Raw genomic sequence first — 53,499 nt, forward strand, 5'->3', positions numbered from 1 at the left:
GCTGTGTGTCTGAGGCGCCGGGGCCGTGGGGTGGGGGGGGTGGGGGCGGGATTTCACACCTCTCCCCTTGTTCTTTATCCATACAGTGATCTCACACTCTTAAAGCCATCAGTCTTAAGAACAATGAAGGTGGACAGGAAGCAAGGAGAGCAGGTTGTTAACAGAAGGCATCCCGCTGGCGACCGTGGAGGGAAAGCAAGGTGCTGCTGAAGGAGCGGAGACTCGGGGGGGCAGCAGGAACCAGTCTCAGCTGAGACGAGATCCCTGCTCTGAAGGAAAAAGAAAGCCAAAGACAGAGCTCAACTGCTCCTGGCAATGGAACCGTTTCCAAGAAGGGAACACAGAGGTCATCTGAGGTCAAGTTCAGGGCACGCAGCCAGCAGCCAGGCGGGAAGGAAGTTGCAGCGAATGCCCGCCTGCTCTCCCAGCCCTTCGCCTTCTGAGCACAAGTCCCGCGCCAGCCCCTTTGCCAGGGCGCCCCGGGGAATTCAGAGGCTCCTTCCAGACCCCGGCCTTCTGGCTCTGGCCTCGCGGACGCAACCCGCGTGGAGGCGCCGCGGAGAAGCAGGTAGAGTCAGCGAGTCGTTGTGAGCGCTGGGTCGGCGCCGGCCCGGCGTGTCTTGGCCGCTCCGAGCGCTCAACTGCAAACCTTCGAGCCTTCTTCGTCCACTGCCGCCCTCCTCTAACGTCACGGCCTCCCCTGCCTTAGGCACACAGGACTTTTTCTTAGCTCCCTGCCTTTGCTCTTGGTGTTTACCCCAAAGCTCTGGAAATCCTGCTATCATTTAATGCCCAGCTCGAATGCCATGTGACCCATGAAACTCCCGTAGGCGGAAGTAGCACCTGTTACCATGTGTCCTGCGTCACACTTAGGGTCATTTTGTCTCTCTCCATTTGGGACCACATTGTATCCATTCGTAACCATCGCATCATGTCTCTTCCTTCCTTGGTCCGTGCTGCCCAACTGCCTGCGCGTCCTTGCCGTTCTGCCGCCATCACACCCCTCACCTCGTCCTTCAAGGCTCAGCTCAGAGACAGACTGTGAAGGACTTTCCCACTCTTACCGCCGCTCCACCCACACAGACATGCTGGCTCCAGTTTCTGATCAGCTACTTCTGTGCCCAGAAGTTTCTCTCCAGTATTTCTAATCCTTGGAACACCCTTGCAAAGTAGGTGCAGAGTTTATTTCACTTTCAGAGGTAAGAGTAGAAGCTCAGAGAGGTTAAGAGTGCCCGGGTTGCACCGCTGGCTAGTGTGGCGCAGCCAGGATTGGAACCTAGGCTTGTCTTACACCAAACCCAAGCCTTCCATCCCTTCCATGTGACTTCTTCATTCATAGGGCAAATATTTTGAACATAAGACTGTAAGGACCTTGAAGATTATCTTTGTTGTCAATGCAAGAAACCGAAGGTATCAAGACTTGCCAAGGTGACACAGTTTCTCCCTACATGCTTTTATCATTCCTCATCTGTCAACTTCAGGTGGTCCCTAGTACCAGGTAACATTCCCTGGGGTCCCCATTTGCAAGCCATCTGACACAACTGCCCTGTAGCAGGGCCCCAAACTGGCAAGAGAGAATGTTGCAATACCCTCAGAGCCACAGCTGTACGTAATGATAAAATCCCCAACGACAGTCACTTTGAGTTTCTTTCTTGCGTAAGAGAAGTCTGAGGAGGGCAATCCACAGCTGCTAATGCAGTTTTACCAAGTCAAGCCCCGGGCTGCTGCTTTCTTCTGCAATTCCCTCCTCAAGGGGCACTCATGGTCCCCAGTGGCTCCAGGTTCACCCGGGGCAGGGGCGCTGCCAGCAGAATCCAAGGGCTCACTGCCCATCTTCTATTTCTGCCATTTACTCTACGGGTCACACAATCACATAATCTAGTCCAGAGGTAGATAAGCTGCTCAGAGCCTAGCTGGGAGCTGGCCTGGGACTTGGCAAGTACGTAGCATGTAGCTGCGAGCATAAGGGGTAAGGGTGTAGGGGACGTTTCATTGCTTAGTCCAAGGGGCCCTTCTTTTTCTTTTTTAAAAAAATTTATTTATTTATATTTATTTTTGGCTGCGTTGGGTCTTTGTTTCTGTATGAGGGCTTTCTCTAGTTGTGGCAAGCAGGGGCCACTCTTCATCGCGGTGCGTGGGCCTCTCACTATCGTGGCCTCTCTTGTTGCAGAGCACAGGCTCCAGACGCGCAGGCTCAGTAGTTGTGGCTCACAGGCCTAGTTGTTCCGCGGCATGTGGGATCTTCCCAGACCAGGGCTCGAACGCCTGTCCTCTGCATTGGCAGGCAGATTCTCAACCACTGCGCCACCAGGGAAGCCCCAAGGGGCCCTTCTTAAGCTCAGCCTACTTCTTTCCATTTGTTTAGTATTTATCGAGCTCCTCACTCGTATGTGCCAGACACTGGAGAGACAAAGAGGAATAAGACTCATTCTGAGTCTAATAAAGAGACAAAGAAATAGATCGTTTTCATGCTATGTGGCAAGTGCAACAATAAGATATGTGCCAAAGGCACTCAACAGGAACACAATGACGGGCACCTGACCCAGCTGTGGGGGCGAGGCAGTCAGCAAAGACTTCTTGAATAGGGTGCTTGCTGATGAAACAGATATGTGACATATTAGGAGGGCTGTTACTGGCCTCAGATGATTGCCTGGATATTGGGGATGAGTGAGAGGAGGAATCAGATGCTCCCGGTGGCTGCAGGAATGATAGGAGAACATTGAACGCTTGATCTTCTCGCAGATGCCCAGTGCTTTCTTGCCTCAGAGCAGGTGGTCGCTTCCCCAGTGTTGCTTTTTCCATCGCTGCTCACAAAGATGTGAATTTGGGCCCTTCTCACTTTCAGGGTTTTAACCCAGGTACTCTCAGGAGGTGAAGTCCCCCTGACTCTGACCTAGTGAATCAAATACAGGAGCACGGTCTGCACCATGCAACCTCCAGGCCAGACCCAGCTGGAGTTTCCCAAGTGTCACCTGAGCCCGATGGTGACTCGTGGAAACTTTGGCTCTAGAAAATCCATCTGTAGTGAACATCTCCCACTGTGTGAAGGACCACTGTGTTGGCAGTAGAGCCCACCTCCCACAGTGAAGATGAACTCAGATACTGTTTTTCCCAGACTCCCTTGCAGCTACTTGGCATGTCAAGGGCACATGGCATAGATTCTAGGAGTCAGCTATCCCTACCAGAGTCAGGTCCCTGAGAACTTTCTGTGACAGCAATAGTTGCAGGGGGGTCACATTCTCACCACAACTGTGGTGGACCCTTTGGGGCCTTGCAGATGACGGGCCCTGGGGCTTCATCACGTTCACAGGAACTTGCTTCTCATTGCAGTTTCGGACCATGATGGAGTCTTTGGCTGTCATCAGTCCAGCAGGGGGTGAGGCTAGGGTAAATGTGGGGACCAGGAGAGCACTGCTTGGTTCAGAAGACAGCGAGTTCAGAGGACCGTTGAGCTGGAACAGAGGGTTCTTTCACAGGGGCAGGGGAAGATGAGGCTGGAGGACCCCAAAAGCCCAGTTAAGGAACCTAGTCATCATCTTGCAAGAGGCACTGACATTTTTGAAAAATGAACTTTTATTTGGGAATAATTTTGGATTTACAGAAAAGTTTCAAAAATGGCACAGAGAGTTTCCATATATCCCTCACCCAGTTTTCCCTAGTGCTAACATCTTAACATTATATGGTACATTTGTTAAAACTAAGAAGCTGACATTGGTACATTACTGTTACCCAAACTCCAGACTTGAGTTGGATTTCACTAGTTTTTCCACTAATATCTTTTTTCTATTCCAGGATCCAATCCAGGATACCACTCTGCATGTAGACAGCAACCTTTTAAAAGGAGAATATTAACATTATTAAAGGCGTTTTAGGAGAACCACCTGATCCCAATGGACAGGTTGGTCCAGGAACTGGGATAGGAAGGCACTTGTAAAGGCATTCCAGAACCTTCGAACTTCCAAATACACCCCACTGCCCAGCATCTGAAGGGGCTCACCACCTTGAAGATGCAGGGCCTGCTCAGGGCCCCAGGGGGCCAAAGGTATATTTAGGATACACCTGGGAGCCAAAAAAAAGAAAAATTCCTTCCTCTGGAATTCTCTGGGGGTCCAGTGGTTAGGACTCTGCACTTTCACTGCCAAGGGCCCAGTTTCAATCCCTGGTTGGGGAACTAAGATCCTGCAAGCTGCGTGGTGTGGCAAAAAAAAAAAAAAGAAAAAGATACACCTGAGAGCCTCCACCCAGCAGTGCTGGTAAGCTAGAAGGTCTTCCTACCCAGGCAACAAAAGCAGGCTGGTAAACCCAGACAGGCAGCCAAAGAAGTACGTGCTTGCCCTCTTTTCTGAAAGTCTAGACTCATCTCCCTTACAAGTCAGTTTGATGTGGAAAGAGAACAGGCTCTACAGGGGGTCAGGATGGACCAGGGTTTAAGTCCTGGCTCCATCGCTTACTGATAGACCATGTGTGAGTTACTGAACTTCTCTGAGCTGCAGTTTCCTCACTGATAAAAACTGGAATATTACACTTCCTTCATAAGATTATTGAGAGGATTGATTAACATTTACACAGTGTTCGGGAGGGGCTGGCACACACACAGTAGACAGTCAATAATCGGCTCCCTTTGATGACACGCGGAGGAGGGGGGGGTCTGGACCTATAATTTTCTTGCATATCCTCAAAGTGCTTAACATTTGGAAAGTAATTCATACATTGATGATTGTGATATGGAGCTCTCACACCCAGTGACCTGAGAAAGGGCAGATCATGACTCCAGTTACAACATTCATTTATTTAGCAAGTCTCTGTTAGTCACTCACTAAATATCAATAAATAGATACATGTCAGGCACTGTGCTAAGTGACTAAGATGGTCTGCGTTGAGGATGGCAAAGCCCAGGAGGGAGAGGTACCTCCAGACAACTTTATTCAGGTCTGATGCATAGTTTAATAAGCAGAGGGTCCAAGGCACAAAGCCTGGATGCTTGTGTGAAGGGAGAGGGAAGAGCCTCACACAGAGAGGAGGAGCACTCTTGGGACTGGCAGAATAAGTAGGTCTTCCAGTTAAAAAAGAGTGGGGAAAAGGTGAGAGGGAGGGAGAGAAAAGCATCGCATTATGCGGGAAACACAGGTTGTATTCTGGAACCTAGGTTAGTCTTGTGGGTTTATGGAATGAGTGGTGGGAGGTGAGGTTATAAAAACATGGCAGCTGGGATACTTCCACACGGGAAGGGCTGAGGGGCAGCTATCTGGTGGCAGGGGTGGGTCTTGAGACCCGACCTGAAGCTGTTCTTTTGCAAAGCAACCACAGGTCTTTAATTCATGGTTTATTTGAGGCATCTCAGGAAAGAGACAATTAGTGGTAATAGTGATGGGCGGGCTTTGGCCGGGGCTTTGGCCGGGGCTTGGCCGGTGAGTAGGCGTTCCAGCCACTCCTGGCTTTGGCCGCCCATACCGGGAAGGGAGCCCTGTGAGCGCCCTGACACAGCAGGTAGAGTGAATGAATGCTGGCGAGTCAACCACAATATCCACTACACCTGCAACTAGAGAAACAAAGTGAGGTGCAGAGAAGATTTGAGAGATTTCAGAGATGAAAAGGTAGACTTTGGTGAAAAAGGAGGGGACAATGAGAGCTGGAGGGGCAAAGATGACTCCAAAGCTTCTAGTGAGTCAACTGGGTAAATGGAGAAGCAGGAGAAACGGATTTTGCTGGCTGAGGTGGGGGTGGGGTTGAGAACTCTGTCTTGTACACACTGAGCATAAGGGATGCCCAGGTAATGACATCCAGAGGTCAATATAGCTGTAGCTTTAAAAGTCATCTTCCTGTCTGTGATTTGCTTCAAAATCATCTGAGAATGGTGGGTAGGCTATAGATGAAACAAAATTGGCTATGAGTAGATAACTGAAGTGGGTGAAAAAGTAAAAATTAGCTCATGTTCAGGGGAAGAAAAGCTGCCCTGCCATTCGTCAGGCTGGGAGGACAGACATAGGTTAGGCTAGCTACAAAGTTACTATGAAACAATATTCCTCCTAAGGGCACACTGCAACTAAAGTATCATAACCACCCTCTTTTTTGTGTGACTACTGCTTTCCGACTCACTGGGAGACCTTGTTCTCTAAAATCATAGACCATCAGAAACTTTGCTGTTTGAAATTTTATCAGTAAAAATGAATCACCCTTCTGTTGCCAGGAGGATCTAAGTCACCTTGACACAGGGAAGCAGTCGTTTTTTTTTTTTTTTTTTCTTTTCTTTTTTGGCCTTACCACATGGCTTGCGGGATTTTAGTTCCCCAACCAGGAATCGTACCCATGCCCCCAGCAGTGAAAGCGCGGAGTCCTAACCACTGGACTGCCAGGGAATTCCCAGGGAAGCAGTCTTGATTTGCAAACCAGGTTCAGAGCTTCAGATAAGGGGCTTCTGAGCACAACATTCCATGTTTATCTTAACTTTGCACTTCCTAAGGAAATGAACCTTTCCTTAGTGCAGTTCAGACCAGATGTTGACTCCTGCTTTGCGTTGAGCCTATCAAAACATTACTTCATTTAAATTTTACCAAAATTCTATCCTTACCCTAAGTCCTATAACTCTCTCTTTGCCTGTTTGGTGAGACACCCATAGCTTCTCTGGTATGTGGTCTCCTTCATTTCAATGAGTTAATAAATCTGATTTTTGTCAAAATACAGGTCTGTTCCCAGTGATCTTAGGCTGATTGATTATGACATGAGCAATAGGGATATGGGAGTTCTCTGTACTATTCTCTACGCTATTGCAAATGATCCACATTTTCCATAACATCTCCAAGTTTTTAAAAGTCCTCACCCCATGTTAATAGTGCACACCTTGACAGTGTTTGAGATTTGTGCAAGGCAAAATGCTTGCCCCACGCCAGAAAAAGTCCACAACCTAATCCCTGGCACCTGTGAATGTTACTTTACTAGCAAAAGGGACTTTGCAGATGTAGTTAAGGCTAAAGACCTTGAAATGGGAGAGTATTCTGGATTCTCCAGATGAGCCCAATGTAATCAAGTGGGCCCTTAAAAGCAAAGAACCTTTCCTGGCTGTGGTCAGAGAGAGATGTGATGATGAAAGAGTCAGAGATGCAACATTGAAGAGGAAGGGACCACAAGCCAAGGAATGTGGGCAGCATCTAGAAGACAAAAAAGGTAAGGGAACAAATTTTCCTCTAGAACCCCCAGAAAGGAACACAGCCATGTTGATAATTTGATTTTAACCCAGTGAGACCCATGGTAGAGTTCTGACTTACAAAACTGTGAGATAATAAGTCTGTACTGCTTTAAGTCACCTTTATGGTAATTTGATACGGCAACAATAGAAAACAAATACAAGACCACAAACAAGAGGAGTGAGTAAAGACAGAAGTGAGCCAAGGGTGCCTGGGGCAACACCAACACTTTAGAGGAGAGGAAACAAAGGTGAGTCAGCCAAGGAGACAGAAAGGGAGACACCAAGTAGTGGAAAAGCCAGAAGAGACCAACAAAGGAAAGAGTTCCAAGAAGGAGAAAGTAGGGACTTCCCTGGTGGTCCAGTGGCTAAGACTCCATGCTCCCAATGCAGGGGGCCGGGTACAATCCCTGGTCTGGGAACTAGATCTCACATGCTGCAACTAAGTGTTCGCATTCCGCAACTAAAGATCCCGCATGCCACAACGAAGATCCCGTGTGCCTCAACTAATGCCCGGCACAGCTAAATAAATAAACACTAAAATAAAAAAATTTATAAAAAAAAAAGGAGAAAGTGGTCCGGAGATTTAAACTGCCTACTCTTTAAAGTGAGGGCTGAAGAAGCTTAGTCTTTCAATTTTAAAATACATGTTATTTTATTGCTTCATTTTCCCAGTGATTCTCGTATTTGTATATAAAACAGCCTCTTTCACCTGAAACTTCACCTTCTCCTTTCATGTTAAAAGCCTGAGAGTTTGAGAACTTTCACAGCCTCAATCCACGTTATAAACCCATTAAGGTAATTATTCTGGTTCTAGAACAGCAGGTTTTACCACATCGTAAGCCGGAAAGAAATGTAGCTGTTTTAATGTGTTAATCCCAGTTATTTGACTCTGGGGGACCGTCTAATCCAAGAGTGAGAACAGCCCACCCAGACTGGCCTGCCAGTGCAGACCTAATCTCCATATTTAAACACTTCACCCAGACCTACCTCCACCCCCATCCTTAAAGTCCCAAACTACGTCTCATTAAATATGTACTCTCTCTCGCCAGACCAGCTCAGCTACCAATTTGGAAAATGGCAAATTATTTCACCCAGGTGAGACTGTTGATGGCTTTGACTATCTTAGAGAACAGTTACATTCTAAAGGCAATGTTTACAAATGGAAAGAAACGCTGAATTTGTAGATTTTCAGACTTTAGAAGACTAAGTGAAGAATGTGGAGAGGAGGATATTCTTAAATGATAAGCTCATTAACCTCATCAAGTTTTGACAGTCTGGGCCTAATGCCTCATTCTCACATGAAGGCCTTGGCACACAACATTTTTCTCTGCCTAAATACCCCACTCCTTCTTCAGAATTCAGAATAGATGTCACTTTTGCAAGGGGACTATCCCAGATTATGTTGGCTCTTCCTGTTATAGGCCCCCACGGTACACCTGTACATCTTTTGAAACAGTCACTACACCTGCAATACTTGTTCAGTGTCTATCACCCTCTCCATTAGATGACAAGTTCTGTGAGGTGAGGACAAGGTCTGCCTTCTGTTGTGTTCACTGGTATCTCCTCGGTCCCTAGCATATGGCAGAGAGTGAAATATTTGTTGATGATTGAATAAATGAATGAAGGGTGGGGGCCTAGTGCTCTTACTCTGGGTTTACAGGTGATTTCTACCTTAGTGGTTCCTGGAAACTTAAATGGGAATGAAACATTCAGGCCCCTCAAAGCTAAAGGACCAAAACCATTGAGTTTCCAAAACACACCGAATACCCTGTGTTCATCCCTGGTCTTGTCCAAAGCCTGAAGCAGCAAATAAACACAAGAACAAGTGGGACAGATTTTCAACATGTCTTTTCTACAAATGGTGTTGGAATAACTGGATATACACATGCAAAAGAATGACGTTGAATCCCTTCCTTACACTCTACACAAAAATTAACTCAAAATGGATCACATAGAGCTTCCCTGGTGGCGCAGTGGTTGAGAGTCCACCTGCCGATGCAGGGGACACGGCTTCGTGCCCCGGTCCGGGAAGATCCCACATGCCGCGGAGTGGCTGGGCCTGTGAGCCATGGCCGCTGAGCCTGCGCGTCTGGAACCTGTGCTCCGCAACGGGAGAGGCCACAACAGTGAGAGGCCCGCGTACCGCAAAAAAAAAGACAAAAAAGGTATCACAGACCTAATGTAAGAGCTAAAACTATACAAATCTCAGAAGAAAACATAGGAGATGTTTGTGACCCTGGGTTATTCAAAACTTTCTTAGACATGGTGCCAAGATAAGTGACAAGAATAAATTTGATGTCATCAAGATAAAAAACTTCTGTGCTTCAAAGGACACTATCAAAATGAAAATACAACCCACAGAATGGGAGAAAACATGTGTATATCATATACATAATAAGGACTTGTATCCAGAATATATACCCTTACAACTCAACAATAAAAAGCCAAATAACAGAATTGGAAAAAATGGACAAAGGATTTGAGTAGACATTTTTTTCCAAAGAAGATATACAAATGACCAATAAGCACATGAAAAGTTTTGCTCAACATAGTTAGCCATTAAGGGAATGTAAATCAAAGCCACAATGAGATACGCCTTCACTCCTCCTATTAGGATGGTTATAATCAAAATGATAGGTGGCAAGGATGTGGAGAAAGTGGAACACTCATACATTGCTGGAGGGAATGTAACATGGAATTCTGGAAGTTTAGCAGTTCCTCAAACAGTTAACGTGGAGTTATCATTTGACCCAATAATTCCGTTCCTCGGTATATGCCCAAGAGCAATGAAAACATACGTCCACACAAAAACCTGTATATGAATTTTCATAGCAGTGTTATTCTTAATAGTCAAAAAATGGAATCTACATGTGCCTCAATGGATGAATAGATAAACAAAATGTGGTATAGTCACAAAACGAAATATTTAGTCATAAAAAGGAATGAAGTACTGATACGTGTTACAACTTGGATGAAGCCTGAAAACCTTAAAATGAAAGAAGCCAGTCACAAAAGGCCACATAGTATGTGATTCCATTTATATGAAATGTCCAGAATAGGCCAATCAGTAGAGATAGAAAGTAGACTGGTGATTGCCCAGGGCGGGGCGCATGTGGGTGGGGATTGTGGGGGAGTGACAGCAGCTGGTGTGGCATTTCTTCTGAGGGTGATGAAAACATTCTAGAACTGATTGTGGCGATGGTTGCATGACCCTATGACTATACTAAAAACTACTGAATTGTACACTTTAAATGGGTGAATTGTATGGTATGTGAATTACATCTCAGTAAAGCTGTTAACATTTTCTTAAGCAGGATAGGGGCTTCCCTGGTGGTACAGTGGCTAAGAATCCACCTGCCAATGCAGGGGACACGGGTTCGAGCCCTGGTCCGGGAAGATCCCACATGCTGCGGAGCAACTAAGCCCGTGCGCCACAACTACTTAGCCTGCTCTCTAGAGCCCGTGCGCCGTAACTACTGAGTCCATGCTCTAGAGAGCCTGCGAGCCACAACTACTGAAGCCCGCGCACCTACAGCCTGTGCTCCGCAACAAGAGAAGCCACCACAAGGAGAAGTCCGCGCACCACAACAAAGAGTAGCCCCCGCGCACAGCAATGAAGACCCAAGGCAGCCAAAAATAAATTAAAAAAAAAATTTTTTTTAAAGTAGGATAAAGAAATGCCGTGCGATTTCAAAACATCCCACAGTTGTTAGAAACCAGTCTCACACTCGTTTTCCCAAGCATGAAGGGAAACCCAGGTTTCTGTCTCCTGGGACACTCTGGGTCCCAAGCTCATTCATTTTCCTGCGGGCCTGTGCAACTGTCAAGGGCTCAGAGCAGGAATTCCGATCCCGGTGAATCGTGGATCTGCAGTCTTCTTTCAATGAAGCATTTCCATTCTATAGAGCCATGTATTTTTCTCTCTTAACAATAAACTGTCCTTGAAGCTTGAAGTGCAGCACAAAAAATTATTTTCTTTCTTTCCAGCATAGACAGATTCACTCCATTAAGGTCAACTGAAACTCACTGGGTCAGGTGTTTGGAGCAGGCCAGAGTGCCAGGATGACCGAACCCTAAATATCAGATGCTGAACTTTTAGGCTCATGATTTGTTCTCTCCCTCCTTCCCTCCCTTTCTTTCATCCAGGTTCTTCAGCTCTAAGACAAAGGTCTAAATCCCCACCCCACCCCCCAAACCAAGAGTGCTGGATGGGAAGAGACAGAGGAGCTTCCTGGAGTTTGGGCTCCATTTCCTGGCTCTGGGGACTCACACTTGAGCATCCACCCACTCCTGAGTCACTTTACTTCCCTTCTTCATGACTAAGGCAGAGCTTGGTTAGGGGTCCTAGAAGCAGTTCCCACCCTGGCATGTCAGAAGGAGCCAGTGAACACACAGGGAAGTCTGGCTGGTGAAGGATTCAAGAAGAAGAAAAGCAAAGACTTTTCTCACGTGAAAATGGCCAGTCTAGAGGGGAGCTCAGAGCAGGCACCAGTAGACACACGCTGAAATAAATGAACAACTGGATAGCAAAATCCACAAAAATGTAGACTTTATTTAAGAAGTCCTTGAGATATAAAGGAAGACAAAGGCAGGGTCCAAGGGTAATAGAAACCTAACCCCTGAGTGTCAGAGCACTCTAGGTGTAAAAGGAGATTGGAGTGGGGATGGGAAGGTGGGTGACTTGGTATTCTTCTGGTTTCAAAAAGTCAGACAGCCCAGATCACAGCTAGAACATCCTGGTACTGGTTATAGATTCTTTACAAAGGTGTTTACCTGTGGGAAAGAGAAAAACCAAAAGTTAATTTCACATTTTCAGGAGACTACACAATAGTCCATCCATAATGCATATGTAGCCAAGCCCATGAGTTTTTGTGAGGAAGGGAAAATAGGTATGGAAAGGAAATGTGACCTGCCCAGGGTCCTACAGTATCAAGTGGCAGAGCTGGATAGAATCCAGAAGTCTCATTTCCCTAGTTCTAGAATACCTTAGAGGAGGGAGTCAGCTGGAAAGCACATATTACAAGTCAACTATTTAACAGTTATTGGCCCAAAATATTAGAGAACAGGGATTATGTTACTAACTTCTACAAGGCCCCACAGGCTTTGGAGTGTGAAATGCAATGTGAGGCACAATGCACAGGGCCCATACTGAAGTCTGAAGCAATAAAAGCGCAAAAAAGGAAATCTACTAGAAAGCAGGAGTTAAGGTCTTCCCCACCCTCTTCAGGAGCGCTTCTTGTTTGGTTACTTCTTCAGAAAAATCATCATTGACATCCAATACCAGCACTGGAATGTTCAGCAGAGCCTCAGAGCAGAGCCTATAAGAAGCATGAACATTTAGGGAACAGAAAAAAGATGGCAGGTTTCACATACTCACCAGTCTTAATAATTCAGAACAGATCTAAGGTCACATACCTTCTTAAGGAAATTTCATGTAAACAGTAGTTTAGAAAAAGAATTCCATAAAGTTGGCTGGGAAGATGAGGCTGAAATTCCTCTTTAGTCTTGAGACTGATACTGAAGGTCGGAGCCTCAAACATTTTAAATGGACACCACACCAAGCCTGAAGGGAGGAAAGGCTGAAACTAGGAATGTCAACTTAGTACATTGACAATTTCTCTACAGTTTTTCAGCCCTTTACCCTGAGCCAACTATGTCATCATAATCAATCACCACGGTCAGTCAGGGAATGTCAAAAAACAAAAGAGCTGGAGAAACAGAATCTAATCAAAAGTTTACTGGAATATATAGATTATATCCAATATTAAATTTCTGATTTGGATAATGCTTGACAATTCCAACCACTTCCAGCACATTCTGAACCTGCTTAAGGGGCTGCATGTTGAACTTCCTGTACTTTAATGACTGGCTGCAGGAAGGCAGGCCTCTGTCCACTGCTGCTCTCTTCTCCACTTACGGGGTTGTTTTGCGGACAAGCCAGGCTTCATGCTGAGCATGCAGCTGCTCAAGATACGCCAACTCAATTCCTTTCTCCTCTTCCCTGGCCCTCAGGTGTAGCCTCTTCAGACAAACCTGAAAGACAATCCCCAGGATCTGCTGAGCTCTTTGGTTATTTCAGCTGTTACAGAAGCTGGGGTGCTCTCAGACCCACTTGCCATGTCTATCCTGGGCACTAGCACTAAGACTTTGCTTCTGCTGCCTTGTTTTTTTATTCAATCACAGGTTAATAACAAACATCATCTACCCTGGGAACCTGGAATTAACCTTTTTTTCCTCCTCCCAGCCACATCCAGGAAGTCACCGAATTCTCTTTAATCTCTCTTCAGCTGGCTCTCACCTTGCCTCTCTCACCTCTGCCCTGGTCAGGCCTCATCATCTCTCACCTGGACTACGAGCAAGCGCCTTCTGGCTCCCTGCCTCCCGGAAGCAGTGAAGCATGTGGAAAGAGCACAGGCCCTAAAGTCTCAAAGTCCAGGGTTAAATTCCCGTCTTCACCAGGCAGCAGCGGGGCAAGCTTTGTGGGCTTCCATTTCCTCCCCCTTCATCAATCCCACGGGTTGCTGTGAAGATTTACAGAGGGAGCCCATCAAGTTCCTGGCAAATGCTGTCTTTCCTCCCAGTTTTCCTGCTCAGTCCACCCTTCCAGAGTATCGCAATGTTGTCCCTCGGTATCTGTGGTAAGGGGGGGTTGGTTCCAGGACCCCCTGAGGATACAAATATCCAAGGCTGCTCAAGTCCCTTATGTGTATGAAATGACAGTGGGCTCTCCACATCAGTGGGGTCTGTGTCTGCAGATATGGAGGGTTGACTGTAACGGTATCATTCTCCTTGCTTAAAATACCTCACAGGGTCCTTATTGTCTTCAGCCCGGATTCAAGGAAGTATGAGGAACATCATATTTACCAAAGGGTAAGTAATTTGAAACATCTCTTTCGTATCATATCAAACACTCACTCCGGGGCACAATGCAAATTCTGCATAGGCCAAAGGTAAAGAAGTAAAAAAAGTGAGGCTTGAGACGAACTCTCCATCCTCCACTCCTTCCAGAGTGTGCATAATTTCACTCTGATCAGAAAGTTTGAAGCACAATGGCTCAGGGAATGTCAGCTTCTCCTTTACTGGCCATACAAGGCCATTTCCAGAGTCTGGCCACCCCTCCTAACTCTCCACTTTCAACTTCCTTAGCTCCTTCCTCCACTGGACCCATGGCTTCAGCCAGATTTGGCCTCCTGACTGCGGTACAGATCAAGCTCTTGCACATCTCAAAACTTTTGCTCTGAATGTTTGCTTTGCCTGAATTGCCTTCCTTCCTCTCTCTCCCTGGCAAATGCTTTATTATTCAATGTCATCTGTCCTGGGAAGAACAAGTAGATTAACTCACTGATTTAGGACTTCTCTCTTTCAAACATTTAAACTTTATTCCCAATGTAAACTTTATCCCCAAACGTAGGGTACAATAGCCCTAAAGATGCAGAGTCTTTGCTGTTTCCCTCTTGTCCCATCTTTCCTCTAAGGAAAGAAAATCATATAAACACATTTCATTTATGATCTTATGTCCAACTTTTCAAACTGATTAACACAGATCTAACATGTTAATACTTTTAGCACTTACCCCTTTTCATCTCTTTCCCCTGAATTAAGAACTGCTCTAAACTTAGTTGAAGTCCTTGTCCTAGGGATTCTATAATCTAGTTAGATAACAAGTAAAACGACATACACAAAATAGCAAATCAAGTGCTGAACTGGGAGGTTTGGATCTTAAGTGTGGCGGTCAGATAAGGGAGGCAGCAGTTGGGCTTAGGCAGTCAGAGGTGCTTCCCGGAAGAGGCACGGCTCTGCCTTTATCTCTGGTACCAGCTTACTCAGCACCACTCTGCGAGCCAGGTGCTACGCTAGGCCCTGGACAAACACAGACCCCCAGTGGCATTTCAGCTGTATCAGGTGACAGAGGGAGGTCTGCACAGGGTGCTCTAAGGGCACAGTGACTGGGGGAGACCCAGGAGGCAGGCCAGAGTCCGTCTGGTTCAGGGCTGAGCTCAGGGCCTGGTAGAGCAGGTGGTCAATAAATATTTGTTGCACATACTCACTGAACATTTTCATTTCTGACCTAGACTATCTCTACCGGCCTTTTGCTCCTACTTGACTCTTTTCCATTTCTGCTTTCCTTGGCTCTGAACCTCCTCTTTCTCCTTCGGTCATCCTGCCCCTACTGGCATCCTCATCACTGACTGCTTCCAGACGTCTCCCCTTGTTCCCCTGCCTGCCCATCACACAGCTTTACACCACTGACTTCCTGATACCCAGTCTCCACCCCACTGATGACAGGTGTTAGTGACTTGTTGTATACTTTCAGAGAGATTCACGCATTTCACATTCTTAACCCCACCTTTAAAAAAAAAACCCATACATATAAAAGGTCTCCTACCACGCACTTAGTTCTTATTTTTCTTTACTTAACAATATGTCTTGAAGATTGTCACATGTCAGCATAGTACTTTCTAGTTCTTTTTCATGACTTCAGAATTGATCAGTGCATGGATGGAGCATAATCTATTCAACCGGTCCCTACTGATGACTACTGGGCTGTTTACAATAACTTGCTATTGTAAACAATGTTGCCTTGCACATGAACCATTTTGCCCATGTGGGAGCATATTTATGGAGTAAATTCCAAGGAGCATGATTAATAGGTCAAAAGTATGTGCACTGCTGGTACAGGCTGCCAAGCTGCCTCCTTAGAGGCTGACCAATTCACATTCCTGCCAGCAAGGTAGCTTCAGGATTTCTAAATATAGCAAAGCTACCTAGTTTTCCTGAGAGAAAAATATTATCAGAATTAATGAAAATGCGTATTTTTTAGAATGTGGCTTTATGGTTTCAATTATACACAGGGCAGAGCAATTCTTTTTATAAAAGCTATAATTATTCATTCATTGCTGGCAGGCAAACATTGATGCTAAAGTCTCGCCTGCTAAACTGGGCTATCATTTCCCTTTGCACTGTTAATTTGCTTAATAGAGCAAACTTTTCTTCCCTCTAGAAGCCTAGGTAAACTTCTATTTTGAGCATTTGGCATAATTGTTGCTTTACTGATATGGTTACAACAAGTTCTTTAAAAAAAAAAAACCTGTGCAGACAGTGCTTTAGTCTGGTCCCTCTTTACCTCAGTCCTCATGGGGAGGACATACTGAATGTGAATAGGAAAGACAGTGCAGCTGGAAATGGCAGCTGCCCCTTCATTCCCCTGCCCGCTGCATCCTCACCGCCGGAAGAGCTGCTGTTCGGACTGCTTGAAGTCAGAGACAGCAACTGGACAGTGACTGCTAGTGGGTCTGGCCGCTGTGCTTCTCAAGCCCAGCATCCAGGTGCCACTTGTTCCCAGGCCTTTGCAGCACGCTGTGTCCAGACTGCAAACACGGCCTGGCTCTTGGAGGCACACTGGCCAGCTGCACTCTCTCTTCTCGATTCCATGGGGCACTGAGGCCCAGCCATTTCTCTTCTGATTTTTTACTGTTGGCTCGCTTGCTTTTTACAATTTAGGGGAGAGTAGGTGGGAAGGAGCAAAAGGCCCTACTTGAGCCCATCCCTCGAGCTCTAAACGTAGCATCTGCCAGGGGATTGAGCACTTGCACAGCTTTCTACACAGAGATGTTTTCACTTCTGTTCTGCTCTCTCTTAGATATAGTTCCCTTTGGGTCTCACAGAAGAGGTCAGTGGTGACTTCAGGGGAAGGATATCGACATTCCTGGTTCCTGGCTCTAATGCCATCAAAATAGCACCAAAATCCCCATTCAATATCAAAATGAATAAGCAATTTTTTTCTACCATCAAGTTGCAGTAATCCTTCAACCCTTATTCTACCCCAGCTGAAATACCCCAATTCGTCTCTCCAAAAAGATGTATCAGCCACACCATAAAAATAACAGTCACCACCACCACTGTCATCATCATTGTCTCTTCTCACAAAGTCATTCCAAGTACACAAAGAAGTGAGGAAGACGTTCTTCCTTCCCTTGCTGGGTCCCAGTGTCCCAGCAGGTTAGGTTAGGTTAGGTTAGGAACCAGGAAAAGGCTAGGTCAGTACTTTCAATTCTTCTCTTAATGCTTAGCCCCTCAATCTACTTCTGCTTTCAACTATCCATCCCATGAACTCCTACTGGAAACCTGTCACCTCTTCAAAATCCAACCACAATCTTCACTCAGTTCAAGTCCACAATGCTCTTACTCATCCATGAGCCCTCCTGGGGGCCAGGATTTTCCTCTCACCCTGAACCCTACACTCAGCTACTTCAAACCATCCTTTTGGCAGGGGTCTCCTTTTCCCCTAATCACTGACACCAATCCCTGCCCCTACAGTACAATCACCCTCATAATTGGCCTCTTCTATTCCTGCTCCCAGGCAATGAAGACTACTGTGCAAGAAGTCATAAATACGCAAGGCAGCTACTTTCAGCTTCATTATTTTCACAGAAGGTTCTCAGCCCTCTGGCTTCACTGCATCTCTAGCTAAGTTTCACTTTAAACCTGAGACTCTATTTACTTCCGTGTAATCTCTTTATTTCCTCCTATGATCTAGCTTCTGCCTCACAATCTTCAGAAGCTCCTGACACAAAGAGCCCCAATACCTGGTCCCTGTCACACCCAAGGCATTCAAACTGGTCAGGCCCTTCCATCCGGTCCTGTCGTCTCTGGCTCCTGTGAGCCTGTGCAACTGGGGCTCTCCCACCCATTTTCTGATCAGTCAATCTGCTCTCAGCCTTCCCCCTTCCACAAGACTCAGTCCTGTCTCTAAGAGCACGGCCTCTAGCCTGAAGGGAGCTTTCCCTCCTAAGATAATGTGGTATATCTGGCATTTGACTGTATGTCAGATATTTGTCTAAAAAGGTGAGAACAACACATCCCTCAAAAAATAACCCCTGCCTTGACTCCCACTCCAGAAGAGCCCTTAGAAATCACTAGCCTGAGACACTGGATTTGACAGACAAGGACTCCTCTGGGGAAAGGTTTCCAGGGCCTGCGCACGGTCACTGCCTGTTGGCAGAGCTAAGGACCACTGCTGTCTCCAGAGACTCCAGTGCTGCTGCCATAACATCACCCTACTGTGTGCTGGGCTGGCTCCAAGGTCCAAGTCAGAGGGTCATGGGATGCAACTTCCACAGTCCATCTTGCCTTACCAGTGGCACCCTTAAGGTTCAAAAGGAGACTATAAATTAGGATGGTATCAGGATGAGGTGAGGAAACACTTTTCCTCCTCCTGACATGCTATTCAGGAAACCACCAAGACCATCACAGACTCTGATGACCCAGTTAGAGGGAAGGAAAAGCTGAGGCAATTGGCTACAGGTTAGCTGATCAGAGGGTCGAACCTGCAGACCCTGGTGATAAACATAAAGCCCAATTTTCTCTGTGTGGTTGCTACAGCAAGAAGGACACTTTCTACGCACAGGCATTGGCTTTAGCACTCTGCTTCAGAAAGCCTGTGGGTGCTCACGCTAGGATGGGAGGCTACTCATCCATTGCTCTCCATGCTCCAGGTAATACCCACAATCGACCTTCTCCAACTGGAAAATCAGGGGCTCAGAGAACATCACCTCTTAAGTTTCATATGGCCCTAAAGTCTAAGGCTTTAAATTCTGTGTTACCTGGGGAGCAGCCTGGAGGTAGATGAAGCCATGTAATCTGAGCCGGCTGGCAAACTCCTGCAGGAGAAAATAATGCCAGTCCTGATAGATATGCCATTCGATGTCACTGAGGGAACCATTTTCAAAAAGAGTCTTTGCAAAGATATACCTGATTGGAAATGTAAGTAGGATGGGGAGAGGGGAGGAGAATGGGAAAGGGAATGAAAGGCCAAAGAAAGAGAGAAGCAAAAAAAAAAAAATCAATAACCAACTTGTTCCATGTCTGTCCAAACCACTTAACCTTTCTAGCTCCTCATCAATCTTTTTTTTCTTTTTCTGTTTTAACTGAAGTATAGTTGACACTTAACCTTTCTAGTTCCTCACCCATCTTTAAGAAATCTGAATTCTTCACCTATATCTCTCCCTCCTTGCTCAACACTAAGATGAGAATAGAATTTAGACTTCAGAGGCCAAAATCACAGCTCTCTGGATGGATTAATCCACTGGAAGAAAAGGAACACTGAAAGAGAATATCATTGGTCGCTAACAATTTTCCCTGCTGGAAACCAGTCAAAACATATAGCAAATGGTGCATGTAAACTCAAACTTGCATGTAAGCTCAAACTTTTAAGATTTCCTTATTATTACTGCAAGTAAACCCCCAAAAAAAAGCCAATCTAGTATAAAGCACCCACCACTTTTAATTTAAGGACTCAAGCCTTCTGAGTCTCCAGGCTACTGAGCCAACTTTTTGCCTACTTGAGAAGTAGAGCAGGAACTGTATTTAAACGGTGTCACCTATGGAGCAGTAAATGCACTTCCTACTAACTGCACTATTACCAAGAAAGCAGACTCTCCTCCAAAGCAAGCACATATAAGCTCTTGCTTCCTCCGCTTCTGAGCTTCTAATCCAGATACAAGAAAGCTAAATCTAAAAACCAAACTAGTTTTGCCCCTTGCTTACTTCCATAACTAAAGGAGGATCTGGTGAATAGGAAATAAGAGTTAACTAGAAACCATCATGTCAGGGGGGTCAGTTCTGCTTTCAAACCTCAGGCATCTTGATACAAAACACAATTTACATCCTGAACAATGAACTCCAGTTTCTAAGGCAACGCTCAGCAACTGGCTACTTCTGGGAAAATGAAATTCAGAATCCTTATCTATGAATGGCTCAGGGAAGTATACACCGCAAGGCTGCGAGTGTTGCAATAAGAGAATGGCTTGCAGAGTCACACTCCTGAGTCTGGCCTGGCTTCAAAATTCACTAGCTGTGTCACCAGGGGCAAGACATCAAACTCTCAGCCTGCTTCTTCCTCTGTACAAAGGTTAACAGTTGAACGCAACTCACAGAGTTGTGAGGACTGTATGTAATACTTACAAGGTGCTTACAAGAGTGACTGGCACATAGTACTCAAGACACCTTAGCTGTCACTGTAACTACTTCATCATTAGGCTATGAAGGCACTAATTTGGGAGCTCCAGAAGTCAACTCTTCCAGTCTGGAATGGCTTAGCTAAAGCCTAGCTGAAGGCAACAAAGAAAAGAGGCGAATTTCTAATTCAGTATCTGAAAAATGTTTTCAGCTTCTTCACAGGTAACATGGAAATTAAGATCTTATAAAGAGAAAGTAAATATCTGTTAATAAGTCCTATAAAAGGGCCCTCGCCTTTTTTGAAGATGAGCACTTCTTTATTTCTCCAGAGCTGGTGGTGAAGGGGCAAGAGGGCATAGAAGGCCGTGGTGCTGACTGCTGAGGGGAGGGAACCCTGCAGCCCGAATGCAGGGGCTGCAGGGAAGAACCAGCTTAAGGACCTAGGCATAAAGGTCCCTGCTCTAAAACCACATGCTATTATTTTCTTTCAACTCAAACAGAAAAGATTTCGATTTCTCCCTCCCTGTCATCCACTCTCCCAAACAAGCCATGTTCCTCCTTTGGAACACATATAACACACATAAGTACACGTGCAGTCTCAAAGTTCCCCGTTAGACTAAGGTCACCGTGAAGGCAAGGACTGGGTCTGCTCTGCTTACTGCTGCTGTCCAGTGCCTAAACATAGGTGGCATTCAACAAATCTGTGCTGAGCAAATGAATAAATGGATAAATGTTTAAAGGAGTGGAAGTCCCAAGGTTTTGTACCTTCTAAACAAAGTATTCTATTTCTAAGGGGTCTCTCACATGTCTATCTCACTAAAGGGCTGGAAATCAAAAGACTGATGGTAGGGACTTCCCTGGCGGTCCAGTGGTTAAGACTCAGAGCTTCCACTGCAGGGGACACGGGTTCGATCCCTGGTCAGGGAATTAAGATCCCACATGCTGCACAGCGAGGCCAAAAAAAAAAAAGATGGTGAATGTTTCCAAGCAGGTAGTAATATGTAATGCATCTTCCTAATTCAAGAGGCATGGCTTGGGAGAGGGGAAAGGAAAATAGGTAGTAGGATATCCAACAGTTGAAAAAGAACTAAAATCTATAGCCCAACCATTTATAATTCACATATTTCGCTTTTATAAAGAGTAGGCTCTCTCTTGGGGTCCACAGAGGAGGAATGCCTAGTCTATAGGGTTTGTTTTATGTATCTTGAATGATTTTTAAGTCATGTCTAAAAAAAAAAAATCACAATACATTTACAAATGTATTCTTATTTTTTTTCCTCCAGGAGGCTTTATGGGAGCACTAAGGAGCAGAGCTAGTTTTTCTAATTTGGAATTAAATGGGTAACCAATCTAGTGTTTTCAGAAGTGAGTGGACAATAAAAATGCAACATTTTCCATTTTGATAACTCAAGGGGCTTAAGATAGACCATCATGCCACCATTTCACACTGACAGAGGTCATTCATAACCTTCAGATAAAAAACCCTCAGTGATGTCCAGATTAAGGCACCCTCACTTCATCTTCAAATGGCTTATACACAAGTCACAGACTGGTTTTGTGGCAGAACCAGGAATTCCAGAGCATAGATGGACTAGCTCCTCTAGAACAGACGGGCTGAATTCCCAAGTTATCTGCGAGCTTTCATTAAAAGTGACTCCTCATCTCACTCCCTCAGGTGGTCAGGATGATGCTCTTCGTCTGACCTGTAAGAGATTGGATGTCTCTTACAGATTCTGGCCAACAATAAGCCCTGCCACACAACAAAGGGTCAAAAAAGGTTAAATCCAAGATAGAAGCCAATTTTACAAGTCTGCTATTTCTACTCAGAAATCCTTTCTTGAAGAATTTAAAAAAAGGATAAATTTATTTCTCCTATCATTTTAGGAACACATTTTAATTCCGACTGCTTTTTTCTCCCAGGTGATAACCAACCACTGATTCATTTGGTTTCCTAGAACATATGCTGCTACTTAAGTGTCTATTCTGTGCCTTTTAGCATGTAATGGTTATACTAGGTAGCTACCCGCCTGCTTCTATGCTAGAAAAGAATAAGGAAACATAATCAGTGCCAATGTGAGAAATTAAATGCATTCAGATTATGAAAAACACAGTCTCCTTTCTTGACATATATGGTAACTGTGAAATTATAAGTCTGAACAAATCTGTATAGTGTTGTCTTTAAAAAGACAATTTTTTCAAGTATCATTTTCAATGACAAGAGCAGTGCAGAGTCTGAGCAAGAGGAGAAAACATGCAGCGCTAAGCACAGAGCTTGTGACTGCTGGAGGGCTCAGGGTCTTACCTGTCGCTGTATACAGACCTCTCAAAGATCTGTACTGCCTGCTTGGCCTCTAAGAGTTTCTCAGGGAAGGGCTCCAACTGTACTTTCAGGCGGCTCATAAAAGAAAATGTCTGGAATGTGTAGCACCATCGTGCTGGCTCCTGGTACATCATATCCAGCAAGTTTCCAAGACTGGGGGCAGTGCAGGCCTAGAGGTAAATTATGAAAGAGGAGAATTTCCTAGAAGGCATATTTACTTCACAGTGTTTACCGCCCTTCTACCCATCCGCCCACAAGTGTAATAATCAATGAGAGATGCAATTACAAAAGTTTCCTTCCACTAAAAAGATATAATCACATCCCTCAGCTTAGTCAAAGCTACATAATCAAGGAAGAGATTTTCCTACCTTACTAGACAAGAATCTGACAGAGGGAGATGACATGCCACCTTCAGCATACCAAAGAACAGCAGAGGAAGAACCACCCATAGAATTAGCACATTCGCTGATTGGTGGGTTTGTGGAGCATGTTGGAGGAGGACTTAACAATCAACAACCATCTGAAACTCTACTTGGAATCAGATGTTTCCACCGTAACACTATGTTGCTTCTCTTTTGAGCTTCCATTTGTGGCTATTTCTTTCTAAAACTTCAACCCAGACAAGAAAGTAACTGATTATTTGAAAATCCAACCAACCAAACCGAGTTCTCTCTCCCTTATAGCAAGGCTACAGTTTGTTAAACAAACAAATGAACAAACAAAAACAAACAAATCCCTCCTCCTCGATTCTAGACACTTTATGAAAGGCATGTGAAGACCCACTTACTCAGCAGGTGCAGGTGGGAACGTGTCTAAGATACTCAGGAACCCCGGATTCTTTCCTGGGCTCTGCCACTGACTCAACCCAAAAGTGAGTTTTGCGAAAAGCACTCTGATCTGCGTTCATTCAGTCACCATGAACTGAAGGCCTGTGTGGATAAGATGCTACGTGAGCTAGGTGCTGTAAGGGGTACAGAAACAAAACTAAGATTTATCTCAATGTTCACTGTGCTATGTTATCTCATTTAATCTTCAAAACCGCATCATGAGGTAGGTACTACTGATATGCCCATTTTCTTGAGGAGAACATCCACTCAGAAAGGTTAAGGAACTTACTTGTCCAAAGTTTCATGGTAAGTGTTGAATGGGGACTCAAACCTGGCTTCCTCTAACTTCTTCATTCTAATATTTCTCCATATAAAGGCAAGCAAGACATGGTTCCCAAACTCAAGTAGCTCATAATGCATATGGAAAGGGGGTGACAAAGATATGGAGAGCTAGACTATAAAGCAGAACATACAACAAAGGGGTGATCACGGTATGGTGGAGGGAATCTGAGAAAGTTTCTGGAAAAAAGTGGCATTAAGCTGGGAAGTAAATGATACATAGAATCTCCACAGATGGAAATGGGGATTAAGAAGAAAGTATTTCAGGTAGAGACAAAAATACACGGGGTGGGGGGAAAGGTTAGACAACCACAAGTGGTCCAGTTTGGCTAAATATCACCCCTGGATTCCAAAGAGGGGTCCTATGCTTTGGAAGCCTTCAGCAGAGTATGTGTGTAGAGCAGAGTGGATCACAAAACAACTTCCCTGCTTTCAATTCTGCAACCCACAAACACAAACCAGCCTCACAAATGGCCCCTGGCCGAGAGCTGGAGGTTGAAGCAGGAGGACAAATTTGAATCTACTCGAGTCTCCGGTGGTGTCACTAGAGACTGGAGGCAGCCCATGGTTACAGCATAGCTCTGAGACTGCAGGGAAGCCTGCTGAGTGGAGTAGGGCACTGCGATGGCAGATGCACTAGGTTGACTGGGCGGGGATTCTACCAGCAGGCTTTGGGTTACCAAAGGGAGCCTGTTCCAGAATAAAAAACTGTACAGAGGCCTACACAATTTCTAAAGAACCTATTTCAGCTACAGAACGTATGCAAATATCCCTTCAAACATATACACAATAGAGGGACAATCACTGGATATAAAAATATCCAGCAATTCAAAAGGAGTGGACCCATCCGTGTGTTCAGGACAAGCAGCCTCTCAGGAGACAGAGCTATTGCCACAAACAGGAGAAAACAAAAAAATCTCAATGGGACTTGAGACTGCCACGTTGATGAGAACAGGCTATCATAAAAGAGGAACAACTGACTTTCCTGGCAGTCCAGTGGTTAAGACTCTGCACTTCCACTGCAGGGGGCATGGGTTTGATCCCTGGTCGGGGAACTAAGATCCCACATGCAGCGTGGCGTGGTCAGAAAACAAACAAAACGGAGCAATATGAAAAGAACATTCTTAGAGGAGAAAAACGCAATTGCCAAAACAAAACTCCCAATGAAGATAGTAACCAGCAGACGGTAAACTGCAGTAAACCTAACTAGTGAATATCATACAGAATATCAACTCAAGAAATTTCCCCTAAACTAAGAGAAAAAAAGCAGAAAATTATGAAAGAAATAAAAAGAAATACAGTTTAGGAGATCCAATATACATTGTTATACAGTGGTAGGGTATTTTTTGTTTTTTCTTTCTTTTCTCTGGAAAGATACATCAAGATGTAATGTCACTTGTGTCCTACCTGACAGCAGTGAATACAATTTTGTATCAAACAACTTTTCAAACAAAGGCTAAAATGATGTGCAACTTCACAGTACCCATATCTCAGACAAAGCTACCTAACCAAAGCAAACGATTTTCCTTCTCATGAGATAAAATTCCAATATAGAATGGTGAAATGCCACGCCCAATAAAAAAAGAGATCAGCAGAGGAAGACCACTACTCATAAGGTCTCCTTCTCATCAAATTTCACCATCACTGAGAATCACTGTCTAGTAGAAACATGACATATCTCTAGGTATTTTAGAACAGAAAGGAAGTTTAAAACCATGCTACAACTAGGAGTTATAGTCAGGGGGAACTGATCAGATGAAAAAGAAGCCAAAATCAAAGAAAAAAATTGAAGAAAATCTCTGAAGATGTGAGACTTTCCACCAGAGAAACTCACTAAGTACCAGAAAGGATTTAATATAGATTTACATACACAGCTTTCACACACAGACACACCCAGACCTAACCTAGCAAGATGTCAACAATTCATGAAAGCAAAACAAAATAAAAACTTAATGAGGGGGAAAACATTAATTACTTATTAAAAAAAAAAGATCAGAGCCATATAACACTTCCCTACAACAGAAACTAAAGACATTTTAAGACAAGAAATCACTCAGAAATTATACCAACCACATTCTGAAAAAAAAATGCTCTAAAATATATTTCAACCAATTGGAAAATGAATCAAAATAAAGAATTAAGAAATGGGAAGAAGTAATAAGAAGACAGTGGTCAGTGAATGACCAGTAGAACAGTTAAGTATAAAGTAATTATTATGAATGTGGTGAAGAAGTTTACTGCCAATTTCTATAGTTAAAAGAGAAATTTCAGGGAATTTCCTGGTGGTCCAGTGGACTTGGTAGGACTTGGTACTTTCACTGCTGGTATCCAGGTTCAATCCCTGGTCAGGAAACTAAGATCCCACAAGCCTTGTGGCATGACCAGAAAAAAAAAAAAAGAGAGAGAGAGAGAGAGAAAAATGTCACTACGTAAAAACATTCTGGATCTATAAAGCTATAGATTTCTATACCTGGGGGATGGAGTCTGGAGAAGAAAGTAATAAAAAAAAAGTAGTAAAATTTATTTTTTTCTTTCATAGAGACCCCATTAACATTGATAAATAGGTTTAAACATTTATATATATATATATTTTATTGAAGTATAGTTGTTTTACAATGTTATATTAGTTTCAGGTGTACAGCATAATGATTCTGTATTTTTGCAATTTATACTCCATTATAGTTTATTACAAGATAATGGCTATAATTCTCTGTGCTGTACAGTATACCCTTGTTGCCTCATCTATTTTATACATGGTAGTTTATACCTGTTAATCCTACATCCCTAATTTGTTCCTCCCCCTTCCCTCTCTCCTTTGGTAACCACAAGTTTGTTTTCTATATCTGTGTGTCTTAAACATGTATATTTTTAATTTAAACGTTTCCACTAGTAGAGTAAAAATAGTAAAATTTCCATATGAATGAAGGGGAGATAAATGAAAGAAATATTCAAATACAGCAAAAAGGAAAAAAAGGAGATGAAAGCACAAAATAAGGTGGCAGGAATAAATTAAACATAATCATGATAAAAGAGAAAAATTCCCAGGAAAGGCAAACCCTAAGATTGGGTAAAAGCTAAAAATCCTGTTCATAAGTGAAACGCCTAAAACAAGATGACATACATTAGCTGAAAGTAGAGGGGCAGCAAAATCCACCAGGTAGATGCAAATAAAACGAATGCAGATGTGGCAAAGCTGTATTAAGAAAAAAAAAGCACTGGGACTTCCCTGGTGGTCCAGTGGTTAAGACGCCACGTTCCCAATGCAGGGGGCCCGGGTTCGATCCCTGGTCATGGAACTAGATACCGCATGCCACCAATAAGAGCCCACATGCCAAATAAATTAATTTAATTAATTTTTTTAAAAAGCATTAAATTCTACAAGACTAGTAAAGCAATAAAGACGCCACAAAAAAGTCATGAACCTTTTTACATGGAATAATAAAGCACTGAAATACAAAAATATAAAGTCAATTAAAACTACAAGGAGAAATAGACAAAACACAATAAAAGAACAAAACTTTAGTACACTTCTCTCAGAATTTAATAAAAACAGTAGACTCTCAGAATAAGAATTTGGAGGATAAGACTCTTAATCATTATTTTTTCCCACATATCTGAAACTGGGATACATCTTATAATGCTTACTAAACGTAATAGACATTTTAATTATTCCTTAGAAGTGTCACTAAATTGATAATGTCTTATAATCAATGACATCTTGGAATTTATAAAATATGTCACATCAAACTACATATACCTTACAGATAATACATATTCTTCTTAAAAGTCCATGGCACACTTATCAAAATTGATCATAGATAGTCAATGAAGAAAATCTCAGTAAGTTTCCTCAGTGAGAAACTGGATAAGCCACATTGATCATAACAAAATAAACTCAGAATTAACAAAATAATAAACATACAAAATCTACTCAGAATATGCAAAACACTAAAAATAAATCTTAGGCAAAAAATAAATTAAAACTACAATTACAAACTCTTCAGAAATTTCAGTTAAATTCTCATATGTCAAAATCTAGAAGACAGGGCCAAAGCTTATCCCATGAAAAAAATTTCCTGTTGCAAATGTTTTTATTATTAAGGCAGAAAAAAGGGAAAAATACACAAATTAATCATTCACACTAAAGAGCTTTAAAAATGCAAAGAAATTCTGAGAAATAAATAAATTTAAAAGCAAAAATTAATGAATTAGAATGCAAGCCCCAATAGAATTAAAAATTAAAATCCATTAATTGGGTCTTTTTTTTTTTTTTTTTTTTGTGGTACGCGGGCCTCTCACTGTTGTGGCCCCTCCCGTTGTGGAGCACAGGCTCCAGACGCGCAGGCTCAGCGGCCACGGCTCATGGGCCCAGCCGCTCCGGGGCACGAACCCACGTCCCCTGCATCGGCAGGCGGACCCTCAACCACTGCGCCACCAGGGAAGCCCTAATTGGGTCTTTTAAAAAAGGACAAATAAATAGACAATCATCTATCAAACCTATTCCTCCCAAAATATTCACACAGATAAGCAACATCAGACAAAAGATACAAAAACTCTTGATACAGAAGAATTTAAAGTATAAAAGAATACATGTAATAATTTTACATTATTAAATTTGAAAATCTCAATAAAAGGGCAATTTTCTAGAAAACAAAATTATCAAAACTGATTAAAAACCCTGAATAATAACTGAGGAAGAAACAGTTGTCTAATAACTATTCCCCCCAAACAGCACTGAATCCATGTAATTTTAAAACTGATTTCTGTCATACCTTCAAGGAATAGATAATTTCTATGCTAAAAATAATACAAAGCTTCCAATTCACTTTCATAACCCTGATGGTAAAACCTGTCAAAAACTGTACACATAAATATAATACCAATTAAATTTATTAATACACACAAAATTCCAAACATATTAGCAAATTAATGCAACAGTACACCATGACCAAAAGGGTTTATTCTAGGAATGTGAGGATGACATCATTACCCAATCTATGACTAAAACTAAAAGGAAGAAAGAAAAATCCCACGGTTAACTCACTAGATGCTAAAAAAGGCTTTTGATGAAAACTCAACATCTGTTACTGATAAAAAGTTAATATCCTAGTAATAGAAGTACCTCCTCCACATGGTCTATTGAAATGAATGACAAGCACAGATCTTAACAATGATACATTAGAGGTACTTTCGCTAAACACAGAAAACATAAAAGTGACTACCATCACTGCTATTATTCAATATTGTTCTGGAACTTCTATCCAACAAAAGAAAACAGAAATGAGGTTTGGATATTGGAAAACTCTTACAACTGATTAGAATTTAGAGAAGACTATTATTTTCTAAAATCTCAAGCAAATAAAGCAAAAAAAAAATTAATGTGAGAATTAAGTCACACAAGACATACAACAATCAACTGCTTTTCTTTCAAATAGCAATAACCAGTTTGAAACAGATGAAGGGAAAACAGATCCCAGTCACAATAACAACAAAATATATAATCACTCAGGAATAAACTAAACAAGACTATTACTGGGGATTCAGATAAAAACATGGGGAAAATCAGACTCCTGTAACTTTTAAAGTCACACAAAGAATAAAACCTTAAAAGCAAGAGAAAAAAAAACAAGTGCCTGTTTTTATAATCTTGGCTTGTAAGAGGTCTTTTTAAACTTTCACGTCAAAGGCAGTAACTAAGAAGAAAACAATAGACTTGACCACATAAAAACTTAAAAGCATTATATTGCAAAATACATCATACAGAAAAGGAAAGAAAAGATGACAAACTGGTGAGAGTATCGACAATATATGACAGAGTTAAGATATATTTTTTAACATCTTTATTGGAGGATAATTGCTTTACAATGGTGTGTTTCTGCTTTATAACGAAGTTATACATATACATATATCCCCATAACTCTTCCCTCTTGAGTCTCCCTCCCTCCCTCCCACTCTCCCTATCCCACCCCTCTAGGTGGTCACAAAGCACAGAGCTGATCTCCCTGTGTTATGCGGCTGCTTCCCACTAGCTAGCTATTTTACATTTGGTAGTGTATATATGTCCATGACACTCTCTCACTTTGTCACAGCTTACTCTTCCCCCTCCCCATATCCTCAAGTCCATTCTCTAGTAGGTCTGCGTCTTTATTCCCGTCTTGCTCCTAGGTTCTTCATGACCTTTTTTTTTTTTTAGATTCCATATATATGTGTTAGCATACGGTATTTGTTTTTCTGTTTCTGACTTACTTCACTCTGTATGACAGACTCTAGGTCCATCCACCTCACTACAAATAACTCAATTTCATTTCTTTTTATGGCTGAGTAAAAACTGTATATGTATATATGTGCCACATCTTCTTTATCCATTCATCTGTTGATGGACACTTAGGTTGCTTCCATGTCCTGGCTATTGTAAATAAAGCTGCAATGAACATTGTGGTACATGACTCTTTTTGAATTATGGTTTTCTCAGGGTATATGCCCAGTAGTGGGATTGCTGGGTCGTATGGTAGTTCTATTTGTAGTTTTTTAAGGAACCTCCAGACTGTTCTCCATAGTGGCTGTATCAATTTACATTCCCACCAACAGTGCAAGAGGGTTCCCCTTTCTCTACACCCTCTCCAGCATTTATTGTTTGTAGATTTTTTGATGATACCCATTCTGACCAGGTGAGATGATATCTCATTGTAGTCTTGATTTGCCTTTCTCTAATGATTAATGATGTTGAGCATTCTTTCATGTGTTTGTTGGCAATCTGTATATCTTCTTTGGAGAAATGTCTATTTAGGTCTTCTGCCCATTTTTGGACTGGGTTGTTTTTTATTTTGATATTGAGCTGCACGAGCTGCTTGTAAATTTTGGAGATTAATCCTTTGTCAGTTGCTTCATTTGCAAATATTTTCTCCCATTCTGAGGGTTGTCTTTTGGTCTTGTTTATGGTTTCCTTTGCTGTGCAAAAGCTTTTAAGTTTCATTAGGTCCCATTTGTTTATTTTTGTTTTTATTTCTATTTCTCTAGGAGGTGGGTCAAAAAGGATCTTGCTGTGATTTATGTCACAGAGTGTTCTGCCTATGTTTTCCTCTAAGAGTTTGATAGTTTCTGGCCTTACATTTAGGTCTTTAATACATTTGGAGTTTATTTTTATGTATAGTGTTAGGGAGTGTTCTAATTTCATACATTTACATGTACCTGTCCAATTTTCCCAGCACCACTTACTGAAGAGGCTGTCTTTTCTCCATTGTATATTCTTGCCTCCTTTATCAAAAATAAGGTGACCATATGTGCATGGGTTAATCTCTGGGCTTTCTATCCTGTTCCATTGATCTATATTTGTTTTTGTGCCAGTACCATACTGTCTTGATTACTGTAGCTCTGTAGTATAGTCTGAAGTCAGGGAGCCTGATTCCTCCAGGCCCGCTTTTATTTCTCAAGATTGCTTTGGCTATTCGGGGTCTTTTGTGTTTCCATACAAATTGTGAAATTTTTTGTTCTAGTTCTGTGAAAAATGCCATTGGTAGTTTGATAGGGAATGCACTGAATCTGTAGATTGCTTTGGGTAGTAGAGTCATTTTCACAATGTTGATTCTTCCAATCCAAGAACACGGTATATCTCTCCATCTATTTGTATCATCTTTAATTTCTTTCATCAGTGTCTTATAATCTTCTGCATATAGGTCTTTTGTCTCCTTAGGTAAGTTTATTCCTAGATATTTTATTCTTTTTGTTGCAATGGTAAGTGGAAGTGCTTTCTTTCACTTTCAGATTTTTCATCATTGGTGTATAGGAACGCAAGAGATTTCTGTGCATTAATTTTGTATCCTGCTACTTTACCAAATTCATTGATTAGCTCTAGTAGTTTTCTGGTAGCATCTTTAGGATTCTCTATGTATAGTATCATGTCTCCTGCAAACAATGACAGCTTTACTTCTTCTTTTCCCATTTGGATTCCTTTTATTTCTTTTTCTTCCCTGATTGCTGTGGCTAATACTTCCAAAACTATGTTGAATAAGAGTGGTGAGAGTGGGCAACCTTGTCTTGTTCCTGATCTTAGTGGAAATGGTTTCAGTTTTTCACCACTGAGGATGAGGTTGGCTGTGGGTTTGTCATATATGGCCTTTATTATGTTGAGGAAAGTTCCCTCTATGCCTACTTTCTGCAGGGTTTTTATCATGTATGGGTGTTGAATTTTGTCAAAAGCTTTCTCTGCATCTATTGAGATGATCATATGGTTTTTCTCCTTCAATTTGTTAATATGGTGTATCACGTAGATTGATTTGCATATATTGAAGAATCCTTGCATTCCCGGGATAAACCCCACTTGATCACAGTGTATGATCTTTTTAATGTGCTGTTGGATTCTGTTTGCTAGTATTTTGTTGAGGATTTTTGCATCTATGTTCATTAGTGATATTGACCTGTAGTTTTCTTTCTTTGTGACATCCTTGTCTGGTTTTGGTATCAGGGTGATGGTGGCCTTGTAGAATGAGTTTGGGAGTGTTCCTCCCTCTGCTATATTTTGGAAGAGTTTGAGAAGGATAGGTGTTAGCTCTTCTCTAAATGTTTGATATAATTCGCCTGTGAAGCCATCTGGTCCTGGGTTTTTGTTTGTTGGAAGATTTTTAATCAGTTTTAATTTCAGTGCTTGTGATTGGTCTGTTCATATTTTCTATTTCTTCCTGGTTCAGCCTCAGCAGGTTGTGCATTTCTAAGAATTTGTCCATTTCTTCCAGGTTGTCCATTTTATTGGCATAGAGTTGCTTGTAGTAATCTCTCATGATCCTTTTGTATTTCTGCAGTGTCAGTTGTTACTTTTCCTTTTTCATTTCTAATTCTATTGATTTGAGTCTTCTCCCTTTTTTTCTTGATGAGTCTGGCTAATGGTTTATCAATTTTGTTTATCTTCTCAAAGAACCAGCTTTTAGTTTGATTGATCTTTGCTATCGTTTCCTTCATTTCTTTTTCATTTATTTCTCATCTGATCTTTATGATTCCTTTCCTTCTGCTAACTTTGGGGTTTTTTTGTTCTTCTTTCTCTAATTGCTTTAGGTGTAAGGTTAGGCTGTTTATTTGAGATGTTTCTTGTTTCTTAGGGTAGGATTGTATTGCTATAAACTTCCCTCTTAGAACTGCTTTTGCTGCATCCCATAGGTTTTGGGTCGTTGTGTTTTCGTTGTTTTCTGTTTCTACGTATTTTTTAATTTCCTCTTTGATTTCTTCAGTGATCTCTTGGTTATTAAGTAGTGTATTGTTTAGCCCCCATGTGTTTTTTTTTTTTTCGGTACGCGGGCCTCTCACTGTTGTGGCCTCTCCCGTTGCAGAGCACAGGCTCCAGATGCGCAGGCTCAGCAGCCATGGCTCACGGGCCCAACTGCTCCACGGCACGTGGGATCCTCCCGGACTGGGGCAAGAACCCGCGTCCCCTGCATCGCCAGGCAGACTCTCAACCACTGCGCCACCAGGGAAGCCCGTGTTTGTATTTTTTATAGATTTTTTCCTGTAATTGATGTCTATGATATTTAACATACGAGTTTTTATGAAGCCATTACAAAAACCTGCAGATCTCAATAGAGGAAAAAAAAAAGCAAGAGGTTTGAATAGGCATTTCACTAAAGAATACTAATAAATGGCAAATAAACATTAAAAAGTTCAATTCACTGGTAATCAAAGAAATGTAAAATAAAATAACACACCATTCATTTTCTTGCCTCTCAAATCAGAAAGGATGAAAAAAAAATAACACCCAGTGTTGCTGAAAATATGAGAAAAATAGTACAACTTTTCTGAAGGAAAATTTTATAAAATATAACAAAAGTCTCAATAAAACATGTTGTTTTTCGACATCAAATTCCAGTTCTAGATTACCCTCAAAATTAGCTATTAAAAAGAAAAAAGATATAGCGACAAAAATATTCATCATTGTGACATTGTTTATAATAGGGAGAAATTAGAAAACTAAGTATTCAAAATAAAAGACTGAATAACTAAATGATAGTACACCATATTATGCAGTATACAGCAACCATTAAAGTGACATTACCTTGTAAAGGTAAAAGGAAGAAGACCTTGGATATCAAGTGACACGCAAGTGACAATCACAATTTTTGTTTTAAAAGAGGAAATGTATATATGTTCTATACATTTATATAAGTGTATGTAAATATATACATTTTCTCCTTTGTAGATAGAAATCTAAAAGGACAAAAATGTTAACTGTTTTACCACTGGATAATGGGATTATGGGAGTAATAGTTATCTAAGTTTTGACAAAATTTAGTGGTTTAAACAAAAAACATTCATTAAATCCATTTCTGTTGGAAAGGAATTTGGGACACAGCTTAGCTGGGTGGTTCTGCCTCAAGGTTTTCCATGAGATTTCAGTCACGACATTGGCTGAGGCTACAGTCATCTGATGACCTGACTGGGGACTGAAGGATCTGCTTGCAAGACTCACTCACAAGGCTGCTGGCAGGAGGACTCAGCTCCTTGCTGCATGGGCCTCTTCACAGACAGGTATGCTGCATTATATGGCAGCTGGCAACACCAGAGCCAAATGATCAAAACAGAACAAAATGGAAGATACGATGTCTTTTATGACCTACCATAAAAAGTCACACACTGTTAAACCTGCTACACTGTATTCATTAGAAGCAAGTCACTAAGTCCAGGTCACACTCAAGGGGAGAATTAAGGTCCACTTCTTGAAGGAAAGAGTATCAAACCATTTGTGGATATATTTTTTAAATCCCCAAAACAGGTGACCTGTGGCATACTCAGAAAAAGATAATTTATTTTCTAAATGGAAAAGTTAATTCACAAATACACACACGCATGCACACATATACATATAGACATATGGAGACAGTTTAAAAAACAAATATCCTCAATAAGTATTTTATTTGTCTGCCAAAAAAGGTAACACAATCCTAAGTTGGAATAACACATAAATGGCACCCAGAACAAGTTCTATGATATTCTATACCATTTAGACTACATCCAGAATGTCCTGTTCAGCTCTGAGTACCACTCTTACTAAAATCTAGGTGGAAAACTAACAAACTGGAGCACATCTCCTAGACAAAGTTACTTCAGCATGAGAAATAGTCTGGAGGAAAACGGTATTTGGTTTCAAAGAGAGAAGACTTCAGGGGGAGAAAAAGCAGGCAAATCATTGCCTTAGAAATGTACGAAGGGTTGCCATATGGAAAAGTTACAAGACTTCACAGGCAGAATTTGAACCAATGAGTCAGAGTCACAGGTATGCAAAGTGGCTCATACAAGAACTTTCTAACAATAGGTTGTAAAAACAAGAATGATGCACTCAGTGAATGTTCCCAGGACTGCAGGAGTCTGTGGAGACTGAGGCATGGTGCTGCTACTCCCTCAGCTACCTCTAGTGTCCACGTTCAAATTGGTTCTTCCCTACTCACACTGATGTGGCTGGTGGTTTGGTGCTCTCCCAAAGCAACATACCTGACACTAGGGCTTAAGCCACGAGGCATACATGGAATGTACAGTGCTTGGGATAGCATTGTACATAGTATGCACTTTATATAAACGTTAGCTATTATTTCTGCATTGACTCAAAATGTGACAAGATGCTCTCTAAGGTCCCTTTCAATTTCTAAGACTTCATCAATTAAGTTAAAATCATTATAATTAACTACTAATCCTTATGGTCAGTTTCAGTAATATACTTAAAGGTAGGAATGACAAAATTAATCTTCAAAGCCAGGATGGCTGGACATGCTTTGGGAAACCACAAAGAACAGAGACAGTCACTTATATAGACATGTAAAAACCACGAAAATCAAAACTAAACATATTCAAACAAGTCATATCCTCTCTGGTGTACATGGTCGCTTTAGGCAATGAAGGTGCTGATATTTTAAAAAGGAGATTCCAACTGGACTACTTCACCTACTCAGAGCAAATTAGATTATTACAATTAGTTTATTCACCTATGCCTGCCAACTACCCACCACAACTGAAAACTTACGTTTTGGGTGCCAGCAGCCTGGACATTCTGCCATGTTGCTACAGGTTCTGTAGCTACGTGCCACTCTGGGTGAGTTTTCGTGAGTAACTTCACAAAGGTGGATTTTCCCACAGCTGCAATGCAAACAGCATGTATTGGGATGCATCTCAAATCAGGGTTGCAGGAGAAGGCTGCTATTAAACTCTGTCACAAATGCCCAACTCAAGGGAACAAGTACCAGTTTTTCCAATTTCAAAACTCAGCAGCCACATCACTGTCAGACTAACCAGTCACCATAATGAATGCAGGCAACAGGGAGGAAAAATACCCTTAAGATTTGATTTGTAATTTTAATGTCCCAACCTCTCAGAGGAAAAGAGAATTTAATAACAGTTAAAAATGGAATAGACTCTCAAAAGTAGATGAAATCAGCTACATGTGTTGTAAAGCTTGAATCGCACAGTCCTATTTATTCGGTGACAGTATAAAAATTACAAGTTTTTCAAGATAGAAAATGAAGACAATGACCCTCATTCATTCAACAAATCTAACCAATATTCAGGGAGTGCTATTATGTGCTCAGACTGTCCGGCACTGGAGGTACAATGGTAAACAAAACACAGGATGGATTTTGCCCTCACAGAGCTTGTACGAGAGACGGATACCAAATAAACACATGAGTAACTAATAACAAATTGTATTAAGTGCTAGGAAAGAAAAATGCAGGATGGCTCTAATGTAGCTCAGGAGATCAAGGAAGGTTCCTCTGAAAAATGTTACCTGAGGTGAGACCTGAAAGACAAGGACTGGTCAGGCCAAGAGTGGGGGAAAGGTTGGGAAAAGAGAAAAACGGCGTACAAGAAGACAGAAGAGGTATCTGTGGCCCTGAAGTGACAGTGTGGTCAAACGAGGGAGAAGAATGGCTCAAAATGAGTGTGGAGAGGCTGGTAGGCAGGCCAGGGCCAGGTCACATGGGGGGCCCTGTACCATGGTAAAAAGTTTGAATTCTATTCTAAGGGCAATGGGATATCAGTGATGATGGGTTTTAAGCAGGGAAATGACCATGTCATTTTTAAAAGACCAGCTCATTTTTAAAAGACCACTCCACCTGCTGTTGCACTGATGCAGAATTAGGCAGACCAGTTAGAAGATAACAGTAGCTTCAACCAAGGAGAGAGCAGAAGAGGTAGAAAGCAGTGATTGCTTTGAGAAATATTTTGGAGATGAAATTAACCTAGTACCACAACATTCAAGTTCTCTTTTCCCATTTACACCAACATCTAGCCCATACCTTCCTGAATTCCAGACTCACTATCTAAGAGCCCTCCAGACATTTCCACTTGGATGTCCTAGAAACAACTCAAAGTCAATATATTCCATAAATGAACTCATCATCTTCCCCACCAAACTGAGCTTTCTCCCATATCCCAACCGCAGGGTAAGACAGCACTATCCACTCAGTCAGGACTTCTTCCTTCTCTGCCAAACCTCAAGTGGCCACAAACTGCTTTTGAACCTGCCTTCTAAAATTTCCACATCTGTCCTTTTCTCTCTATTCCCACCTCCTGCTCAAGACCAGGCTTTCATTTCTTGCCTCTCCAACTCTGGCCTTGCCCTCTTCAATCCATCATTCATACTGCAGCCACACTGAACACAAAGTAACACTGCTTAAAATCCTCTGGCAGCTCCCTATTGCCTTCACAACAAAATTCAAACCCTTTAGCATGGCCTATAAAACACATCAAAATCTGGCCCCTGCATAGACCTCTCTGCCTCACTTCCCTTCAGGCATCCTGAGCTCCCAACGGACCAAACTCTTTGCAACTCTAATCATGCCATGCTGTCTGCTGCAAATGTGACTTTGCATATGCTTTCTCCTCACCTGGCCAACTCCTACTCAATCTTCAGATTCTGCTCAGATACACCTCCTGTGTGAAGGCTTTCAGGACCCTGATGCCTCTAAGTTGGATTAGCTCCTTTGTGCTTGGCCTGGCAATCTGGGTAAGACTCCATCACTGCCATTGTAATTCTGTTTCTCTAAGTAGAAGATGGGGTTCCTTCAGGGCAGGAACCAAAGCCCAGACTAATGACCTAGCTGAATGAATAAAACAAGTAATACATTATTAATTCCACTTCCCTACGAAACCCACATTTGTTGAAAATCAAAACATGAACCATAACAATGTGCTTGGAGCTCAATCTCCCCTATGAGAGGTGACCTTTCTCAAGTGAGTTCTACCCTTAGGAGGAACCCAAATGGAAGGAAGAGAAGGAAGGGGGAGGCACCCTTCCAGTCAATTCTATCAGCCACTCATAGTTACTGATCAGGAGCAAAGAGACATCTCAGCAGAAGAGCCCACACATCCAATATCTGACATTTATTACACACCACTCCAACTCCTCTCTGAACACACAGGGTAAAGAACAAACACATAAATCTGTACATCTTGTACAGTCACACTCATCTCTCAGTCCCACCTCCACCCAACTCCTGTGTGCCTTTGCACATGTGCTCAGCCTCTGCTCCTCCCACACTTCAGTGAACAAATGCCTTCCCCTGCTCTGCTCAGCCTGTGTCTAAATCCCTTCCCCCACTAAGCATAAGGCCCACCTCTTCCGCAAAGTTCAGGACATCTCCAGCTCACACCAAATTCCTACCACATTGGGCAGCTGAATCAAATAAGCAATATTTATTAACTGCCTCTGATACATTTAGCATTTAATTGTTTTGATTGTTTTATGAGCCTCAATTTTGGTTTCCTAACAGGATCTGAATCTCTGAGGTTGGATCACAGGAATCCACATTTTTAAAGCATGCCCCAAGTGATCGTGAGGCAGACTTATACTGGAGATTGCTATCTAGAACAATCTGATCACAATCAACAGAGGTTGTTTTTTAAAAATATGGGTTCCAAAACCACATCCCAGACTACTAAATAAAACCCTTTGGGCTTGTCATGGAGTGCCCAACAGAGTTGCAGGAAATACAAATTGGTTGAATTTGTTTATTATCAGATACCTACCTGTCCTGAATAGTCCCTACTTTAAAATATTTGGCACAGATAGTCAATATTTAGATTGCAGGTTGGTGATTAAGCCTAAAACATGGTCTCTGGCTATGGGCTGAAAAATTATTTTAATTAATATGAAAAGATGAAGGTAACTGATTTGTGAGATGGGTGGGGTTGAACGGTTGTTAGAATTACTTAAATTTTTTAAAAGTTAAAAACAACTACCCAAGGAACGATTGCAGATGGAAAGGAAGGACGCTGAGGGTTAGGGCGTACCAACTTCACCTCTGAGATCAGAAGGGCAGTCAGTACTCTGAGAAACCGACTTATGCCATTTAAACACACAAAACCCGGAATGCCAATAAATGAGATGTAATGGGAAATATACAGTTCCAATTAGAAACAGTCACACCAGGGCAACACCCCCACCTTGCACACCATCCCCCATTTCAAAGCTTTTGGAAATCCAGTTTAGCAATGAGAAGCCAGAGTTTCAGCAAAGAACGACAGTAAATCGTGGTGGAAGGTCCTAGGAGCTTTGCCATCCATGATGCTGTAGGGCTCGGAGAGCCTGGGTAATTTTCCATAGGGCGGCATTTCTTAAAACTGCATTCCAAGGGAACTCAGCTGCGCCAGGCACCACCCACAGATATGGAATAATTATTTTAAAAAATAATTCAAAAGTATGTATTTATATTAAAACTAGACATAACTTTTTTAAAGCTATGATACCTGACTGTAATAGTTTTTTTCTTCCTTTTAAGAAGTTTTGTAAAACAGAAATATAGATCAATGGAACAGGATAGAAAGCCCAGAGATAAACCCATGCACATATGGTCACCTTATCTTTGATAAAGGAGGCAAGAATATACAGTGGAGAAAAGACAGCCTCTTCAATAAGTGGTGCTGGGAAAACTGGACAGATACATGTAAAAGTATGAGACTAGATCACTCCCTAACACCATACACAAAAATAAGCTCAAAATGGATTAAAGACCTAAATGTAAGGCCAGAAACTATCAAACTCTTAGAGGAAAACATAGGCAGAACACTCTGTGACATAAATCACAGCAAGATTCTTTTTGGCCCACCTCCTAGAGAAATGGAAATAAAAACAAAAATAAACAAATGGGACCTAATGAAACTTCAAAGCTTTTGCACAGCAAAGGAAACTATAAACAAGACCAAAAGACAACCCTCAGAATGGGAGAAAATAGTTGCAAATGAAGCAACTGACAAAGAATTAACCTCCAAAATTTATAAGCAGCTCATGCAGCTCAATAACAAAAAACCAAACAACCCAATCCAAAAATGGGCAGAAGACCTAAATAGACATTTCTCCAAAGAAGATATACAGACTGCCAACAAACACTTGAAAGAATGCTCAACATCATTAATCATTAGAGAAATGCAAATCAAAACTACAATGAGATATCATCTCACACCAGTCAGAATGGCCATCATCAAAAAATCTAGAAACAATAAATGCTGGAGAGGGTGTGGAGAAAAGGGAACCCTCTTGCACTGCTGGTGGGAATGTGAATTGGTACAGCCACTATGGAGAACAGTATGGAGGTTCCTTAAAAAACTACAAATAGAACTACCATACGACCCAGCAATCCCACTACTGGGCATATACCCTGAGAAAACCATAATTCAAAAAGAGTCATGTACCAAAATGTTCATTGCAGCTCTATTTACAGTAGCCCAGAGATGGAAACAACCTAAGTGTCCATCATCGGATGAATGGATAAAGAAGATGTGGCACATATATACAATGGAATATTACTCAGCCATAAAAAGAAATGAAATTGAGTTATTTGTAGTGAGGTGGATGGACCAAGAGTCTGTCATACAGAGTGAAGTAAGTCAGAAAGAGAAAGACAAATACCATATGCTAACACATATATATGGAATCTAAGAAAAAAAAAAAAGGTCATGAAGAACCTAGGGGTAAGACGGGAATAAAGACACAGACCTACTAGAGCATGGACTTGAGGATATGGAGAGGGGGAAGGGTAAGCTGTGACAAACTGAGAGAGTGGCATGGACATATATACACTACCAAACGTAAAACAGATAGCTAGGGGGAAGCAGCCGCATAGCACAGGGAAATCAGCTCAGTGCTTTGTGACCACCTAGAGGGGTGGGATCGGGAGGGTGGGAGGGAGGGAGACGCAAGAGGGAAGAGATATGGGAACATATGTATATGTATAACTGATTCACTTCGTTATAAAGCAGAAACTAACACACCATTGTAAAGCAATTATACTCCAATAAAGATGTTAAAATAATTAAAAAGTAAAAAAATAAAATGTATATAAAAAAGAAGTTTTGTATTTTTTTTAAGACAAATTTTTTAAAGTATTCCCAGGGGTCTCATAAGAAAGGCGTTCTCTGCTTTTCCACTGCTACGCTGGCCTCCTCCTAATGAGCAGAACATCTGTATGCACCAAAGTCTCTCTTCTTCAGGCAGGGCCAAATGACAAATGCCTCCCTCTGTCTCTATGCTGAGCACTAGCCTCTTTTGATATCATTATCTCAGACTTATCACAATTAAGTTAGATCCCAGCTTAACTGTTCTCTTTCAATATACTTTTTAATATCATGAAATTTGGGAGGTATCAGATGTCATAAGCAGAATTAAATCTTCCTTTAGGGCCTTGGCTATCACTGTACTTTATTATGTGTGCCATGACTTGAGAAAGGGTGGGAGGTACTTTGTTAGAGTACATTATATCAACATGTTGATTTTTATTAGCACCAGGATCGTCATTCCACAAGCTGGATCAAAGAGTTCTGTTGTTAACATTCATCTCTTCCTAAATAATAGTTCTTTTCTCCTACAAATTTTTCTATAAACTACAATGTCTGTTATAGCTACATTATACTAAAAGCTAGTAGTAAGATAATAGTATCTGATGTAACACTCAAAATGATGTATTATTTTAAATTTAATATAGTTGTAGTTCATGGCAGCCTCTTTAAATATACCATCATCTTCAGGCATTTTCTTCTGAACAAGATGTAAAACCCTGTACCAAAAAGCAAACAAAAGCAGTAAATATAAAGCTGCCTATCTTTAAACAAAAAAATTCTTCCAAAGAAAATTTAAAGCCTTTATTTCAGGAACTACATTTGATGCTGCATTCATTCATTCAACCAACAGATGTTTACAGAGTAGCCACTAATGGTGGGTACTATAACTAAAATGATGAAGTGAGCTGAGGTGCTGCCCTCAAGGAACTTACATCAAGGCTAAGCACCCAGGATCAAACAGGCTCTGAGCCTAAAAGCATTCTGGGAAAAAAAAATCACTCAGCTGACTTAAAAGAAACTTGATATATTTCAGCCCTGATTACTTTTATCTTCTTTTCATGAGAAAAAAAAACTTGTTGTTAAAAAAAAAGTTCCTCACAGCTTCCAGAGTACAACTCAAACTTCTGCGTTTAGCATGAGACCCTTGCTGATCTGGAATGCCCTCACCACCTCTGCCCACCAGCTGATTCATCCTTTCACTGTCACCTTCTCAGTGAGGTCTCCTTGAACTCTCTCCAGCTCCACTTTATCCTTGGGCAGAGTTAATTACTGCCTGCTCTGGTCTACAGAGGCATCACACTGTAATTATTTGTTGACTCACCACTCTCTCCCTCTAGACTGGGAGCTCACTTTCTGAAGACAGGGACTAACCTTATTTCCTTTGCATCCTGAGTATCCGGCCAGGTGCTAAGAATGGAGATGGATGGATGGAATGAGGTGAATCACAGAAACAGAGAATCCAACTTATTCCAAACACTGTATATTGGATACAATGTTTGGATTAAATAGGTCTTTTTTTCCCCTAGAATTCTTGCCCAAATGTTTATACTTAATGAGAGTAAAAGATGACATTAGTGATGTTAAATCACTAATTTTGAATGCTGGAGGATATGTTATTTAGGGAAGCTCTCCACTGCTTTACATACAAGTCTCTAGATGGCAAAAGTGAGGTTTCTTCTCTGTTGGGTCTTTGAAAATCAAAATGAAAAAAACAAAAAGAAAAACAAAATAAAACAAAGTGAGACTAGTCTGAGTTGACTCACTGACAGTATTTCCTGCGGCGATCCTTTCTTCAATTTAGGTCTGTAATCATAAAATAACTGGCTTTGGAAGGCGATAAAACACTTTAGTGATGAACACACTTAATAGATAGGCTAGGTATTTTATTTTTCAGATTTTAAGGGATTCTAGGTTCCAAGCTTTTGACTCTTAATCACACATGGCATATGGCTCATAACACAGGCTAGATGCCCTTACTTGCTACTTCACTGATCCATTTTCCTTACATGCTGCCATCTGCATCCACAGGATCAGATTAAGATGTAGAGCAGCAGGACTACAAGAAAAGCATATCTAACTCTATGATAAACATATCTAACTTCAGCTGGGACAGGGGTTCACCTTCCCCTGTTCAGGTTTCCTGAATGGATACTCTCATTTGGGGGGATGCCACCTGTGGTTAGAGAACAAGATAACTATTTGATCTGATAGTAAAAGCAGTTTACCGTATTTCCTCTGTGGATACCAATGACTAACTTCCACATGGATATCACAGCACAGGATTCAAGTATCTGGTAAACACTGAATGAGTACAATGGGCCAGGTGTGGGTTAGGTGCTGGTGACACAAAGATGAACAAGACACTACGTGGCTAACCCAGGGAAGGTACTGAAGGTGCAGACAATCTCAACAGAACTCAAGTGCTTGCAGCAGTTGAGGGTACAAAATGTTATGTGAGCACACAGAGGAGGAGGTGCCCCATTCTGTCCAGGGAGAGTCATCACAGTGTGTGGGGTGATGGAGAATAATAGGAGACAAAACTAGAAAGAGCCAGATTAAGGTCCCTCAGTCCACTTCTCATCAGTCACACTTTCTTTAGGCAACTGCATTCACTTCCAAGGCTGCAACAACTACCCCCACAAGTCAACAACTTCCATAGCTGAGATCTCAGCTCCAATCTGTCTCTTCACTGCAGGCACGTACCCTAATCTACCTCAGAACATCTATCTCTGTTTGTCTCAGAGGCACCTCCTCCAAGCATCACTCTTACCTCCTCAGACTTCCTCTTCCTTTATTCCCATCCTCAGTTTTCAGAGTCACTGTCCAAATTAAACCTCCTTATCCCTCACCTCCAAGTGGCCACCAAGTCCTGTCAATCCCACTTCCAAACTCTTTCTCAAACCATCATGTCTTCTCTGTTCCACCATTCTCTCTGTTCAGGCCTACATCTTCCCTCCCTCCAACGACTACAATAGCCACAAAACCTAGTCTGTCTACTCCAAACTCTATTCCTATTCATACATTCAACAAATTGGATGCAAGGTACGATGGGTACTATAGCAAACGAGACATACAAAGTGCCTGCTTTATGAAGCTTTCTTTTTATTTATTCATTCTAGCCAATTCCCTTTTAAAAATCAATGTGGCCATGGCACATACTGGCCTTAAGTCTTCAGTATCCTCCCACAGCCTACACGAGAAACTCCTAGCTGTTCAACGTCTGGCATATCCTACCCTTCCAAACTCTTGTTCTGCTATCCTCTCACAGGCCCTTTAAACTTCAGGCACAAGCCTGATATTAAAACTGCATGTTTCTTCAGGCTCTGCATTGGCAAGTGTTACTTCCTGTGCCTGGAACACTCTTTCCTCTAGGGTAGGAATTCCTACCCCAGAGATTCTGAGTTTCCATGTCCAAACATAGCACTCATCACACAGCACAGAAATTATGTTTAGAAGTCTGCTCCTCCCACTTAGTTGTGAGTTCCTTAAAGGACTGCATGAGAACGCAAGAAGGATGCATAGAAATCTGGAAAGGTGAAGAAGAAAAGGTCAGGAAAATTGGGAGAGGCAGCTCAAACCTCACCTGATGGTCTGTCCAAACCACTTACTTTGTGAAATACTCTGTACCTCTCTGGGCTCTGAGGACAGAGCTTCCTTTAGGGGCATGTTTCCCAAAGTACGGGACAGAACATCTTTAAATAACACCATGAGGCAGGCAGCCCTTCTCATTCCTTTCAATGTTTCTGATTTGGCTGGAGAAAAACACACAGCTGTGGTGACTGGTCTCACTTTAAATTCAAGACCACTAAGTCCAAATGGGTCCTTAATGCCGCCCAGCAATTCTATATTTCTTCTGCTCACTCACCAGACTAGTTCTTTTTTTTTTTTTTTGCGGTACACGGGCCTCTCACTGTTGTGGCCTCTCCCGTTGCGGAGCACAGGCTCTGGACGTGCAGGCTCAGTGGCCATGGCTCACAGGCCCAGCCGCTCCGCGGCATGTGGGATCCCCCCGGACCGGGGCATGAACCCATGTCCCCTGCATCAGCAGGCGGACTCTCAACCACTGCGCCACCAGGGATGCCCTCACCAGACTATTTCATGTCTTTCCTCTCTCCTCACACTCACTCTTGGCTGATCTTTCTTCTTATTTCACCGAGAAAACAGACACAACCAGAACACCTTCACCAAGTTCCTGCCACTCCTGCTAGAGTCAGTAATCATTTATGTTGCCATTCATCCCGTTATTAGGGATAAACTGTGCTCCTAGGTAAAGCCAACCTCTCTCCACTTGGGCAAGAAATTCCATTCCTTCTTGCTTACTAAAATCACTCTGGAAAGTCTATCCTCTCTCCTGTTTCACCAATCTTTTCCCTCTCTACCAGCTTATAAATATCATCTAATTCCTCTTACAAAAAGAAAAAAAAAATGAAAAAAACCACCTTTTCAACCCTCTTCCCATTTCAGCTACCACCCCACGTCTCCCCTTTCTAGGAAAACTTGCAAATAGTTGTCTTAACCCACTGTCTCCAATGCCTCACCTCCCATTCTTCTGGAACTTATGCAATCAGACTTTCACCCCCCCCCCAACTCCTATAAATTGCTCAAGTTCACCAAAGAGCTCCATTACTTAAACAGCATTACACAGTCAATCATTCCTTCCCTGAACACCTTCGCTTGGTTTCCAGCATATCATTCTTTTGGCTTTCCTATTTCAGTGGTCATTCCTTCTCAGTCTCTTTTGCTGGTTCCTTCCTATTGCTTCAATCTCTCTAACATTTGCGTGCCCAGGACGTGGTCCTTTTCATCAACACACACAGGCTCCTGGCTTTAAATACCACCTACATGTATAACTCCAGTCCAGGGAGACTCTCAACTCTGGACTCATATATCCAACTGACTATTCAACAATCCTACTTACATATCTAGTAAGCATATAAAAACCTAACATGCCTAAAACCAAAAACTTGACCCTCTTCCCCCAGGCTGTTCTTCCCACACTTCTCCATCTAAGAAAACTGGAACTCTTGTCTTTCAAGTTGCTCAGGCCAAAATGATTAGAGTTATCACTGACCCCTCTTTATCTTATACTCCACATCCTCCTGTTACCAAATCCAGTGTACCCTACCTTAAATGAAAGTAGAATCTAATCACTCCTCACCACCTCCACTGTTACCATCCTGGTCCAACACATCATAACTCATCATTGCAACAACTTCCTGACACCTTCTATTTTCAACATATCAGCCAGAGTGATCTTTTTATAATCTAAGTCATATCATGTCACTTGACTGCTCAAACCTTCCAACAGTTTCCCATCTCAACCAGAGTAAAAATCCATAATGGACTATACAGTCTATACAATCTAGCCACCTCTTACCAACTGACCTCATCTCCCCCCACCTTCCCCCTTGCACACTCCACTCCAGCCACAACGACTTTCCGCCTGTTCCCTGAACACGCTTCCCACCTCAGGGCCTTTGCACTTGGTCTTCCCTTTGCCTGGAAGATTCTTCTCCCCATTATCCACATGGTTCACTCCTTCACCTTCTTCAGGTTTTTGCTCAAATGTCACTTTCTCAGTGAGGCCTGTCTTGATCATTCAATTTAAAACTGCAACTTCCCTCAATCCCTCAACCCTGAATTTTCTCAATCACACTCATTATCTAACATACTCTTTACTTTGCTTACTTTATATTGTTTATAGTCTGTCTCTCTCTACTAGGGTTCCGAGAGCAGAGACTTTTATTTGTTCTGTTCACTGCTGCATCCTCAGTGCCAGGAACAGTGCTGGAATATGGAAGTTGTTCAAAGGGCTATATGTTTAATTTGTAAACTGAGAAATTCTCAGTTTGCTGCTAGAATGTCTTCAATACTTAACACTTGCTAATCCCTTTTTAGGGCTCAGCACTTTAGCAGGTAAAAGCCTCAAGTAAGAATTTAGTAACATTAGAAACATTTAATAACACTGAAATGTTTTTATTTTAAAATTATTTTTATTTAAGGTACTGGACTTCTATTCTCTCTTATAACAGTTATTTTTAATTTAACACACGTTTTTAAGTTTAAAAAGTGAGCTGCTTCTAAGAAAAATGCTAAGAAATTATAGTGGGAACAGCAAAGAGACATGGCAAAAATAGTGAAAGTGGTATTTGAATGACTGGAGTTTAGGAACTCTCTTGGGGTAGGGTTGCCAGATAAAATAAGGACACCCACTTAAATTTGAATTTTAGGTTTTTTTGTTTTAGTGTATGTTCCAAATATTGCATAGGACACACACTAAAATATTATTCGTTATCGGAACTGCTATTTTAAATGGGCATCCTCTTTTTCTCCCCTAAATCTGGCAACCTTACCTTAGGAGAACAAAGAAATTGCACCCTGCTCCTTGTCGCTTCCATTTTTCTCTACCAAAACAAGCTAGCTCTTGTCCTATCTACGGACTGCGTGGCTTTTATGCCTCAATAAACCTGTCCCTGTGGGAGAGTACTGAGGCCTGACGTCTGAAAAATCCAACTGGCAAAGGCCCACAGCGCACCTTGAGAGGGGAAAGGTTTGGCAGCTCAGAACAAGCAGTCCGGCCGCATCTGCTCGAGAGGGAGGGGGTTCCAGGCCCCCTTTCCCAACCTCTCAGGCACCTGCTCTGCGGAGGCCGAGGCTTGGCAGCTACTTTCCGGCCCTTACCAATGTTGCCTTCGATGGAGAGCCTTCTGGGCCCGCGCCCCGCGTGTAGACCCCTGGAGGGGGGCACACCCTCGAGTGGGCGCTTAGCCATGGACTTGGAGGATGCTTGCAGCAGCCTTAGATAGAGCCGGCCGGCGATCATCCCACCGATGATTCACGAAGCGATCACTTCCGCCGAGAGCACTTCCTCCCACGGTGTTCACGCGCTCCGGCGCGCCGCTGACGTCAGGGGAGAAGTGGGTGGGTTGAATTGGCTTGAGGGGAGGGGCCAAAGGGACTACTCTGTTCTCGCGATGTTTGTAATAAAGAGTTGCAAAAAGGAATACTCCTAATGTGGGGTTACGGGAGAGTTTAATGACAATTGGAGCTGGTATTGTGAGGTTCGCCCCCTCCGTTTCTGCGCACTGGACAAACAACGTTTAAAACGACACATAAGTCAAGAATTCCATCACCTTTGCATTTTTGTATCGCTTTAGAATAAATTTCATAACTAAAGACAAATAAAAATAATTGTAATTTTAAACGAGTTTTTTCCCCCAAGTGTTTGTTGTCTGGCTCTTATTCTAACATGGGAAAAAAATTGGACAGTTTTAAGTAGGAAAATGATGCAATCTGATGATTTACACAAATTAACTTTTTCCCATTCCCTGTAACTTGCACCACAATGCTGGCACCTTATTGAATAAATTAACAAATTAGTTTGTCAATTACACCCCCACCTCTTATTTTGCCTCTTGAATAAAGTTCAATCTATTTGCATAGTAGCCAAAAATTCCGTAAGAATAAAGAGGGTGGAGGCTTAGGGACTATGTGTGGAACTCATTTAAACCAGATAGATTGGGTTCTGTGGGGTTGAACCATGGCGGGGTGAGGAGGGAGGCGGGGCGGCTGGTGGGGATTCAGAATAGGGTTTGTAAAAGCTTGAGAAGAGCAAGGGTAGAGAGAGATTTGCTGGTGTATAGAACTGGAGTCTAGCTGTTGGTAGAGAATTGTGTTCTGCAGAGGGACAGGGACAATTCTGAGCTGCTGCCAGACTGGCTTTTTCCTGCCACACTCCATGGTCATAATGACTTAAGAACTAAGGATTTATGAAATATTGTCAGAGGGTGCGTCCACCTTCCCCGCTTGACTTCCACAAGAGTCAAACCAGGAGTTAACAGGCAATCTGGCATTCGGGCAGCACTCTTAGACATGGGAGTTTTTAGGAAACCAATCTGATTGCCAGAAGGTTTGGGGAGGGGCTGGTGGCTGGAACTGTTGTAGGAAAAATGGGGCACAAGAGGATGGTCATATCCCAGGTCTCGGGTGAGTCCCTGGGACAGGCTGCCAAGTGAGGGTCCTTGACTTCTCGCTGGAAAGAATTCAAGAGCAAGATATAGTAAAGTGAAAGGTTTATTTAGGGAGATACCCACTCCGTAGAGCGTGGGCCATCTCAGAAGGCAAGAGCACCAGAGGTGTGGAGGTGGTTAGTTTTTAAGGGCTGGGTAATTTCATAGGCTAACAAGTGAGAGGAATATTCTAATATCTTGGAGAAGGGGTGGGGATTTCCAGGAATTGGGGCACCACCCACTTTTGTGCCTTTTTTGGTTGGCCTTGGAACTGTCATGGCACCTGTGGGTGTCATTTAACCTGCTAATGTATTACAGTGAGTGTGTAATGAGTCTCTAGGTCTCCTGGAAGTCAACTCTTCTGCCATCTTGGGCCTAGTAGGGTCTAATCGGCTTTTGTGGTATCCTATTCTTCTTAATGATTGTGCCATTCTTTTAATGACTGTGCCCTGCCCCCTTCCTTCCTGTCTCAGGGTAACTGTTTGCAGAGCAGGCACAGGACCTTTTTCCTATATTGTTGTTTATATGGGATGGCTGAAGTGACATTTGTATATCATATTAAGCACAATCTATTAAAAAATAGATTGCAAATTTAGGATAAGCTGGGTGGAGCGCTAAAGGATATTGGAGCAGCTAAAGTCTGTCCCATCCCCCACTCCCTCCCCTGCAGCCACCTCTCTGTAGAAATACTACTTACATTTCTTTATCTATGGAAACTCTGACTTGGGAAAATATCCATCGAAAAAAATTTGAGAGGCTGTCTGCACCCTTATGGCTTCCCTTGCCTTCATTGCCCTCAGGGTCACTGTGAAGGGTAAATATGGAAGTTGTTGGCAGGTTTAGGTGCAGACAGGAAACTAATCTGTTCCTAAAAGTTAGAGCACCTAAAAGTCATTTAAAAAATTTTTTACAGTGAAGTACAATATATAGTGAAGAAAAGAGCGTGTATTGTAAGCGTATAGTTTAGTGCAATTTTCACAAACTGAGCACACTCTATTACCCAGATTCGGATCAAGAAACAGCATTACCAGCATCCCCAGAATCCATTTCCCCTACCAGTTACTACCCCCAAAGGTAACCAATAACCTGACTTCTAACAGCAGACATTAGTTTTGCCTGTTCTTTACATAACTGAAATCATGTAGTAAGTACTTCTTTCATTCAACATAATATCTGTGAGATTTATATATATTATATATGTAGTTGTAGTTCATTCGTTCTCACTGCTGTATGGTATTCCACTATGCTGTTATACCACAATGTGTTTTATCCATTCTACTCTTTTCTTTTCTTAAAAAAAATTATTTATTTATTTGGCTGCGCTGGGTCTTAGTTGCGGCATGCGGGCTCTTCGTCGTGATGTGTGGGATCTTCTAGTTGCAGCATGCGCGATATAGTTCCCTGACCAGGGATCAAACCCGGGCCCCCTGCGTTGGGAGCATGGAGTCTTAACCACTCGACCATGAGGGAAGTCCCCTTATCCATTCTACTCTTGATGGACATTTGAGAGTTTCTAGATTAAAGCTATTATAGATACCATTGCTATGAATATTCTTTTTTCTTTTATATAAATTTATTTATTTGTTTGGTTGGTTTTGGCTGTGTTGGGTCTTTGTTTTTGTGTGCGGGCTTTCTCTATTTGCGGCAAGTGGGGGCTACTCTTTGTTGCGGGGTGCAGGCTTCTCATTGTGGTGGCTTCTCTTTGTTGTGGAGCACGGGCTCCAGGTGCGTGGGCTTCAGTAGTTGTGGTGCGTGGGCTCAGTAGCTGTGGCTCGCTGGCTCTAGAGAGCAGGCTCAGTAGTTGCAGTGCACGGGCTTAATTGCTCCACGGCATGTGGGATCTTCCCGGACCAAGGCTCAAACCCGCATCCCCTGCATTGGCAGGCGGATTCTTAACCACTGTGCCACCAGGGAAGTCCCGCTACGAATATTCTTGAATATGTCTTTGGTAAAGTTAAGTACACATTTCTCTTGGGCATATGCCTACAAGTGGAATTGACGTATGCTGGGCTTCAGTAGACATCCCCAAAGAGTATGCAGTTCCATAGTGTTTGACTGTACCAACAGGCAGTGTCACCGTCAGTGCGTGAGAGCTCTGGTTGTTCCACATTCTTGCCAACAATTGGTACCGTCAGCTTTCTTCATTTTATTCATTCTGCTGTAGAATGGTGTCTTGCAGTTTTAATCTGCATTTTCCTGATGATCAATGAAATGGAACATTTTTTCGTATGTTTATCAACCATTTCAGTAACCTCTCTTGGGAAGGACCTGTTTAAGTCCTGTGCCCATTTTTCTATTGGCTATCTGTCTTTTACTTACTGTTATTGTTCTTTGTATATTCTGGATACGAGTCCTTTGTGAATATTTTCTCTCACTCTGATCCTTGCTTCTAAAAGCTTTTACATTTGGGGGATGTATAGTGTAAAGTAAGAAACTAAAATGTCTTTTGCCTTTTAGTTATCCCACTATTATTGATGATCCTTCTACTCCTCTGTATTTCTTTATGCTTGTTTTATTATGTTTACCATACATCAAAGTTCAATATCTTTCTTGATCTTAATTCCAAATTTCCAGGAGAGAGACTCTGATTGGCCCAGCGGTGGCCAAAAGGTAAGTTTTCAAGGAACAAATGTGAGTGTTGGAGCCCCACCCCAATGTGCACGAGGAAGGAGGGCGATTAAAGGAATTGTCCGGAGCAAGGGAGAAAATAAGGTGGTGATCAGTTCTTCCTGGAAAACAGCGGTATGTTGGTGAGCAGAATTACGTCCCACTTGCCTGGAGGAATAATGTCACTTCCTGCTCCTGCAGGATTGTCAGATATCTGCTGGAGTTTATGAGTAAAGAGTTGATGTTGCCCCACGGGGACTCTAGTCCTTCAGCATCCATTCCTTCATCCAATATTTGCTGAGCGTCTGCTATATACTAGACACTCTGCTTAGTCCTTAGAGAGAGCTCTGAAGTGCTGCTGACAAGTAAACTGATCCGTGTTACCAAAACGCTATGCAACCATTAAAAATGGGGAGATAAACATACGCAAATGTGACCCTGACTTTCTTCTGCAGCTTGGTGTCTGGTCAGTTATATTCTCATCTACATCAAAGATATTCTAATGTACTGGATTGTGCTAACTCAGTTTGGTTAAGCTAGGAAGTACGCTTCCAGAATCTCCTTCCTGACAGGGCTCTGAGTTCGAGTTGGTCAAAAGAGGACCTGGTGGAGATTTGGAAAGTAGAATGGGAGCCTCAGCTGCTCTGAGGAGATCTCTGTTGTCAGACACTGTGACAGACAGATGTGCCCATAGATAGATCCCAGCAAGTTCTCAAGGCCTAGTGACTCCTCTCTGATCATCCCACAGCTCCCTTCAGACCTTCACTTCCCCAGCTTGTCCCACTTTTGGGCAGCCTCATTCCTGTAATAACCCCCTTATCCCCGTAATATGCATGGTGGCTCTGCTCACCTGAATGAACTCTGACTGATAGACCTAATCATAAAAGGAGGCACATAGGGAATGGTTAAGAGTGTGGGCTCTGGATTCAGACAGCCAGAGGTGAGGATTAAGAAAGGTAATCCACGTGCAGCATTTAACACACCTGCCACACCGTTACCAACCAATAGGTATTACGTAATAAGTAAGGTAATGCTAACATTACTCAGTGCCTGGGATGTTATTTCTATTTGGTTGACTTCCTATTGAATTTACACTCTCCTCAAGCCACTGTAACCCATCCATGCTCTCCTCTCTACTAGCATATAACTTGACTTCCCCTGCAGAATTCTAGGACAGCACTTATTGAAGTGAGGTAAGATCAGGTGGGGTAGGGAGGGGAAAGACGGGTCATCCTCCCCTTCTTGCCCCACATGGAGATTCTGCCGTGCCCCTCCACAGCAGGGAGGGTCAGCTCTCCACACTGCCCTAGTGGCATCTCTGTGCCTGGGCATCCTACCGCCTCTTCCCTGTGCTTTCTCTCCCAATAGCCTGTGCCTGTGGCTCTTCTTTGCAGGACTGCCCTCAACCTACTGGAACATTTTTCCTGCACAGGAGGAAATCCTGGGACTTTCTGTCCCGCAGGAAGTACCTTCACTTATCACTGATATGTGACCATGAAAGCCTGGCTCATTGCCTGCAGTAAGGTTTATACTCCAGGGCTCTCAGGGGACCAGGCAGAAGCCACCATTTTCTGTCCTGCCTCTCCCACTCTACTCACTGATTTCTACCGAGAGCACTTCCTTAATAAATCTCTTGCATGTGAGTCCTCATTTCAGGGTCTGCTTCTGGGAAACCTGTCCCAAGACATAAATCCTCTAGGGGTTTTTGAAAGTATGCTTCTTGGGGCTTCCCTTGTGGTGCAGTGGTTAAGAATCCGCCTGCCAGTGCAGGGGACACAGGTTCGAGCCCTGGTCTGGGAAGATCCCACATGCCGCAGAGCAACTAAGCCTGTGCACCACAACTACTGAACCTGCGTGCCACAACTACTGAAGCCTGTGTGCCTAGAGCCTGTGCTTCGCAGCAAGAGAAGCCACCACGATGAGAAGCCCGCGCACTGCAATGAAGAGTAGCTC

At 42.5% G+C, this 53,499-nt stretch overlaps 1 protein-coding gene across 7 annotated transcripts; it reads right to left on the reverse strand.

The window, feature by feature from the left end:
- Positions 1 to 11,715: 11,715 nt before the first annotated feature.
- On the reverse strand, positions 11,716 to 47,817 carry DGUOK (deoxyguanosine kinase). Of its 7 annotated transcripts, none has more exons than XM_030877600.2 (7): positions 47,612 to 47,817; positions 35,622 to 35,734; positions 22,443 to 22,630; positions 18,787 to 18,934; positions 13,101 to 13,216; positions 12,402 to 12,501; positions 11,716 to 11,956 (listed from the first exon to the last, which is right to left on the reverse strand). In XM_030877600.2, exons 1-7 carry the CDS (start codon positions 47,751 to 47,753, stop codon positions 11,930 to 11,932), a joined length of 834 nt encoding a protein of 277 aa, XP_030733460.1. In that variant the 5' UTR covers positions 47,754 to 47,817; the 3' UTR covers positions 11,716 to 11,929. The 7 variants fall into 7 exon arrangements, 6 of the variants coding, with proteins under 6 accessions (XP_030733460.1, XP_060165289.1, XP_060165288.1 ...); XM_060309306.1 differs by lacking the exon at positions 47,612 to 47,817 and adding an exon at positions 23,248 to 23,389 and having other exon boundaries at positions 35,622 to 35,735; XR_009566158.2 differs by lacking the exon at positions 11,716 to 11,956 and adding an exon at positions 12,599 to 12,746 and having other exon boundaries at positions 12,403 to 12,501.
- Positions 47,818 to 53,499: the final 5,682 nt, after the last annotated feature.

The sequence above is a fragment of the Globicephala melas genome, chromosome 12 (genome assembly GCF_963455315.2).
Source record: "Globicephala melas chromosome 12, mGloMel1.2, whole genome shotgun sequence".
Taxonomy (NCBI): Eukaryota; Metazoa; Chordata; class Mammalia; order Artiodactyla; family Delphinidae; genus Globicephala; species Globicephala melas.

Bases quoted from the DNA above. Each gene is read 5' to 3' on its own strand.
- DGUOK (XM_030877598.2), bottom strand. From the start codon at position 47,753: ATGATCGCCGGCCGGCTCTATCTAAGGCTGCTGCAAGCATCCTCCAAG. The intron at 22,631-35,621 runs GTAAGTTTTCAG...ATTTACCTCTAG, and splicing joins AGGCTGCTGGCACCCAAAAC to GCCTGCACTGCCCCCAGTCT. The intron at 12,502-13,100 runs GTAAGTGGAGAA...TGCTTCTTATAG, and splicing joins CTTGTCCGCAAAACAACCCC to GCTCTGCTCTGAGGCTCTGC.